A 72,089-nucleotide genomic window follows, 5' to 3' on the forward strand; every position below is an offset into this window, starting at 1 on the left:
ATCCACCACCAACATCTACATGCACTTTAACTCTCTTGATGGCTGTTGTTACAGCCTCCTTTTGTCTCCTTTTCATCACTAGATTACCGTTAGATATCGCATACGAACTGAGCTCACAAAAAGGTAACGAGCCACGAGATCAACCCACACACGTGCTCGGGCGAGGGGCTACATATTTACTATTGCGGTGGTTACATGCACCACTAACAGCTACAAATTATATGCAGCCCAATAACTAATTTGTAGTGGTGGTTACATGCACCACCAAACACTACAAGTTACATGCACCGCCATCAAGTGCCCTTGTGCCCATGCCCTTGCACATGTACACGCACGTGTGCATACACATCACATGCTTCGTGTGCTTCGCACATGCACTATCTCTCTCACCTTTGTATTAAGAGTGTATTGCATAGGAATACGTGCTCTTAAATACAACTCAATAAACTCTCTCATTTTCAATGTGAGACTCAAACCCACATCTTTCTCTCCCTACAAAACAATTTAGGAAAGAACCTATAAAACCTTGTTTTGATATACACACAAGTATTTTTTGAAACCAAAAATACTAACAGGGAAAAAAATCAGTACTTCCTGCAAGTAAGTATACAGTTTTATATATAATATAGTATCCCATTATAGACCTATAAACCTATATTTGTGTGGTAGCTAGGAGGCCCCAGTACAAATGATTAGATGGTCAAATGCCTCTCCCAAGTGTCTTACAAGCTTTGAATAATTGAAAATTCAAACAATTGAAAAATCCCACGTGGCTTACAAGATTGGATTCCATTGAAAAGACCAACGTGGAATGCAAGTTTTGGGTACCTTGAATATCGGATCAATAACTAAAGGACACCGTTTCTATGAGTCCATGTAGAAACAATTTGGACTCTTAAAAATCTATTTTTGAGATAGGTTTTCAAACCCTTTTTTTTTATATAATGTTAACCTTTAATTTAAGAAAAGAGAGTACAAAACCTTGGCATACCACAAAAAAGGTGCTCAAGGATAGGAAAACGAAAAAAGAGTAGTGGACTCGAAGCCTCTTTCGAAAAGTTTCTATTAAAGGGTAGCAACATAAGAAAAGAGGCCGATCCAGCATACAAAAAGATAACAAAATATAAATTCAAAAAGAAGAAAACTCCTAGTGACCATCCATCTTCGCTGATGATTTTGCAAGAGAATCAGCTTTCTGGTTTCCTTCCCTCCAAGTATGCGTCCACACGACGAACGTATTCTTGCAGAGGTAATGAATCTGATCAACTAAATGAGCCAAAAACCAGGAGGGAGGTTGCAAGGTTGTGTGCCCAGGATATGGTACTCTTGGAATCACCTTCAACAATGAAAGAGGGCAAGTTTAGATGTTGAATGAGTTGTAAGCCTTCAAGAAGAGCTATCACCTCAGCCTCCATCGCATCTTTTTGCCCTATGAATTTAGACACTAAAGCTACAGTAGCATCAAGGTGGTCTTTGAGGATGGTCCAACTCCTAACGGCCCTAGCTTTCCTAGGGATCAACTGTCGAAGTTGAGCTTGAGCATCCCCTGAGGTGGTGGTTTCTAGTGAGAAGATCTGGAAGACCGATGGTTATGATGGCGAAGGATGCTGCTCCAATCTTGATGAAAGGCGGAGGCCGGTATGCCTTTGAATCGAGGGTGATTTGTAGCCTAGAAAATGATGGAGGATTTGAGCTTATTGAAAATTTTAGGCCAAAGGGTGAACTCCCATCTGAAAATCCTGTGGTTATGCTCTATCCATAAGCACCATATGGCTGTAGCCACCACAGATTTCCAGAGAATGATCCCTGATTTGGCCCAGGGAAAAATCTTGATGGATGAGAGAATCGAGCTCACTTCTGCAGGTAGTACCCATTCCACTTTAAATAATTTGAGGGCCGCTCCCCAAAGGTTGAAAGCGAAGGGACAAGGCAGCAATAAGTAATTGTTAGTTTCCTCCTCAGCTAAACACAAGACGCATCAATTGGAGATGGGGATGCCACGTCTCTGCAACTTATCAATAGTTAGTACTCTCTTAGAGAGGGCTACCCACGAAAAAACCTTGATTTAGGGGAAGTAAGGAGTTCCAGGCCTAGGCCACTATAGATGTGGGTGCGAGGGGAAAGGTGGGGGGTAGCAACAAACTGCGATAAAATGAGGAGACCGTGAAAGAGCCTCTTGGAGAAGGAGTCCAAAAGATACAAACTAGGCCTGTAGGGGCTAAGAAGCAGGCTTGTAAATCAACCGATAAAGAGGCAAAACTTGAAAGTTTAGAGTCGTTAAGGGTTCTCCTGAAAACTGGGTTCTAGGAGCAAGAATTTCCAGTCAAAATCATTTATTACGCTATCATAGTCCTTTGATCTCTAGCGAGAAGATAGAGATCAGGGTATTTATCCCTAAGAGGAGAGTGGCCCAACCAGAGATCATGCCAAAAACGTATTCTGTTTCCAGATCTTGGATGGAATCTGATATGAGGTTTAAAGGATAGAAAAACAGAGCAATAGCCCTCCCTATGCCAGAGGACCTATTGTTGGCTTTGAATTAGGGAGCCAGGGAGAGTCATGTAGACGATACATGGTTTTGATGATGTCGATCCATAGATGGCTTCTTTGGGTGATCAGGCGCTAACACCATTTACCAAGTAGAGTTAGATTTTGAGTACCCAGTTTTTTGGTCCCCAGACCCCAACCCCACCCCATCCCACACCCCCCACCCCCACCCCCCCCCCCCCCCCCCCCCCCCCCCCATTTCTTAGGTTGGCAAAGTTTTTCCCAAGCAATCAAGTGAAATTTATGGTCAGAGTCAACCCCTGACCAAACAAACCTCCTCATCAATTGTTCAATCCTCTAACAAATGGCAACAAGCATGTAAGAGATGGACATCTGGTAGACTGGTATGTTGGCCAGAGTACCTTTGATAAGCATTAGCCTACCTCCTGGGGATGGAAACCTCCCCTTACATCCTACTAGTCTACGGTCCACTTTGTCTACAATGTGAGACCACAAAATTTTATTGGGTTTCCCTTTGCAGAGACGAAGACCTAAATATTTGGAAGGTAAAGCTTCCTTTCAACAATCCCACTTTTCAGCATAGGAACTAAGTGTGGTGGAGTTGATGTTTATCCCCATCATAGTAGTTTTATCATAATTTACTTTGAATTCAATGGCAAATTCAAAGCATTTGAGGAATAGGAAAAGCTTGTGGATTTCCTTGAGAGAGGCATTACAGAACACCAGGATATCATCTGTATATTGAAGGTAGGAAACAGGGGGGACCCCTAGTCCTACAGAGAAGCCATGTAGTAGGTCTGATGAATACATTTTGTCAATTGACCAACTGAAACCTCTGCGGAGATGGAAAAAAGGAAGGGAGAGAGGGTTTTCCCTTGTTAGAGTCATCTGGTAGAAGCGAAATACCCTTTAAATGTACCATTGATGAGGACAGAGAAATGAGGGTTGGAGTGACAAGCTCTGATCCAAGTTCTCCACCTAGCATCGAAACCCATCTTAGATTGAGTTTCTTCTAGGATTTCCCAATCCACACGATCATATACTTTCTCTCAGTTAAGCTTAACTATGATGTCAATGTCTTTGTTAAGATGTACGGAGTGAATGCATTTGTGAGCAACTAGAGCTCCATCCAAGATTTGACAGTCTTTGATGAAGGCCCTTTGATTGGGGGATATGACTACGTGCAAGACCTCTTTGAGGCTAGAGGCAAGCAATTTAGCGAGGACTTTGTTGGAGTTAACCAGACTTATAGGTCTGAAATCTTTGAGCTGATTAGCACCTTGGATTTTGGGCACCAGAGTTACGATGGTCGCATTCATGGCTCGATGGATTACCCCTCTAGAGTGGAATTCTGCAAAGAGGTTTACGAAGTCATCTCGAAAGGACTCCCAAAAAGTCTTGAAAGGAGCTACAGGTAATCCGTCTGGTCCAGGGGCTCTATCAGAGTCCAAATCAGATAGGGCGGCTAGAATTTCGGAATCGGAGAAAGGTCTTTCTAGCCAAAGCGTTTTCTTTGAAGGTAAAACAAGGAATTCTAAATCCCCCACTTGGGTGCGAGGAGATGGGGGAGCCGAGAAAATATTTTGAAAGTAGATCTGGGGGATGATCTAAGAGGATTCCATCCACCAACAGCTTTGAGATTTAATTATCCCTGCACCTGCAATTTGCCGTTCGGTGAAAGAAGCATGTATTTAGGTCCCTTATTTTCAGCCACTTTATTCTGGATCTCTGGTATCAAAAATTTTCCTCTTACTTGAGAAGAGATTAGTATTGAAGCTTTAGATCATCCCTCTCTTAAATTTCAGGATCCGAGAGAATCATGTTTTCTTTCAAACTGTCTAAGGCCTGGATGGCAAGCAAAGTGGAAGTTTTCTAGGGTCCAAGGAACCCCGGAAGGTTCCTACTCCAAAGTTTCAAATGGCCCTTGAGTAGCTGTAGTTTTCGCTGTAGTTTAAAGCCTGCCCAGCAAACTACCATATGAGAGAGCTTCTGCCACCAAGTCAAGAGTAGGGCTGGAAGAGAAGGTTCTTCTAGCGAAGCTAATCAAACTTGAAAGGTTTTAGGCCACTAAGAGAAGGGTTTGTATTAAGAAGGATTAGGCAATAGTCAAAAGCTGGTTTGGGTAAAGCCAAAGAGTGAGTGCCAGGAAAAGAGGTATCCCATTCGATGGAGGTCAAGAAGCAATCCAATCTCGAGACAGAAGGATTGGACGTGTGGTTGGACCATGTGAATTGGGCACCTTGTGTAGGAAGATCAATGAGGTTGTTAAAGGCTATGAAGTCTGAGAAGGCAATCATGGCCGGGGAGATCCTAGTTGAAGAGTTTCTCTCGTGGGATCACCTTGTGATGTTGAAGTTGCCTCCTAGGTACAAATCAGGGTGGGGCAGTTGGGCAGCCAAGCTGAGTTTGTTCCAGAGGGACGGTCAAAGTGAGTCTAGGTTAGGACCATAGATCGTCGAGAATTTCCACTAAAACCCTTATGGAATTCTCAAAAGGAGGATGGTTACCAAGAATCTAGCTGGGTGTTGGGAAACCAAAGAGTGGGCCGTTGGATCCTAAATCACTCAAATTCCCCAGGAAGCAACTTCGGCTGGAACCGCGACCCATTGACAAGGGCGATGCCCCCAGACCTGGCGAATTTGAATCAAGGAGGGGGAAGGTAACTTGGTCTCTGTTAAGGCCGAGATGGATGGCCTGTGTTTGAAACAGATATCTGTTACTACATTATTCTTGTGGGGCAGTTCGAGACCTCGGATGTTCCATGAGATGATCAACATGGATGGGTTATGGAGAGGGGAGTGTTCCTGAGGGAATGTCTCACCAAAAAGCTGCTAGGGGCCAACTGTTGGGGAGTGGGAGAGAAAGAGAGGTTTGACGAAGAAGGGAGATCATAATTGATTAAGGAAGCCAAGTTAGAGATTTCACATGGTCCTTTCTTGCTTACCCTTATTCTGGATTGAGCTTCCACTTTGAAGAACTCTTGGAATGGACCTTCTAGTGGGTTTGGAAAGCTGATGACTCTCATAACTTCGTGAATTTCCCCTTGGCGACATCAACTCCATTGACGAAGTCTAGTGTTCCACTGATTGGGAAGAATCAATTGAATCCATCCCTTGGATAGCAGAGGGGGAAGGTAAATCCAGAATAACCGAAAATGGTAGATCATCAGCAGGAGTGGGTCTAAATATGCCTGATGAGATGCCAAAAGGGTCGGCCACTGAGGTTGGGGTGGGAGTTTGCCAGAAAGAGGAGAGCTGTAGAAGTCGGGATCTCCAGGTTAAGGGGTGGAGACGTAATGATAGAGGGGTTTAAAGCTGCAACAGAGGCACAAAGAGGTGAAGAAGCAGATTCCTTAGGGAAGGTGGTACTGCTACCTCCAGAGGTAGAAGAGAGATGATGGACAACAGAGACAGGCAGAGGCAAAATAGGGTAAGAGACGGGGGGGTGGGAAGAATGAGAGAGGGATAGGGATACTCGGAGTTAACTGCTGGACCCAAGTGAGTAACAGAAGGAGAAAATGGAGTAGGGTGATGAGGAAGGGTGTAGAGTGGAGAGGAGAGGAATCAGGCCAGAAAAGGGGTCGACAATAGGGCTGATTGCTTCTTAAGAAGGGTGAGGGATAAGAATAGGAATGGGCGATGAAGAGACCGAGATCATTATGAGGTCTTCACTTGAGGGGTCAGCCAAGAATCGCACTAAGACGGGGGGAGTAGCTAAAGGGGAAAAGTAGGGGTCCATGGTGCTTGTTTGGAGAGGGGCCTCGACCGATGCAGAGGTTTCGATGACTAAAAAGGGGTCGTCTCTTGTAGGAGAAATGATGGCAGTAGGGCCTTCGGGCACAACCTAGGGCACTGTCAAGGAGTGACCCAAGTAGGGGAAACAGAGCTTGAGCGGTTGGGGGGTGAAGGAGTGGAAGGGGAAGAGGGGGATAAGGGGGTGAAGAGGTTCACAGGCGGAGGAATACATTGATGGGGGTGCAGATGTGTGAATGATGATGAAGGGCGAAGTGATGTGAGGGGATAGGGAGAGGAGAGAGAATAAGAGAGGTGACCCTTGAGAAGTGGAGGAGAGACAATGGAAGACGAAAAAGGAAAAGAGGAAGGAGGCGGGGTGAGGTTAGAGGGGAAATCTCGGGAGGCGGGGTGAGGCATAGAACCATCAGAGGTGGGTCCAACAGGGTCAGCGGGAGGCGACGCGTGACCGGAAGGTTCGAGATGTCGAGAGGAGCCCTGAGAGTTGGATCAGAATGGTCAACGGGAGCAAGGGGAGGCTAAGGAATGGTCAACGGCAAGGGGGGGAAAGAGGTGGAGGTGGCACTAGAATAGGCATTGACCTTCGATGAAAACTTTTCATACCTGATGGGGGATTTGACGAGGACTTTCGCGCTTCCTGTTACTGGTTATAGTGGTCCAACCTTCATGGTTAGCTAATGGCTGCTTCTGCCTATTTCCGTTGTCTGGAGACGCAAAACTGTATGAAGGGGGGAGGCCACTAACCAAGAGGTGAAAGCTTGGCAAAATAACCCTTTGATCTCAAGCCAGATGAGGGAAGGGATGGTTTGGGGGTCTAGAAGATCCACGATCAGCAGTAGGGAACCTAGCGAGAGGGCCTCCATGGATTTCCAGTGAACCGCCACAAAAGAGCCACAAGCATTTCCAATGGCTTTGAATGTGTCCAGGCACCATGAATGGAGAGGGATGTTCGAGGCTGTTTGCCAGACCTTTTGTCTTCTAAAAGCCCTTTTGGTTTCCTCCCATTTCAACAAGTGGAGACCTGCTCCTTTGAAAGGTAGTTTTCAGGAATTGTTTAGGGCACGAGTCGCACCTTTGATTGAGGAGAAGGAAAAGAGGACATCTCAGTCGAATAGTTGCCTGCATTTCAAACCAGAGATATGCAGAGATGCTAGAGGGGATGTGAATAGACAAAGGACGGTGAAGCGAAAGGGGGCTAGAGGTGCCGAGAATCGCAGAGGATTCCAGGGGGTGGGAGGAGGTGGAGGGTGTAAAGTTAGTCATGGCCTTCTACGAGAATTTCACTTAACCATTTAGACCCAATTTTTTAGGGCATGTAATATCTACAATGGACGTCATGAATATAAAAAAATTAATAAATTTTAAAAAATAAAAATAATAAATTTATAAAAAAAACATTTGAACTATTAGTTCCAATTATTTTTAGATGAACCACCTATTTACATTCATCTTTAAGATGGATGCTTTTTACCACCCCATATTTTAGATATGCTGTCCAGCTCACATGAAACAATTTTTCATAACTAACTAATCAAAGCAGCTCCACGTGGAGTAAAAGGGTTGTATTTCTTGCCAACTGTACCCAAGAAAAGTAAAGGAATAAGTAAGAATGGAACCTTTGATAGAACAGTAGCATGTCATTCTACGGATAGACTGTCAATGCTTTCTATGATACATAGTACCAAGCCATTCTAGAAGGCACGATCCCAAAAAATGTCATCGCATTAAAAAATTTAATGACATCATTAATACATACGGCCAAGTGTCTAAAGGCATGTCAAGAAGAGTCGACCGTGTCTAGGTATCGATACATGTTGATGCACGATACCCAAAAACATCTCAAGCATCGGCGTAACATTGGGTTGACCAATTTGGGATCCTGCTATGAATATTAAATGGGTGTAAGGAAAGAGTTTATGGAAGCCCTAAATATGTACTTATGAAAATAAGATTTACCTTAAAAACCAACTAGAAAAGATTGTTCAACAATAGAGAATCTTTCGATTGATCATCTCGACCGCAAGATACATGAATGTTAAAAAAAAAAAAATTTATTTTAAATCGTAAAAATAATGTATCATGTAACACATTATTTAGAGTATTCATTTTCAAGATTTTCAAACGTTTAATAGATCAGTTCAATCTATACTATTTTTTAAGCTTTAAATTTCATAATAGGAGGTGGAAGTAGCTTCCAGGTCATCGTGGGGATTTCTAGTACCAGAACTACATCTTCCAGTATATTAGGGCCTCCAACTTCTCTCTCTCAAAAAAAAAAAAAAAAAAAGGGACAAGCAACTTACTTTAATTGTCTAAGCTGCACACTATAAACCGCACCCAAGAGAAAAAAAAAAAAAAAAGATGCTGCCACTAAAAAAAATTTTGAATAGAGCCTAAATGTTCGCCTGAAAATAGTGATCTAAATTACACAACTTCAACGAGTATAGCAACATTCATTAAAACAAAAAAATAAGACAAACAAATGCAGAGCACCCACTGCCAAGATTCGAAAAGAATATGTAGAATTGGACTTGATGCGATTGAAGATGCATCACTTCCTCCACTTCAAAGCATTATTTTTTTCGAGTATTTGTGCACCAGGGTCAAGGAAGACCCGAGAGCAATATGCTTCAAAGAATTACAACAGAATCATATTTCCATGGCAAGCTTGCTTAACCATTTTACCATTATTTGACGACCAGCATGATAGCACAAAGCTTTTACATATAAATGCTAAAACAATTATGGAGATAATGCAAAACAAATATCAACAACTCTACAACCACAGAAAAGAGTGACGATGAGAGAAATAAGCCTCCAACTTTTGAATGCACCTCCAAAGTAGCCCGGCAAGGCTCATAAGGAATATGGATCATTCATTACATGGAATTCAGCCATCTCGGAAAAAAATTATGGCCTCCATTGTGCATGGAGTGGAGGAATGAATGAGATCTTGAGAGGAAATTAAAGGTTCTTCTTTAGCCATTTCAAAGCTCCATTAGCGAGTGACCTGCAAGTACCATGACCATAATACTTGATGGCTCAGATTTCATTTTTCTTATCATGTAACTGTGAAGATTATAAGAAACGGATTTAGATGCGCAAATAAATTTGACAACTAATCATTTAATAATCACAAAGTTCACCTTCTTTTCTCTTTTCGGTAATTGACAGAGTTCATTTACTGTACTACATACCACAATTTTCCAATACTGTATCGAAGAAAAGTGAAGATCTTGTGAGATTTCTATCAGATATCACTGGAATTTTCAAGTGAATTTCTGGCTACAAATGTGTAGCCCTCGAATCAAAACAAGAAACCCCAAACATGAGCACTAAAACCATATGACCCCATGAACTTCGACCATGCACTTCTCTACAATATATTGAAAACCAAAAATCCCTCTAGATCCTTAACCCATGGTTGAGGATTAATCCTTCTGATAATGATCCTGAAGTCCTAAATGCATGTTGCAAGACAGATACCATTACCTGGAGTCCGAAATACAAATTCTGAAGCCCTAAACTATGAAATATTATCTAACCGAGAGTATTAAAGGAGAGGTAACAACCACATGCTTTTCAATTAAAGCAAAAGTGAGAATGTTAGCCACCAGAATCTGTAAGGCAAGAACTCAAAACAGAGATGCATTCATGGTACAAGCAGCATCAACTGACCAAATATTCACCACAAACCCAAAGCTGAAACCTGTTTGAAACAAAAAACGCTATGTTTATCACTAGTTTTTAGCTAATAAAATTAAGAATCTCAGTTGCTTACCAAACAATTGCTATCTAAAAATGCTGAGGACCAACCATGACAATTACCCTAGTAAACCTACTAGACTCATTAAAGTGGTCAAACTATATCTGGTCAAAATATATCACTTACCCTAGTAAACCTATTGGACACATTAAAGTGGTCCAAAGAGACATTCTAAGAAAGTATACACCTAAATGTTACAATTCTAATATCATTATACAGATTTCTCACTTCATGGAAGGTTCAAATGCTACATCAACCCACACGTGACATGTTAAGGAGTTCGACGCTGAAATCTTTAAGGCTCTGAAAATGATAATGATGCAAAGAAGAGTTATACATCAGAAATTAACGATAACAGTTGATTCCAAATAATTTAATAGTATTTTCAGTATAATCATGTGAAACTTACGTGAAAAACATGTGGCTCTTATCCATGGGCCTCTAAGTGATATTTCTGAACAAGCACTTCTTTAAGAGCCGAAACCTTGGCACTTCAATTCCAAAAAAGTTCACAGAACCTCCATCTGTCTCTTCCTGAAGTTTTGTATGTATTAATTTGGAGTTGTTAGTATTTCCAAGGGTTTCCTCAATTAAAAAGATGATTGTATATAATAATTAATTTCTTATCAATAGTTGAAGGCATTGTTGGACAACATGGAAGGCACATGTCCACCAAGTTCGAAAACGGTCCATGTATACATGGATCTCGGCTTTTTTTGGCTTTCAAATTGAAAATTCGCATCATTTTCATTGCCTTGAGCAGCCTCATTAATAAACCTTTTTCTCTACGGATGATCCCTTCATCTTCAGGTGCAAGGAGTTCAATATTTTTCGCAATAAGCACTTGACTTTCATTAGTTAAGAATATTTAAAAATTATAGTTCTAATTCACAAAAGAATCCCAGCATCCAACCAATAGGATTTTTCACTCACTAACCAGAGAGTTAATAGGGATAAAGGCAGGGTAGTTCCATCCCCAGAAGGGCAGTCATCTTAATTTCCATTACCTAGGATGACTGACATGTCCTAGTTAAGGTCAGTTCATAACAGTAAACACTATGAATTTCCAAATGGACTCCCATCCCAAATGGCACTTCTGCTATTCTTGTTATCAAAAGATGATCAAGATAATCTCAAGTTGAAGCACAACAGACCAGAGAGAGAAGTTCCTACGGGGCAATACCTTCACAGCTCATCATGAAGAAAATTACCCTCAAAGAAACATCATAGATTTATTCTGTAGTTGCTCAGAATTTATGGGTGCCTCCGGGGAGCTGGGGGGTGGTTGTTTTGATGAGCCGCGAAGAGGGACATGCCAGACTTTTTTCCAAACCCACAATAGAAGTTAACTCATGAATGCAAGCCATGCTGAGTGTTAACTCCAGCAGATGGCACGACGTTAAGCTCAGAATGGATGCCTCATCTATTTGTCTTTTATTCGTGCCCTTTATTATACAGGGCATGCACTTCTAGAAATCAGTACCCATAATACAAGTACTACTCAAGGACGGTATATACATCATTTGGTTATTCATTCTAAGCTGTTACCCTGCACAAGTAAAAAACTTTCTCAATGCAATGAAGGACCATATATGTAATCCACAATGAGACCCAATCTTTTGCATATAATCAGTAAATTAATTTTTGTGATAATGACCACATGATCTAATGGTAATATTGGCACGTTAAAGTCCACGTGAAGCAGAGGTATGGCAATTATGAATATCAAACCATCAAAGTAACAAAGTTTTTTACTTATTAGCCACCAATTTCAATGAGAGAGCAGAATACCCAGCCAGATCTTTCAACTTCTGCCAAAAGTCATTTGGTTCTTCAGATCTCTTTGAAATCGTACTATATGGGTCCATCTGACGATCTTTGATTTCACCTACACAAGGAAACTTTGAATTTAAAAATTTGCAATGAATCATAGAAACTAAAAGATTAGAAAAACATGTTAATCTGACAAAGATGCAAAAGATATCCAATGCACTCCACATGAGGATAAAGGTGGCACAACAAAGTATAAGACTATACATAGAAGCAACAATTTGAATGTGTCGAACTTACTTTTAGGTTTATTACTGGTACGAAACCTTGCACGATTGCCAGTAGAATCCTTCAGAAGGGCAAGCTCTTCAAGCAGTTCCCGTTCTCTGCTACTGAAATCCAGAATAAAATGTCGGTAATTCTGCTATTGGCGATAAATTTGCATCAGAGCACACCCAATTGCACATAATGAGACGCCATGATGTTTCACGAGAGAAGTTCAGGAGACGTATCACCACACAGTGAAATGTAAGCAAGCTATTTCAAGATCCAGGTATAGCTAACAATGCAGCATTCGGTTTTACAGATGTATCAAGACAGTCTAGGATTGTGTGCCAAAAAGTATTCCATAAGCCTGTCAATACGGTCACGTCGATCCGCTGATCTGGGGGGCTAACCCGATCCGGGTCCAGCTCTGGGTCCATGCTTTGTAGCTGGAGGGTTGGGTTCAGATTGTGTGCTGATACCAAAATCAGATACATTATATATTTTACAACATAAAATCAGAAACCCTTATCTTTGAAACCCGAAAGTTTATGGTGAGCCCTTCTATGTTCTCTTTCTCCATCACCTGCACCACTCTTCGCTTCTCACGTCTTTGCTGCAATAGAGAGAGAGAGAGAGAGAGGACTACTCGTGTTGTTAAGTGGTTCAGTGGGAAATTGTGAAGCTATAGAGTTTGTTATAGATAACACAAATGATGGGAAACCTAGGGCAACTGATGTCACAGGCCCTAATGGCATCTCAGTCCAAGGATCTCAGAGACATGGCTTTGGAGGAGGGGAAAGAGGGAGAGGAAGAAGCTATGGCTTTAATGGATGTTGAGGAAGAAGGGGGGTGGTAGTTATGACAGTTCTGGTTATGGTGGCCATGAACGAGGAGAAGGTGGAACTTGCTATAACTGCGGATAAACTGGCCGTATGGCTAGGATTGTTATCAAGGAGGGAGAGGAGGTGGTAGATCTGGTAGTGGTGTTGGTGGATCTTGCTACAACTATAATGAAACTCATCACTTTCCTCCAGATATTTCTCTCTCCAAACCCTTTCCTCTCTAAATCCTTTTCTCCCTTTTGTTCCTATGCTCTCTCTTTAGCTTTTACTTTAATGAATACTTCGGATTTTCGATGTGGTGTTTTTCACTGTGTTTTGGAACTCCTCATGAAATTACAGTGGATTTAGGGTTTTGTTATGTTGTTTTGGACAATGCTCTGTCTTGAATAGAGAACAGCAGAAGTGGTTTATGAGGTTTTAAGTGGTGAGTGCTCTTTGATGCGCATACAAACTGGAATTTTTTGATGTCAAATTTTGGGTGTTTTCTAAGAACATTTAGCAATTTTTGGGTGTTTTCTTAGAACAAATAGCATGTTGTACTTCTCAAGTTTCTGCAAAATTGTGAATGATTGAAACCCAAAGCCCCCATAGAATTATGCACATAACCACCTAGTTATCCTATGTAGCATCATGTGATTGGGTGCACATTTCACAACCATGTAACATGGAATTGGAAGCGAATTATTAAATTCAAATTGCTTCAAGAATGTGTGCAGAATTACTTGAGGGTTAAAGGTAACTCTCCACCTATGCTTTCTAATTTTATTTGAGTTAGCATGGCCAATTATGGAAGCAAGTTGAATTTGATTTGAACTTGAATTTGAGATTAATGACGGGAAACTTGGAGTGAATTAGGATTCTAATGGAGGACAATAGTATTAAATCTCACCCACTCATCAAGATGGCATAATGAGTGATGGGTGATTGGATCAATCCCCTCACATGCCATGGATGATTGATTTCAAAAGCTAAGATTAACTCATCTAGAAGCATCTTTACAATAAACTTATAAATACCCTCACAATCTCTCATTTGAGAACTTTGACTGGTACTCTCATAGTGTGGCACGTTTCCTATTTGGCTTTATCTCTTTCTCTCCCTAAAAATGTAGCATGCCCTTCCTCTCTCTCTCTTCATTTCATTAAGCTTTGAGAAAGAGAAATCTTCTATAGACAACCCTGATAAAAATTTTGGATAAGGGAAATCCTGAAAACCCTGATTTTGAGTCTTAAGGACCGCAAACCCTAGCAAACCATAGTCAACCTGGACCTAGCTTAATTGTCCCAAAACCATCCAAAATATGTCCCACGTCGTAGTATACCTCGAGAGCTTTCCGACAGTCTAAGAATCACTTGAATCGGACCTACCATTGAAATGTTAGGGTTTTGGGAGTGTCCAAGGTTAAAATTACCAAAATACCCCTAGCACGACTCATTCCTTGTTGCCCACGGGCCATGCACCAAGCAAAGGGTCGGGTCACACGTCGCGCGACCTGGTGGGGCCAAAGACGGCTTAATTTTTTCACTCCTATTTGATAAGGATTAATCAGTCGATAATAACTGGAATATTCCAGAAAAATATGAAAAACACCCCATTCCTAATCAAATTGGGACTGGAAGATTAGAACAATTAATTTCAAGCCTAACTCCCACAACAATCCATAAATATCCCTTAAATTACCTAGAAAATAAAAAAAAAATAGTCCAAAAACCCTTAGGAAAATCCCTAGAAATATTAGGAAATTTTAGAAAAATCTAGAAAATTAGGAAAATACTTAGAAAGTTAGAAAAAGGCTTAGAAAATCCTAGAAATTAGGAGAATTAGGAAATTTGTCCAAAAATCCCTAGGAAAATATGAAAAATCCTAAATCCCTAGAAAATTAGGGAAAACCTCTAGAAAATTAAGGAAAGTCCCTAGAAAACAATAGGCTAAAGACCCTAAGCTCAGATCCTCTCAAAATTTCCCTAAAATCAAAATCCTAGGATAGACCTCAAAACTTTAAAGCCATGCTTCAAGAAAGCAAGAGAAGGCATCAAAAGGAGTAAATCAACCAGCGGTCCTAATACAGGCCCCAACTTCAGATTTCTCAGATGTGTGATCTTTTTTCTCTGTTATTTATTTATTCCTATTTATTTATTTATTTTTCTTTTTTATTTTTATTTTCTAGTTATTTCTTTATTTTTAGATTCATTTATAATTTAAGCTTTTTAAGGTCTAGTAAACAGATTCTGGAACTGGCACAGCCAATAAATTTCGAGGAGAAACGGATCTGTAAGATCTGCGATGCCCCTAAATCTATAATTGGAGTGACCCCCACTCTCTCTATTGATCTAAAAGTTTAACTCGTTCCGCAAGAGATTTGAGTTGATTCCACATCAGAGATTGATCCAAATTTGCACGTAAACAGTTTGGCGACAACCGTGGCCCCTCAAGCTTCATCTCTGTATATTTAGACCCTAAAAGGTTTCCAGTAAATTTCCAAGTAATAATTTTCCAGAAAAATAGAAATTACAGAGGCAAAATTCACTGGAAAGCTCACCAGAAAAGACCCTGGAACTCGATCTCGATCTGGGGCGCCCACAAACTGCACAAGCCGAATCGACTTGCACAGGACTTGTGTGAGTCAATCCGAGTCGTAGTCCTATCTTCGGCCTTGCTTTGGCCCTCTGTGACTCCTAACTCTTCTGGTTATTGTTTCCAGTGATTGGAAATTCCAGAAAAATATAAAAAAAAAAGAAAAAGATAGATAGGACCAAGTGTTAGAATAGGCTTTCTTTTGCTTATCTGTTTAGATTGGATTTGATCTTTCAATCTTATATGTTTTCCTTGATCTTATCCACTTAGATTAGGCTTCTTGGTTTTATCTATTCTTATCTCATTCGATTAGATTTTTGAAATCCTTACCTTTATGTTCTATCTTTATCTTTTGCATTAGTAGATCAGGTTGGTTGAATCTTTCCTGCTGGATCACACCACGTGCACCCACCACTAGTGTACTCATTTTCCCTACACTTCTATAATTTACAATTACCCAAAGAGTTTTTGTTTGGGCACCTAGTTTAGTGGTGGGACAGTTGGGAGTGTGCCAGCAATGAAGCGAGCAACCTCTAGGGAATTCTTGACCAGAAAACAAACCCACAACAGCAAAGCTCAGCCTCGTATTCACCAGTTCAAACCAGTCCATCAATGTCAATCAACTAGCCAGTTGAGGCAATCACTGCTGCCCAAACAACCGAGTTAGCCGACCTGAAACGTGACCTAAAACATTAAAGCATACCTTGGCAAAGATGGGGGTTCCAGATATCCTCCCACCAAAAACTAACATCAAGTACATTCACGGAGACGTCGAGCCTCTCCCAACTCAGGTCCCAACCCAGAGGTATGGTCGAGGTCCTATTGAATCCAGTGGTCAACCTAGGAGAGTCTATAAGCTACAAGTTAGTCAGCCCTTACCGGCAAGGGCACCTGCTCAATTCCAATCCCAACCGGTTCCAGCCCTAACTTACCCATGTCAAGCTCAGTCAGTCCAACCTGCCCATGCCCATTGTCCATTAGCTCAGCCAATTAAGGCTATACCATTAGTCCAGACGTACCATGTGTCGACACAACCAATCCAAGTCGCACCACCCGTGCAAACACATTACCCACCGGTCCAGTTCCTTCCAACTGTGCCACAAGTCTAGGTCCAGTCAACCCAAGCTGTACCACATACCCAGGTATGTTCTGTCAATCACCAAGTCCAGTCAGTCTTACCTAGTACAATCAGTCCCGATCGTATTCACCAGTTCAAGCCAGTCCATCAATGTCAAGCAACCAGCCGGTTGAGGCAGTCAATGCTGCCCAAAAACCAAGTTAACCAACCAGAAACGTGAACTAAAAACATTTAAGCATACCTTGGTAAAGATGGGGGTTCCAAATATCCTCCCACCAAAAACTTATGTCAAGGACATTCACGAAGACGTCGAGCCTCTCCCACCGAGGTTTGAATTCCTCCACTTTAAAAACAAGTTTAGTGGGAAGGGTGACGGGGAAAACCATATCACTGCTTACCCTCTATCAATTCCTGCACTTCAAGATAGATCTCGCCGACTCAAGGAGATGTTCTAATACACCCTCTCTGGACAGCCCTTGACCTGGTTCTGAGAGGTGGTTAATAAAAAACCTGACTAAACTCACGATGAACTGTTTCGACAATTTGTTGAGCAGTGCTGCAGGACGAGGTAGCAACCCATGACCCTTGGCGAGTTGGTCGCCACCAAGTAAAACCCTGACGACTCGTTCACAAACTTTGCCAATAGATTTAGAGATGTTGCATCAAAATTCATTAATTGCACATTCTCTGAAGCCTTTCAGATCAGCATGGTTATAAAAAAATGTGTCCTCTAATATAAGCTCTACTTCAGCAAAAACACAGCCTTTCTCTTTTGATGACTCAATGCTCGAAATGGTTTCGCACTATGAGAGAGCAAAGGAAAGGGGCCAAGATCAATCACCAGTCATACTGGGGCAAGAGCCGGATGAAGTCATGATGGAGTAAAAACTTGACCATAGTGAAGATTCATCCAACACTGATCCTGATGAGATAATAATTGAAAAGTCTGAAGCCCATTCCAAGTTGGAATCGTCCGATACAAATAGATCGTAGTCAAGACAAAGCTCCAGAAACTCATGAATTAACAATTAATCAGCCAAAATCTCATCCCAAGTCTGAATCATCTTTGAAACAGATTATGGATGTGGATAGTACTCACTTTTATACATATCAGACTCAAGGTACTACACCTGCAGAGCTCAATGCTTTCAAGGATTCGATGAGTAATGTTTTAAAATTACTGCTCGAAAACAAACTCCTCGAAATGCCTCCATCTTGGATTTCCTCATTTGCTAATTGGAAATAAGTTACAATGGTGCGACCGACATCAAAACCACACCCATGACACTGAGGAATGCCTTACTCTCAGGTGCATCACCCAAGATTTCCTTCAATATCCTAATTGTTATGGAAGAAATTAGAGAAAAGGACAAATCTTCATGTAACTCTATTAAAGGGAGAAGGGACAACCCACTCAATTCAAATCTAGATGATGCCACCACGTCATGCCAAGAGAAAAAACCTGTAGTGAAGATCAATGAGTCAGGATCCCTGCCTAAGGAGGAAGATCACCCGATATGGCCTTGGGGCACGGAAGAAACTGACCAAAAACTTCTGTAAATGAAGAACAAAATGATAATTTTCCCCAATCCCATATTGTTAGGAAATTCCAAAAACTAAGTGATGAGAATTGCCTTAGCTCTGGGACTATGACTCACTAGGAAACCAAAGAGAGAACCATTTCATGGGGAGCTCTTATAAAATTAGAAGATTCCAACCAACAAAAAGAGCATACTACTTTGATAACAAAAACTAGGGTGGCGGTCCTCCAGAGTTTGCATCCAAATAAATCCACCGAGGGACCAAATTATCCACCCCATAGAAAAGTTATAGATGAGCATGAGGTCACACAAGACCTTAAGGCTGGGCATTCTCAAAACCACGATGAGGATGGCCTTAAGTTAGGATCCAAAACAGAAGAAGGAAGAGGGCCTAGTTGATCCAATACTCCAAATAAATGCAATGGATAACCCACAGGAGGCTCTAGTCATCCATAAGCTCAACCAAGTTCCTAAAGTTAGGGATTCTATTGGGATTCCAAATAACATAAGTATCCTAAATGTGACATCCAACCTTTTATAAGCCTAACTTGAGATCCAAGTAAACATTTAGACTCTAAAAGATCCCCAAATAGGACCGCAATTCCAAATATACCCCTTTGAACAGTAACATGAACGATACCCCTTAACAATATCTATAAATAGTAACCAATGAACAGCAAATAAAAATATAAAAAAAAAAAGTTAATTACGTAGAACCTCTATATAACTAGGGAAAATACAGTATGCTCCCTTTATATGCAAATGTTACATCTAAGGTCGGTCAACGTTACTTTTTTTTTTTTTATGAAAGTACCCCTCGGTCCGAGGATGCCATCTTCGGTCCGAGGATGCCATCCTCGGACAGCATTTTTAATTTTATTTTTTTTTATTTTTTTTTATTTATTTAGTAGTGGTGGTTCGAGTTAGAATCCTCGGACCCATTGTTCTCTTCTTTTAGAAAAAACAGAGGTCCGAGGTACCCATCCTCGGACCGTCGTTATTTTTTTGAAAAAAATAGAGGTCCAAGGTTAGAATTCTTGGTCCGATCGTTCTAGGGTAAAAGTGAAGGTCAGAAAGGGAGCGACTCTCTACCCCAAAAGAGAAACCGTGATCTTGTTTTTCTCTCTCTAAAATGTAGAACCCATCGCTCAAACACACCATATCCCCTCCATGCATACTCTCTCTTCATACGTACGCTCATTTCCCAGTCTCGTCGCAAATCTCAGACCTCAATCTCTGTCTCGTTCCCATCACAGCCTCAATGAAACCCCTACTTAGAACCATAACCAGAGGCCTCTCCTCTATGCCTTGGATTTTTTCTCTCCAAAACCATCACCCTCTAACTTTGTAACCACTCCTCCTAAACCCCCCTAAACCACCCACGCTCCTTAACCATGAGACCAAAATCTAGCCTCCCTTGGCTTTCCCAATTCATCAGGTGAACTCTGAAGAACTAAACCAATAGTCCTTTGCATCAGCCAAGAACTCAGCATCTTCTATCTTAAACCGAACTCTTTTGGGCCTTTCCATCAACACCCAACACTCAAACTCCCCTAGTTCATGTTCATAAAAATGCAATTCCACCTCTTAACCCTTCTATTCTTATTATTGCCCCTCATCGATGGCTACCCTTTAGAAGAGAGAGAAGCACTCTTAAACTTCAAAACCAGCCTCTCAAACCAAGGTAAGAACATAGTTGTTGGAAACGCCTGGGAACCCAAATCGTTTTAGGAACCGAAATCACGGAATCGCCGCCAGGGAGAAGATTCTTGTCTTAAGAATCGTTGTCCGTACAATAGGAATCGCGGGGAACGAGATTCCTAGTTTTTGAGAATCATATTTCGACCGAAATAGATCCAAGTTTCATCGACATATGAAATTGAGATTCTGTCCTCTTTGGAATCGAGATTCTCATCCCCTTGGAATCGACACTCCAAGAGTCGAGATTCATTAATATGCAGAATCAAGTTTCTGACATCTATGGAATCGAGTTTTTGACATATGTGGAACAAAGATATGTTATTGTTTTGAATCGTGATTCTAACATATTTGGAATCAAGTTTCTGAAGTATAAGGATCAAAGATCCATGCCAGTTTGAGATCGAGATTTACAATATTATGGACTATGAAATGCATTTGACGACCCATACCATGAATCGAGATGGCATTTTTATGGAGAAGGAAGTCCCAAGAACATCTTGAGCCTTATCAACTTTAGAACCTATATTGGATGTCTCTTATTAGAAGGTTTCCCAAATTTTAAAGTGATTGTGTTGATTATTGAACTTACAGTCATTATGTACAAAAGATAAGCATTTCTAAATTGTGATTTTGACTTCATTATTATAAAGATAAAATAGGATTATGTTTATGTCATGGTTTTACTTCTTTTTTTTTTGATAATATGGTTTTACTTTTAATTATATGTGTAGTATTTACCAGTTATATTTTAAATTTAAAGTAAAATCCGTCTAACACAAGTAAAATAATGAAAACCAACAACCACTACAAGCATTCGAAGGAAGATTTCTACTCCAATTTCCTTTAGGAAGTGCACAACTATTATAGACATTGGACATTATCAACTTTGAATTGTTTTTTTTTTTTTGATACTTTGAATTTATTTATTTTTGAATCAAGATTTAATCAACGTTGGAATCCAGATTCGATATATATGAGAACGTCTACCCACAATTAATGGTTTCAAGTCACTAAAGATGTGTTGGATCGAGAATCCAAAATTAAGGAATCGAGTTTCCTTGGTTCCAATAAATGGTTTATAAAGATCTGTTGAATCGAGATTCTGAAATTAAGGAATTAGTTTCCTTGGTAGCGAAAAATGGTTTCAAAAGATGTGCTGAATCGAGATTCCGAAATTAAGGAATTGAGTTTCCTTGTTTCCAAAAAACGGTTTTCGTGGAGATTTCTTAACGAAAACGTGGAATCGAGTTTCGGAATTGGAATCGCGATGTCGGTGGAGAGATTCCGGTAACTATGGGTTAGAATACACAACTTGGTAAGTTAATGGGGTAAAGAAGGGCGGTCTGAGGATTCTAACCTCGGACCGCTATTTTTTCACAAAATAACGAGCGTTCCAAGGTCTTCGGACTGCTATTTTTTTCAAAAAATAACGAGAGATCTGAGGATGGAGACCTCGGACTATTATTTTTTCTAAAAAAAGAGAATGATCAATCTAAGGATTCTAACCTCGGACCACTATTATTTTCAAAAAATAACAACTGGTCCGAGGATGGGAACCTCGAACCGCTGTATTTCTAAAAAAAAAAGAACAATCGATTCGAGGATTCTAACCTTGGACTGCTATTTTTTTCAAAAAAATAACAAGCGGTCCGAGGATGGGAAACCTCGGATGGCTGTTTTTTCTAAAAAAAAGAGAACAATCTGTCTGAGGATTCTAATCTCAGACCGCCCCTGCTAAATAAAAAACAAAAAAAATAAAATTAATGCAGTCTGAAGATGGCATCCTCGGACCGAGGGATAATTTCGTCAAAAAAAAAAGGTCACGTTAACCGACCTTAGATGTAATATTCACATATCAGGGGAGTATATTGTATTTTCCCTGCTTCTATAGGGGCGTACATAATTAACTCTAAAAAAACTTTAGAATCCCAAAAAAAAAAAAAAAAAAAAAAAACTTAAAAAGCCTAAAAGTAAAACCTACAACTAAGAACAAAATATACATCCTTTGAAATTGAATAAAGATTAAAAATAAAAATATTATTGGCCAACATCATTCTCCCCGGGTTAGATAGAACTCGTCTTTGAGTTTTGAAGTGTGCTAATATGAATCTAGCAAAAAAACCACCATCATCAACCTTCTTCTTAGTTGGCTCAAATATTATTCATGGCAAGAAGAAATCTATAAGAAAATGATCTCCATATGTATATTGAGGTATCAATGTAAATTTATCACGTACAACCCTTGAACTCATTGAAAATCATGCAAGATACGCCAAACTCAATTTTCTAGACCTTAGAGGCTTTTTTGATAGTTATTTCATTATTCTCTGAATCCAAGAACACAATTTGCAGATTTTGAGTTTTCCATACTTCCAATACACTACTATGATTCCAATGCCTTAAATATCCTAAATGTTCCTCCTCTTTGATATCTTTAAGATCTTCATCTTTTTCTTCGTCAAAGAGCAGTTCACCCACAAAACATTTTCTCTATCATAGATCGGATTTCCTACAAAATCTTGTTCTTCATTTGAGCACGCGTCGAAGATTGGAGGTGAATTCTAATCTACAACTTGTTAATTTTGAATACAATTTGCATCAAAATCAATATTATCCTCCTTCAAATAGAAAACCGTAAGAGAGATATTCCCCACATAGAGGTCTTCCAACACTTTCCTCTTCACTCGACTCTTCAAGAAGAGTATAGTGTTGAAAAGGGTTGTACTCGAGTTCTTCTTCAAATTTTTCTCCCACCGATTCCATCGCGCATTGAACCCATCTATGTAGTTCGACATATCATCATTCCATTCCCACTCTGACTTGGACCTTGACTCGCCCCAGTCTCCAAAAAACTTCACAATTTAGATCTATCCCTTTAGATTCCTCCTTTGTTTAGGGTATGTTGTTGTTGTTCCAGTTCGTGCAACAGCGATGTAACTCTCACCATTAAGTTGTTGACTTCCTTTCGCAATCAGATCAGATCAGCATCCCTATGGTTAAGACCTCCATGATCATCCATCGCAATCTCCAGCTATCTTAAAACCATGCTCCAATACCACTTGATGACGAAAGGTGGAAAATTAAATCCACCTTTTTCCTGAACTTTAAACAAGTAAAATCAGCAATAATAGAAAGAAAAAACATGGCAGTAAATCAAGCCAAGAGAAGAACTTTCTTCTTTCATAAAATAAAATTCATTACAAATAACACAAGTATCCCAAAATGTGACATCCAATCTTTTATAAGCCTAGAAACGCTAAAATTAACTTGAGATCCAAATAAACATTTAATGCTCTAAAATACCCCAAAAGATTACTAAAATTTCAAAAATACCCATGTGGACAGGTGAACAATTCCTGTGAACAGTAATGGGAATAGTACCCATGAACACTTAACTCTAGCATGATAGAAAGTAAATTTGAACTAGTATTGAAACCACACAAATTAAGTTCAATGCTTTGGCATACTTACGCAAAAATGCCAAGGATAACATAAAAAATGGCCCCCTGGTCCATATATACAGCTTTACATTGCATTAGTGACGTTGATTTACCCTTTATGAGAACTTATATCCATCCCAGGACTATATCCATATGCTCTGGCGAATACACCAATAAATAGTAACCAATGAATCGTAATTAGAAATAAAAATAGAAAATCTAGAATCCCTAAAAAAACTAAGATAAAATTAACATCCGTTAAATTGAATAAAAATTAAAAATAAAAATAATATTAGCATGCATCACTCTCTTAATGAACATATATACAGATATTCCTCTTTTAAGGCTGCTTTCCGATAATGTGGCTGTCATATATACATGCGAATGTTTGTTGAGGATTTATCCCTCTCTCTCACAGGACTACATCCACACATAAAGACCACACATCTATCCTGACCTACAAATTATCTATGGGTAGCTCTCCGACCTCAACAAGGGATGACCCACTATAAACACTTTTCTGTAGTGCAACATTTCCAGAGGTAAGGTTTTGGACATGACTAGAGTCATAGACTGCCTAACCTTTAGTTAGTCAACACACACACTCCCACTAAAGCGTATGGTCCAATATAAATCTCTTTTACATACTCTCACGGCCTTTAAAGGCCACAAACCCAACATGGAGCTAGCTAATCAATCCAAGAGCCTCTCTGGTTGCAAGTTAGAGAACTTTGCACATCCACTTGGATGTCTCTATCCACTCCCTCCAAGGCTCACACTAAGCATCCCACTAGAGGCAAGTCATTACCCTCCCCTGGTTGCGAAGTGGAGCTTCAATCCCCCCCATCACTGTTTCAAAAAGCAGACCACCCAGCGCCTGAGCGCCCGCCTAGACGGATATTCCTGGGCGCCCGCCTGAACTCACCTAAGCGGCCGCCCAGGGCCTGCACCCCACCCAGGGTTGGAAATGAAGCTCTGTGAGGGTATTTTAAGGTCATATTTTAATATTAAAAGCGCAAAATTGTGGGTTTTAGGTTCATTTGAAACCTAAAACCCATCAGAGGCTATTTTAGAGAGAGAAAATCCAAAAAAAATATTTTTTTACTTGGCCGCCCAGGTTCTGGGCGCCCACCTAGGCGTTGGGCGGCCTGGAACCCCCCGACAGCCTAGGTGCCGCCTAGCGCTTTTTGAAACACTGCCTCCCATGGTTATGGAAAGGGCTCTTGTTGTTCACTCCGAGCTCCAAGCCGTCACTCTCATGGAACCAAACCCGGTTTGGCGCACCTCATGTGCAAGTTCCTCAAATGGCCTCAGCAGATCATCAAAATCCTCCCCGTGAAGGTCCAAGACCACCACTATTTCTGCTGCCTCCACGAACTCCTCTAACGGGGCATCGCGCACGGTTGCAACATCTAAGGCACTTTAGAAGTCGACCTGCTATGATCCCAATTGATGGAGGAGAATGGTCTCAAGACCTACAATTAATGCTCCATTCTCATTGATTCTAAAAAGAACTAATATTTGACCATATAAGTGTCGACATGCCAAAGCCAAAGACCCATTTTGTGTATAGCATCCCTGACCGCACTGGAATCCAATTCAATATGGAGCGTGCTGATGTTCAGCACTTTGGCCAGCAGATATCATCCCAAAGCAAATGCCTTAATGACAAGGCTGCCTCAATCATCATAGACTCCTAATCTAAGTCTTGATATATCAACATTAATTCAAATTATCCAATGGCTTGAAACAGTTTCATCAATGCATAGTCATTATGGTATAATTTGGAGTTTATTTAATTATTTGTTATGTTGAAAAGAATAAAAGAACCTGGAAACTTGAATGAGAAACATTGGGAAACAATTCAAGAAACACTATAAATCCCTCTTGTGCAGGAGTTGGCATATTCAAACATTGCCTTTAGCAATTCAAACATATTTTAGAAATACAAACAAAAAGATTGAAACTAGATAGCATTATTTGTGAAACCCGAGGTGTAGTGGAGAAGTTTCTTGCTAGGATGATCCCCCCCTCCCCTTGCTACAGCAGCATGGGTGCAATACAAAGGTCACAGACCCTAGTATTCATCAAGAATAAGCATTATTTAACTTTCAGAGATCAGATGGGATATGGCTGAGCCATAGTGCTGTTCAACCATGATGTATGCATGCATGTAGTGGTTGACCATAAGATGCCATAAGACTAAGATAAAATTCACAAGGGTGACTCTTTGTATATATATATATATATATATATATATATATATGAAAAACCTAAAAAATGCCTATAGGCGAAATGCTATAATGTTTCGCCTCCACCACGGACTTGCCATGTCCGTGGCGGTTTATTGAACGGACCCGCAACAGACGGCGCCATCCGTTGCGGTTCCAATAGGCGTTGCGTAGATGCTTCCATATATATATATATAATTTTAGGCATTATCCTATATTTATCAATTCATCATTCACAAAGAGTATTTTAAAGACAACAGTGGTTACTATGAATGCATTGTGATTTCATCACGGCAGTTTCATTAATTAACCTAATTATGATGTATATATAAAATAAAATAAAAACACAAAGGGTGACTCTTTAGTTAGGTTGTAAAGGAACATATACAAAAATAAATGCATGTAAAGCATATGTACACATCATTATTAGGTTACTTAATTCATGAAACTGCTGTGATGAAATCACAATGCATTCATAGTAGCAACTGTTGTCTTTAAAATGCTCTTGTGAATGATGAATCTGATATATAGGATAATGCCTAATGCCTATAATGAAAACCTACTGAAACATTTTCCTTTCGCCAATTAGAAGGAATTTTAGCAAGTGATACTATTTGCCATGTGCCAGATATTCATGCCTTTTCCATCATCCACATCATGGAAATGTTATTAAATATCACATATTAAAAGTAAATTCCATTATTAAAACACAATATTCAAGAACTCTTTACCTGATACGATTTGGTATGATGACGTCAATGGTAAACAAATGATCACCACGTATTGATGGCTTGTTAAGCTTAGGTGCACCTCGCTTTGCTAATACAACTACATCACCAGGTTGGGTACCAGGTGGAATCTGAACTTCAGCAATACCATTGACTGTCTTTACCTGATAAAGAAAGAGCCATTTTATGTTTATGGATCAAGCAAGCAAGTGTGAAAGACATGTAAAAGAGAAACTAGAATATGGCATATGCGATGTAGGAAATAGAGAAAATAGACAAAACAATACAATAAACCATCAAAACATACCAGATTTGAGTGCATATGGCTTTCCTTACGTAAAAACGTGACCCAACACCCTAAATAGGGCTTGATGTTACTATTCACAGCTTTTTTTTTACTGTTCACACCCCAAAAGTGTTAGAAACCTAATACTCTAGGCCCTTTTATCAAATTATAATAGACCCTTTTTTTTGAGATTTCTTTTTTTTTTTTGAGAGTAATAGACTCTCACTTCATTAAAACATTATACAAAAACCCCATAAGTCCCTTCACTTAAATTAAAACATGAAAGATCCCTATATTGCCCCTAACTTTAATTAAATCACAAGAAATCACTTAGAGACTGTAAAAACAGCAACAAACTAAAAATAAACTCCTTCAAAAAATTGGCCTTCCCCCTCTGGATCTTCTTGCAACCTTGGGATGTGGGTCATCATAAAGAGGTTTGTCAAAGGATGGACTAATCGGGTCAAAAGGCCCAGAAGAATTGTCTTGACTAGGTAAAAGAATGTCTGGTGAATCATTCTCCCCCGGTTGCATAGAACTCAACTTTGACTTCCGCTGTTCTTCTATTGCCACTCTGGGTCCATGGTACTTGAAAAACTCGACAATTTTGAACACATTTGAGGTCTCAATCTCAGCCAGAAGGTCAATCTTATAGGCACTCTCCATCTTCTTCAACACTCGAAACGGTCTTTCTTGTTATTCAGCTTGTTATATTACTCATAGGATGCCTATCTTTGCATTAAAAAAACCATCACCACATCGCCCACTTAAAACTCTTTCAATCGCCTATGTTTAGCTGCAGCATCCTTGTACTTGGTAGAGGCAATCTCAAAATTAGCTCCAACCAGGTTATAGACATCCTTCATGTGCTAATCATAATGTCAGCATCTAAGTGTCCTTCCCCATTAGCTCATAGAGGAGTCAAATCCAGCATATGGGCAAGAATCTGCCCATAAATGACTTCAAATGGGCTCTTATCAGCTGACCTATCACGGGAACTGTTGAAAGTGAACTCGCTTGTGGCAAAGCAAAATCTTGTTGTCTCTTCTTCTCAGCCACTATGCTTCAAAGTAGGTTACCAAGGTTTCGGTTAACCACCTCAGTATGACCATCAGTTTGTGGGCGACAAGCTCTGCTAAATTGTAGCTTGGTACCCATCTTGCGATATGAAGTTCCCCAAAAGTGGCTGAGAAACTTGGTATCCCTATCTGATGTAATCATTTTGGTAATTCCATGAAGTCTCACCAACTCATGGAAATATAAGTTGGCCACATGAGTTGCATCTAGATTCTTCTTGCAAGCAATGAAATGCGCCATCTTTGAAAATCTGTCAACCACAATAAATATGAAGTCCATGCTAGCATCTTCCCACGCTGCCTTGAGAATGAGAAGTAGAGAATATAAACCTGTGTTCTGACACTACCACTTTGCAACTTGACACACTTTGCACCTCTCCACATGCCAGCCACTAAGGCCAATAGAACTTGGACTCCACCAATGCAATGACTTGTATCCCCCAAGGCTCCCACAATGTATCTCTGAAATAAGGACCTCTAAGAGATCCAGCAGGAATGTGGATTCCCTTTGAAGAGAAACCCATCTTGTATCACACCGACTCCTACAACTCCACCTTGGCATTGTGGCCAAATCTCTCCAAAATTGTCATCATCAACCTAAAAGTCACACAGGCACTCAAACCCTGTCACCACAACTGCCATATGGTCAAAAGTGACGCTCTCTGATTCAAGGCATCCACAACTTTATTCTGACAACCAGCCTTGTGACGAATCATGAAGGTAATCTCCTGCAAATATGCCACCCACCTAGCATGCCGGCTATTCAGCTTATGTTGCCCATTAATATACTTCAGCGCCTCAAGATCTGAAAATAAAAGAAACTCCCACTAAATAAAATAATGATGCTAGTGTCTTAAAGCCTGAATGATTGCATAAAATTCCACGTCATAAGTGGAGTAACGTCGGAACATATCAATCAGCTTCTCGGTGAAATATGCGATTGATCTGCCCTCCTGGCTCAACACTAACATCCTATCAAAGTCTAGCAATGCTAACATGGGTGCCTCAGTCAGGGGCCTACTAAATCCTCCTAAAGCTCTTTTCAGCTTTTGTGGTCCATTTGAAAGAACCCTTCTTGAATCAATCAGTGAGTTGTACTATGATGGTGCTAAATCCTCTAATGAACAGTCAATAAAAATTGGCCAGCCCATGAAAACTACGCACGGTTCATAATGTTAGGGGTTGGCAATTCTCTTATTGCTGCCACCGTTCTCTCATCCACCTTGATTCCCTCAATGGAAACCACGAAACCCAAGAAAATCAAATTGCTGGTCATGAATTCACACTTCTTCAAATTTGCATACAGTTGCTCCCCTCGTGACAATTCCAATACGAATCAAATTGCTGGTCATGAATTCACACTTCTTCAAATTTGCATACAGTTGCTCCCCTCGTGACAATTCCAATACGCACCTTAGATGGTCTGAATGCTGCCCTTCAGTAGTGTTGTATGTGCGGATATCATCAAAGCATACCAGATATCATCAAAGCATACCACCACAAACTTTCTTGTATATGGCTTACAGACTTGATTCATGAGTCTCTTAAAGGTGCTAGGTGCGCTTTGATAACTCGTATGGCATAACCAACCATTCATACAATCCATCCCACATCTTAAATGTTGTCTTCCATTCATCACCCGACCTGATTCTGATTTGATGATAACCACTCCTCAAGTCTAGTTTAGTGAAAATCATAGCCCCTACCAACATGCCCAACATGTCATCCAGGAGCGGTATCGGAAAGCTGTATTTTATGGTAATTTACATAAATCAGGAACCCTCTTTCTTGGGCATCAACAATGCCGGAACTGCATATGGACACATACTCTCCCTGATAAACCCCTTCTACAGTAGTTCTGAGAATTCCCTCTGTATCTCCTCACGCTCCTTAGGGCTCATTCTATATGCTACTTTATTTGGAAGTCTAGAACCAGGGATGAGGTCAATGTGCTGTTAGATTTCTCGTATAGGAGGTAATCCCTAGGGAAGGTCATAAGGCATGACACCATTAAACTCCCTCATCAATGTCTCTAGCTTAGGAGGAATTGAACCAATGGGCTTTTCTTCAACTGGTGCCACAGCATACAACACACCTGACTCACCCAAATTCTTCATGAACTCCTTCAAAGATAGACATTTGTGCCCTCTTCTGATTTTGAAGCAATTTCCATCTTAGAGGGTCCCAAAATCACTTTAACTCAATCTTTCACAAAAGAGTAATTGTTTCTAAAATCATCATGAATGATATGCCTGTCATACTACCATGGTCTCCCCAACAACAAATGACAAGCGTCCATAGGCACTACATCTCGCCATATTTTATTTTTGTATGTTTTTCCAATAGAAAAAGAAACAAGACATCATTTAAAAAAAATTACCTCAGCGGCCTTCTTGAACCACACAATTTTATAAGGCTTGTCAACATCTCCTGAGAACCTATATTTTGGCAACTCCCTCTATCGATGATTAGATTATACACTTTCCCATATGCAATACAGTGTGTATGAAATATGTTTGTGCACATCCAGTCATTTTCTTCCACAACCCAAGACGTAATCATGTTGCGCCAGATCACCAATGCCTCCCCATGTGCTATAGGTCACTTCTGGGTCCTCTTCATCAACTGGAGCATTGTGGATGGGATCACCTTCAAAAGAGTGCTCGTTGTCCTCGTCACAAAACTCCTCAGAAAGGTTAACAAACTTGCAATTTGGGCATTGTGATGAGACATGCCCAATGCCTGAGCGCTTGTAGAACTTAAATGTTGTTACCAACACTACTTTCGAGGTGCCGGACTCCCGAAACAACCCATTTTTGGCTCAAGGCACCTTCCTGGTTGGTCGCTCTACTAGTGTGAGATGTCGAACCAGCACCTATCACGCTGCTTTTTCTTCCAAAATCACCACCACAGGCTGCTCCCCTACTTTCCCGATTTTCACCCGCACCCCACCTATTCGAGGGCCACTTCTGCTGAATTTCAACCCTCTTTACAAGGTTATAGACCTCATCAGGGGTCCAATAATGCTGCAAAACTACCACATCTTGAACTGATTGGCATAGTCCATTCACATAACTGGTAAAGGTCTGCACCTCCTGCGCGATCACATCACTACAAGCAGTCAAAGGTGAAACTTATTTATGTATTCATCAACCAATCTATACCTCTGGTGCAACACATGCATCTTTTGATCTAAAGACTATAAGTTATTTTCAAGGAGATATTTTTCCTTTATCTTTTTCTTCATCTTCTCCCACAACTTAATTTTAGGTTTTGCTATTCTTTCTCGTCTTGCTCTCAGCTGTTTCTTTTTTTTTGGGTGAGCCAGTGAGGAGAGGACCCCTACCCTTGGTAGGAATTGAGCCTAGGACGTAGCATTGCAAATCGTCAAGCGTTAACCAGTGGTTTACAAAACGGATCGGTGCCCCGGTTCGGGCACCCCAAAAACCCATCCAGAACGGTGAATCAGCGATCCGGATTGGGAATCAACCGAATCAGTCCGATTAAGCTTTAAAAAAATCCAAAAAAAATATTAAAATTCATTATAAATGTTGTTTTTTAATAATCCAATAAGAAATGGGGCTACTACATTATCAACTTTCATTTTTTTCATTAATTACGAATATTGAGATGTTCTTTCCCTGTATGAACTTATGTTAATCATTAAATTTGCATCACATAAAAGAAAAATCATAGAATTATCATGGATATAGTATATAATCATACATGAACTACAATAAAAATGGATTAAATCGATGAAAAAATCGCCACTAAAATCTCGAATTGGCGAAAAACCCTAATCCGCTAAAAAAAACCCAAATTATTACAACCTAACTAACTATAATCCAAAATTATTACAACCTACTTTACTATAATATTATATACTAAAATTGAAATTGTTGGTTCACATTTTATAATTATTTTATTATATAACTAATAACAAATCCAAAATATCTTATAATATCATCTCATTTAAAATGTATTATTGACACTTGTAATAAAAATAGTACATTACATGATTTATAATGCAAATAAATTAATAAATAAAATAAAAGATTTGGTTATCAATGTAGAAATTATTAGAATGCATACCAATTTTCGAAATAACACTTTAATTTTTCAAAAATTTAAGTTTTTAGGTTTCTAGAATAAATTTAGTGGAAGAGATTGTTAGTAGCGAGAGAGAGATTTCAAATGGCCTCATTGTATGAACCCTATCTTTGAATTAATATTCTTAAATTTATGTTAAAGATCACCATGTTTAAAAATAAAAAATAATAATTAGACCATTTATTCCTAGGTTGTATTTGTATTAAGAAATACCTTTTATTTTTTGACAAGAAATACTTGTTCCATTACCTTATTATTATTTTTTTAGAAGAATACTATGATACTTGTATTACCTTTTTTTTTTTTTTGACAAGAAAAATTAGAAGATGTTGTATTACCCTTTTTGTTGTTTGTTGCATTACTTTTTTTTTTTTATAAGAAAAATAAGAAAATGATGCTGCCAAGATACCTTTTATGTTTTTATACCTTTTATTTTATTTTTTTGACAAGAAATACTTGTTATATTACCTTTTATTTTATTTTTTTGACAAGAAAAATAAGAAGATGTTGTATTACCTTTTTTGTTTTTTTTTTTTACCTTTTATTTTTTTTTACCTTTTATTTTTTTTTTAAGACAAAATAAAATGTTCTTTTTCCTTTTAATTTTTTTTATAACATTGTTTTCTTCCTTTTATTTTTTTTGAAGACAAAAATAAAACGCTTTTTTTCCCGTTAATTTTTTTTATGACATTATTTTCTTCATTTTATTTTTTTTGATGACATTATTTTCTTCCTTTCATTTTTTTTTTAAGACAAAAATAAAACGCTGGATAACGGCCCAGAGGTTCGAACTTAGGACGTCCAAGATGAAATCATAAGTGATAACCAACTGCACAACGTCACCGAGTGTTGATTTATTTTCTATAATAATGGTATATATTGAATTAACATCTCAGCGTTAAATCACCGTGTTCAAATCCCACATCGAAGAAGTAAAAACCTCCTCAACACCTCAATCGTTAGCATGTTCAAAAAAGGGGGGTAGCCTAACCAAACTTGAGGTACACGTGTAGTCCCTATTTTTAAACTAAGCTACAAAAATGCCCTCATCCAGTGACTCGTCGATCTGTGACTTCATACTTCGTTCTATGATGTCATTCATGCGATTTACTGTACAAAATCGCAATTTATGACATCATGCAAACAATTTACTGTCCAATACCGACGATTCTCTAGAACCGGGCGAGTCTACGCTTTTTAGAGGAATCGACATGGGGTCACCGATTCCCATGTGGAACCGGGGGAGTCCGTTTCGCCGAGTTTTATATCACTGGAGCTAACCAATTAAGCCCGGGCTCTTAAGCACTTTTCTTCAATTTAATGGCAATAATTTTAATCCTTTTATTCTCTAGCACATCCTTGTAATCAAAGACCTTCTCTATTGTGTTTAACTAGTCTATAAAGTCGTCGGGCTATGACTTTCCTTCGAAATCAGGAATGTGTACTTTTAGATCTAAGGATTTTGAGTGCCACCTATACCACCGATCATATTCCTCTTCACTCAACTTATCCCAAAAAACACGATGGTGAAAATGGTTGTACTCAACATTGTCTTTGATAGACAAAACTTCATCTTGCCAACGATCGGTCTGCAAGCCGCCTTGTAAGTTCTTGATTGTTGTCTCAGATACTCTATCTCCTGAGCTCGCTCATCACGAGGTGGAACCATATGAATTCTCCTGCCTTGACCTCTTATTGTTGCCATAGGTTTACTCTAATCACAAACTCTCAGCAGAGAACCAACAAAACCTAGCTGAAACCAATAAGTTCTAGGCTGATTTGGCAAATCTTAGCCTTAAATCAACAAAACCTAGACTTGGCTTGTTCTCGAAGAAAACCTAGGCTTTAATGCAGAAAAATCGAGAAAATAGACAAAACAGTTCAATAGACCACCAAAACAGGCCAAATTGGAGTGGATCTAGCTTCCCTTGCAAAAAAAAGTGACCCCAAAACCCTAGTTAGGGCTTGATGTTATTAGTCACAGCTTGTTTTTACTGTTCACGCCTCGAGTATTAAAAACCTTAACGCTTCCAGCCCTTTCATTACATTATGATAGAAAATGACCAACACTACTCCCAGTTAAATTAAAACATTATTAAAATCTCCGATAAGTCACTTAAATTAAAATATAAAAGATCCCTAAATTGCCCCTAACGTTAATTAAAACACTATAATTCACTAAGAAACTATAAAATCAGCAACAAACTAAAAATAAATTCCTTCAAAAAGTCGAACTTCTCCTCCTAGACCTCCTTGCGAGCTTGGGATGTGGATCACCATAAAGAGGGTCTTCAAAGGATGGATTAATTGGATCAAAAGGCCCACAAGAATTGTCTTGACTACTAGAAGGATGGCCTGGTGCATCAATATGAAGTTCAATGGCCAATATCATGAAAGACAATAAACATATGCAATTGTTGCACCACGTGATCCAGACTGCTTCCAGATGGCATTACTTTCCAACCACTTCCAGAGAGCATAACTTTTCACCTGAATGGATTTGTGCACCCTGGAATCTGCATCATTATATAATACCTTGAAGCCAAATATCCAAAGCTAACTTACCCAACCCAAGAGACTCTCACTATATTCCAACTTCTTCATGAACAATAGGAATGTTTCCTGGATCACTCAATTAACAGATGGTGGCTGCTTTCATTATGAATTATCAAATTCACGATGCATTTCCCCAAATTTCTATACCAATCATGAGTGTATCAAGAAAAGAGAAACAACAAATGAAAAGAATTGTCCACCACCTTTATAAAATGAACGGATGATGATGACGTTCTTCCCAAGGAAAAAGGAGAAAGGAAGCACAAAGAAAATGATACAATTATCCAACAGCAAAGGTTTATAATGGCACTTTAGTATGACTACATAAATGAATTGTGTTTTCTCAAACATAAACAACAAATTGTTTGGACTGAGATTATTAATATTCTTTCAAAACCAAAGCAATGACAAAAGCAAAATCCCTATGAGCATGAGGGTGTGGGTCATCAACTAGAAAAATGAGGTTTGAATGGATTAGTAATGGCCCCATACTCCAAGTCTCTTCCTCATAGACAAAATCTCAATATCTGCCAATGTATGCCTAATCTATGCAAGTTCAACTTAAACTCAATACATGCACCTACATTGGTTATCTCTGCGAAAAATCAATACCACAGTTACCAAGGGCCGGAGTGAAAAATCTCTGGGATCGGAAGAAGAAACGTGGAGCGAGGAAGCCGCTAAGTTATGTGGTCAAGAGAATGAGTTCTGTAGATGGGAAAATGTAGAGATGAAAATCCTAAGTTTTAGGGATTGAGTTCCACATCTGCTGAGGAGCGGATCACTTAACAGATGAGATCACATTCCTATGTGTTAGGATCAAGGCTCTTAATGTTGAATTGTCCACTATATTTGTAATCTCGGAGTGAGTTCCATTTAACAGTATTTTTAACTTTTTCCAAATTCATAAAGTAGATTGGAATTTGGTATTCTATCCTAGAATTTTTGCCACAAAAAAAAAAAAGGTTCATGACATTGAATTCGATTTGGTCTTAAAAACTTGTAATTTAAGAATGTTGTGATAAATAGTTGCCGAAAAATAAATAGCCACGTTATTTTTTTGTAAAACAAGAAAAAAGGTAAGGCATTGCTAAATAAAATTCCCTATAGCTCTCCTCCATCAAAGATTGCTCCGGGCTCAATGACCTATATACGAGAGAGTCCTAACATTTCCAAGCATATATGTTATTCTATCACGCACAAGGCAACCCCATGTGTGAAGCGCATTAGTTAACCAACAATCCAGCGTTAGAAGCTCTTAGGGAGATGTACAAGACCCAATGAACTAGAAGTATAGCTTATTTTACGTGGCATAATTCCTCAAAATAATCGCAACGCAACTATCCCTTGTATCTCATCCAATTTCTTCCTTCTCCCTTTGCCCTCTCTTATTGCCTTTCTTTGAAACTAGGCCCAAGTTACAATTCACAAGGTGCATAAAGTTGTGAACTATAAACTATAATCATGGCATTTAGAAAGTTTGTACGTAATAAAAAAAATGGACATCCACACTTCATTGTATATGAACAAAAAATTTGTGTCATTCAAACTCGCACCCAAAACTCGTACCCAAAACATAGGAAACTCGATCCCAAGTTGGTGGAATCACGGTTCTGCTTGCTCATGAAACGATGATTTTTAGTATAGGAATCTGGGCCCTATTAACATACGAACGAGATCTCTGATTTTCCAGATCGAGATCCTTAATATCAAGGAATCGCCTGGAATTAAGATCCCGTGTTCGGAACGCCAGGACGAAATCAAGGAGTGGATTTGACCCCTCCTTAGAAGATCAAAATAAATATGATTAATACTATCAATTTCTAACTTTTTTCTATGTTTATTAGAAATTTCCTCCATTTCAGCAAAAATAATTAGAGATAAACCAAAGGTTCTAAAATTTATTTTGCATGTGTCCAAGGGAAAAAGGATATTTCAGTTAGGATGTCTGAGCCGAATGAAGGCTCTACATAAACAGTCAAGGAGATTTTGTGGGCCCCTTGGCTGAAGTAGAAATGTTTGAAACTTGTCACAAGCTCAGGGCAATTTTTAACACTTTCCTTTTTCCCAGTCAATTTGGTCAGGAAAAATGCCCCACGGTGGTTTTCGATGCCCAATTCATTGAGTGGTTTTTCTTCTTCTTTTTTTTCTTGTTTTTTTTGTGTGTGTGGGCAGGGGGGAGGGGGGAGGGGGTTCGTCTGTTTTAAATTCATCTCATGTTGTGACTTTCATCATGAAAACCTAAAATAGAATACCTTTAAACCAAGTTTGGATGGACCACTAATCATGAGTAAATGTACTCTTTCTAATAAAACTAGCCGTTGAACACTTCAATGAGATGTTTGTTCCGCACCATAACCCTTCTCATGAGTAAAACCTGTTTCTGAACCCCATTTATTTGAAAGACACTGCAAATACCACAATTTGCTACAGAAGTTACTAAAGAGAAAAAAATGCCCTTTATTTGCTGCAGCTGTCCATAATTAAAGCACCACTGTAAGCACTATTTTACTTAAGCCTTATTACTAATATGGTTCTTTTTATTACTGATATGGTTCTTTTAATTATGAGACTGTCAGGCAAGCATATATGATTTCCATTTAGCTATAGTAATATTTGAATTCTTGAATCAATTATTACAAGTTCAAATCAGCTGATATAAGCACAGAAGTTTTGACAATTATGTCTTGGGTCTTCATGTATGCAACCTGATCTAATCATACCCACATATATAAAAAGCATTTCTTCATTGTATGAATCTATGCAAATTCTAGTTCATTCAAAGTTTAAAGATCCAATTAAAAGTACAGGTACATTACATTTATTGAATGTACTCAATTGCACAACAATCCTCTCACTTAACCTCATACTCACAAACATAGGCCTATCACATTTCATATAAACACAATAAATATTTACTCTACATTCTCAACAAGTACTACAGATATTCAAAATGCAATAATATATCATAGGAATAAGTATTTACAGCAAGAAGTCCAAATTGAGGCATTCCAATCCCATCATGCCAAATGAAAAAATAACATAGAAAGCAAAGATTTTACCTTCACGACTGTTCCTAAGATAACATCAATATAGTTTAAAGGAATAGTAGAACGGAGATTTATGCCATCTCTCTGAATCCCATCAACCTCCTTGACATCAAGGTATACATAAAGATCCCCAGGAGGGCCCCTGGTTATAAGAAAACAACGAGTGCATGGAAGTGTGCATGGTCGCCATCCCATCCAAAAAAATACTTAATAAATGGTCTGATTTGTTATAGTAAAGCATGAAGAAATATTAACTGAAATAAAACTAGGAAAAGCAATTCCCTGCAATTGTAACAGGAAAGATAAATGCATAGCATCAAGGATGTTCAAAATGAAATAATTAAAAACAAGCCAATGGGAGTAGCATCATCAAACACTGAATAATAATAAGAACATTATAGATACCATATGAGCTAACAATGGCAGGCATTTGGTGTACAAACAGTTGAATCACTAAATCTATCATTGGTGTGATCAGCAATTGCAGTTGTTCTATTACTATAGACGACTGGTTTGGGCAATTTTAACAATCAAAAAATAATTTGGGTCATTTTGATATGTATCATGTTCAAGTCCAATACGTGTTACTATATATTTTTAGTCTATTAGGAAGGTAATACGTATTGGTGGAGAAACCAAGCCTTATCTCTAAAAGATTATTTATCATTCTTGCTCATGCTGATCCTACCAAGTTTGGATGTATGATATGCTCCTATGCGTATAAGCACAAGACATTGTATATAAGTTTCACCTTTACACGGTTCATGATTTTAGATAAACTTTTCACGAATGACTGATGATTCTTGCTCATGTTAACCCTGCCAAGTTTGGATGTACGATATGCTCCTATGTGTATAATATAACAAAGCATTGTATATAGGTTTCACCTTTACATGGTTCATGATTTTAGATAAACTTTTCAAGAATGACTGATCCAAGTTGAATACTCTAAACGAATTACTATGTACACAAATGTAAACAACTCATAAATACTACATGTATTTTCATAGTAAATGAATTTCTTTTGTAGAGGTAAGAAGCTTATAAATCCTACATGTCTTTTCAAGTTATTAAACTACTTGGTGGAGGGACGATATTCATAAATGCTACAAGTCTTTCCACGTACATGAATAACTGTAGAGGAGGGACATTTCACAGCTTCGTAACAGGAAGAATATCACATGTCGTCATTTATTAAGGAAGACAAAACTCCTACAAAAAGTCTTTCCCTCTGTACACAAGGAATTTCCAGCCTTTCTGCTCATTCTTTTTTGTATAAGCTTACAGAATTCTGCTCTCTGTGCAGATCCATATAGACCGTCGTATCTTTTAATCAAGAAAAATCTCAATTATCAAGAAAAAGCAAATAAGTTTTGTGAAACTGGAAGTTCATATGTACCAGAGACAATTCGTCCTCATTTCTTGAAGCCATGGAAGAAACAACATCACAAATCCTCTAGAAAATCAATTGCTTCAAGATGAATTCTAACACTAAAAATTTAATATTGCTCTAGGGAAATATTTTACCTCTTCAGAAATATTTAGATAGATATTGCCTTTATCTTTTTTCTTTATTTTTCTTGAATTTCAACATGGAACCTCTGTAGGAATGGAACTCTAGAATCATGTCGATTAATAAAATTTAAATTACGGAAAAGAAGCACACGAACATTAAAATTAAAAAATGTCAATACCCTTTTGGTCCAGCATCACCCTCGCCTCTCACACGAAGCGTACTTCCTTTATTCACTCCAGGAGGGACTTTAACTTTAATATATTTCTTATTTCTGATACGCCCCTCACCAGCACATTTCCGACAATACTCGGATATGATTTCACCCTCTCCTCCACAATTAGGACAAACAGAAACCTAAAAGTAAACATTGTTCAGTAATAAAATTAGCACACTGAAGTGTAGAATGACACTCGCAGGTGCAAGTGAAACGTGCATAAATCCAAAGCTGCAATCTTGCCAATCAAATAGAGAAGGAAAAACAACCGCAATATAAAGGTACAAAGAAAGAACAAAAAAGGATCACTAGTATTCTAACTTTTCCTAGTATATATCAAAATCACAGTATATAAATTCCTTTTACCAAAGCAGAATCCCTTTTTTCTCATGAATAACTGTATAGTATTGTATAAATGAAGATGATTATTACAAAAATAAATAGTCAATGTTGCTTTAATGGTGATGCAATGGGATCATAGTACTTGTAAAATCATTTGATAGTAAAATATGGATGAATAAGTGCTCTTCAAGGATTTCAACCAGCACGAATCAAGGCTTCCCAGATTTCACTGATGACATTTTTTACCTCATTATTTCTGTGACAGTGCTTATGTTGGTAAATCCCCCTCGTAACACCAAATCTGTCTGTGATTTTGTCATTTTTTTCACGTCAGGCTAGTTTACATGTACCATTTAGATGGTAGAAATTTCATGTACTAAATCGCATTCAGTGCTTAAAATCACAGATTCTGTCTCGGACTTGCCAGGTTCCCGAGCCTGAGTCACCCAGTCCGATTCAAGCAAGTCCCAATTTGGGCCAGTGAAATTTTAGCAACAAATGGGGTTTAGGGTGAGACTTGAGTCAACTACCGAGGTTTGGCCTCTACACTCGCCAGGGTTATTATCCAAACTGACTCGGGTGAGTACTGAGTCAGCTTGGCAATCTTTTTAACACTGATCCCATTCAAAGATTCATATTTTTGACAGTTAATAATGTTATTTGTACTTTTTTATATTACCTATGCAGTGTTATGTTCCAATGGGAAAAGAACTAATTGTCTCCATGTTTCTTCTTGCAAGGTTTTCTAAAACTAAGTTTGTTTAAATGCTTTTATATTTAGCATACCTTCACACTGCTGATAACATTGAAAGGTATCCACAATACATCAATTTATGCAGGTACAATGTTCATGTGTCAATGGAACAGTCATTGTAATATGTGAGGAAGAGTGACCACAATAATACGTAAAATTGTGTAATATGTTGATGCAATAAAATAATGTGTTGTATTCAAAGGTACACATGGGAATATGTTAATATCATGTGATATATTCACATCATAAAGTGTTTGACGGTGTATCCATAGGTAATGTACATTATCCCAATTTCAATTAATTATAATATGATATTCAGTAGAAAATATTACAATATTAACAAAAATAGTACTTTTTTGAATGTCACTAAACAAACCAAATGCATCAAGTTGCTCCTAAGTTGGCAAATGTAGACATTCTTGGTCAAAGATAGAGAAGAGAAAAAAGTTCAGAAGAGAGGGGGGGGGGGGGAGAAGGGTGGAAATCAAAAGGATTCAGGGGGAAGGGCATCTGCCCCATATACAATGCCTCTCGCAATACCAGCCCGTGCTAGTGAATCAGTATAATCAGTCACACTCTTGGGATGTGTTCGAAAGTCACCCATCTGTCATGGCAAATATTGTGAATTTCCTCCAATTTATTCAACCAATCCTCCACGAGTGAGGACCTTCAATATGGACCCGTCAAATAACATTCAACAAAAATAGAATTTGGGATGTAGAACAAGCTTTGTGGCTCCTACGAAGAGCTACATGATGGGCTTGAATAGCTCTAGGTTGATGGATTTGAATAGCTCTAGGTTTGTAAGTTAAGTTCAAGTTAGTGTGAACGGGATTGATATATAGAGAAAAAGAGGAGGAAGTAATAGGATTCTAAGTGCAGAGAGGAGAAGCTAGAGAGATATTGGGTAGTTGATGCTGGAGTTTGGATGGGAATTGGGGCACAAGGAAAACTTTATGGAAAGAAAAGCGCACTGCATTTTTTAAGTCCAGAGGGAAGAAGATGACTAGGAAGATTTAGGAAGAGACTTTTTGATGAATAATGAAAAAGGCTCAGTGGTTATGATATTAAGCATTTGGGTGGGATCTCTATGAACTTAAAGAGATAATGAAACAAATAGTCTCAAATTTTTGGACGAGGAACTAGATTCTAGATGGTTGGGGAAGGACAATGTTTCAAAGGAAACTGATAATGTGCAAATAAGGTAGATTAGGTTCTGGTTTCATGGGTGGTAGAGTTGTAGACGCAGGACACATGGAAGATGATGGACTAGCTGGGTTGGGTTTGTAAGAGACTGGTGTGAAGGTTAAAGAGAAATTAGTCAGTTGGACTGGCAGAAATTACAATCCAGCAGAAGAGACAGATTGAATATGAGAATGCTGGTTTACAGTTTGGTTTTGAGGGCAGGTAACTTACAAGAAGAAATAAAAAGTGGCATGGGATCAAGAAAGAGAAAATGCTAGAATATGGAGAAGAGGTTGATGTACCAGGAATTAGGGGATTTTGATCTTGAAAAGAATCAACAACAAGATAAGAAGTCAAGGCTTCAACATCCCAAAAGAGAGGAACCAACAAGTCATAATCAATAAAATATTCAATTTTATTTAATCAATAAAATATTCAATTTTATTTCATTCTTTGTAATAAATATAGCATAGGGCCGCTACATTAATTTATATAACATTTTTCCCTTTTTGAGGAAAGTTTGACTGTTATGTATTATTATTTATAAGAAAACCAAAATTAGACTACCCATATATCAGGAGCTATCTGTAGAAGATGGTTACGCACATGTCAGGAGCTCGTTCCCAAATTGGGAAAAACAAGGTGCTAATTATAAGTTATACACATTAAGGTCGGCAAAAGCTTTAGAGAGAGAAGGAAGAAGTCAAGAAGGAGAGAGAAAGGAGCAGAGAATAGACACACACTAGTAGGAGAAGCAAACAAGTAAAAGAAAGGGAAGAAGTCTAATCGTTAATCTGCTGCGTGATAGTCCCCGCCAGAGCCCCCTTCTTAGCTAAGCGGCTGGCAGCCTGGCTGGCTTCCGTACGAACACATGGCAGAAAGTGATCCTCATCTCCCGGCATGGATAGTATATATGGTAAGCTAGGTGCCATGGAAACTGTGCTATCTTGGAGGCCCATGCAATGACATTGCTGTTGTCGCGTTCCACCAAGATCTGCATTGAGTGGAAGGCAGTAGAGGAGATGCATTTGAGACCATTGAGAAGAGATCTAGACTCTGCCAAGGTAGGGCCTAATGGGTATTCTATGGGGACCATCGAGAAGGGCATTCATACCCTCCATTATTTTCATGGGCCTTTGAGACGATTGAGAAGGGATTTAGACTCTGCCAAGACAGGGCCCAATGAGTATTCTATGGCGACCATCAAGACGGGCATTCATACCCTCCATTATTTTCATGGGGCTCATTCCGCTGATTTTGGGTGTCATGCTCCATAAACTCTTCTGGTACGAGTGGCCATTGGCAAAGTTCTACAATCCTATGTTCATAATGTGAAAGTAGATCTTCAACCTAACACATTGGCATCAGCAAAATTTTTATCTTCACAACCCACAGGACTGACATAACTTAAAGAGTACTTGGCCACAATGAATGTGTGACTTCCCTTGCCCCTGATGGTCCTAGATTGCCAGAACTGCCATCAAAATTTAACTTCAGCTTCAGATGTGGCGAGGCCTCCCACATCACATGAATTTAGCTTTCTAGAGTCTTACAAATAGCCACTTCGACTTCCTCACAATGTCTAGGGCTCCCATCTGAAGAGATATATTCTGCTCTATGCCGAACGCTTTGTCGTCTCCCTTGTTCTTTCCCCCATTGTTGTTGTCCTGGAATATTTTCCTCATATATTCTTGTGTCTTTCATTCCATAAACCCCATAACATAGTAGGACAGGTCAAAGACCATAACATGTGAAAGTGCCAGTCCTCCATCTGCACTTCAAAACAGTACAAGGGAACACTCAAATCTTTGTCCTTTTTCTTTTTTTTTTATCTTTTTTTTTGGGGTATGGGGTGGTGCGAGAAGAAGGAAGGGGGTGGTAAGGTTTGGTTTCAAATGGAGTGTGGGCAAACTTTGCAATGAATAAAAGATGGTTTCATTATTTGGCCTGTCTATTCATCATACATATATTTGGGGAGCTGCAAGCCATGGTGCTGAAAGTGGTGCCCTGTAAATGACTTCATAATCACCACCAGCCACCCAAAATGCAACACCCTTTTGGGGCAGGAATGTCCCAGATCAGTCCTGAGGGAAAGAAGGTCGCACCAACAGAGTTGAGGGATTTAGCAAAAGACTTTACAGAGAGAATACCTTTCGGGTCAAGCGTCTAAAACAATCTGTCCATCCTTTTTCTTGTGATAAATATTGCATTCAAGCAGGCTAGAAGTGAGCATAGATCATTCAAGCAGGCTAGTAGTAAGCATAGATCATGCATCTCACAGTCATTCAGGTTCCTTCGAAAAGCCGGACACCAAACTACACCCTCACTTGACCTTTCAAAATAGTCCCATACTGTTGCTTTGGGATTAAGGGCTAGGAATGCAAGTCATGGGAATCTGCTTCGGGATTAAGGGCTAGGAATGCAAGTCATGGGAATCTGTCCCATAATCGACTGTCTCCACAGCAGACATCATTCGAGAACAACTTACAGTGGCCATTCTACAACCCGAATCGTGTTGGCGACCTCCACACAGATGACACCCTTGACAATCAACAAAGCGGTTTCAGTTTCCACCCAAACCCCTCCTTCCCATATTTCTCCCTAACCACTCTTCCACGATAAATCTCCCTCTGAGGCAAACCTCCAATGTCATTTTGCCAATAGGGCCCCATGGGTCAAGCCCATCCTCATTGCAGGGCCTCCACTTTATTTCGTTTTACAGACTTCCTGCCATATACTAGATGAAATTTACAAGAATCACTACTTCCTTGACAAAAGAGTTTTATATATATAGCATTAATAAAAACATAAATTTTTTACATTGAAAATATGATATAAAAATTGAGTTTTATTTGTATAACATTAATAAAAGGAAAAATTTTATACAAGTGCGAGGCTCTATACAATTGATGCACCTCAAAAATTTCACTAGAAGAGGTTGTTTCAATGCCCAAAAATCCTCAAATTGATCATCTTGAACTCAAGATCCATGGACATGAGAAAAAATGAATTTCAAGTTTTGGAAATAGTGCATCTGGTAATGCATATTAGAGATGAAAATAAATTTTCAGGCCATCACAAAGATTTCCAGTATTGAAACTACATCTTTCGACACTATTTGAAGGTGTCATGTACACTATTTGAAGGTGTCATGTACTTTGAATGTTTAGAGCCTCGGTCACATACAAACCACACCCTTAATAAAAACATCAATTTTTTACATTGAAAATATAATATAAAAAATCTATAATGCGTCATCAATATAATTAAATGCTGAAATATAACTAAATATTGAATTTCAAAATTATTAAGATTCGAAAGATGATATTTTCATTTTTCGCCATTTACTTTGACTTCTAGGTTATGTCAATATGACTTCATTCCCTGAAAGGAAGGATTTTTCAAATAATAATACTAATTTTATATGTAAGTTTTGGATTGACAATAGTCTACAACTTCACCACATTTCTAAATAAAAAACATGACATACGTACCTGGGAAAACAGACCGAAAGGTGTTTCTTCGGTACGCATCACTTGACCCCTCCCACCACAAGTTGAGCATATTCTCATCTTGGAACCAATCTTTGATCCAGTGCCAGAGCATATATCACATGTTTCCAAATGGAAGAGCTCAAACTCTTTTTCGGCACCAAAAATAGCCTCAGAAAATTCCAAGATCATGTCATAGCTGTAATAGAGAAATTTTTCTAGGTCAAAATAAACTCTACTTTCCAATAACTTAAAGCATGTTGCACTTTAAAATAAATTAAAATGTAGTAGTGCATAATCCCCGGAGTCAAACATAAAACAAAATCTGAAGTTTTAAAACAGTTGCAAGGCAAGTGACATGTAATCTAATCATAGGTAGCATACCCCACCTGCAACAGACAAGGATCAAAAGCAGTCCAGAATGAATTTACTATGACATGTTCATCCCACTACCAAAATGGAAGAGATCATAAAGTGGCTACAAAGTTTGAGGCATAGTTGTTGGTAGTAGATGCAGTAACAATGGTCACAGGATATTGAGAAATTTTGGTTTATGAACAAATAAAACATGTTATGAACATAACAGACAAGGTCACAAGGAGAGCCACACACATGAAGACAATCGCAAATGAAAAAGGAAAAAGAGAACCACTGAGATCAACAGTCCTTCACTCCTAACTTTCTCATCCTTCTACAACCTTAAGAACTTTAGTATGCCATTCATTTTTAATCCTTTATTCCCCAATTCAGCCATGTAAGTACGTACTATCATGGCAATAAGGCCATCAATCTCGATCTTTTAAAGTTTTACAAACCTTTTCAATCTCCACTACACAAAACACAGGCAGATAGAGCTCCAGACACCCTTTCGAAGAAAGGTTGAAAATGACTCCTAGTTCTCTTATGACACTTAATTTCCAGTTACCACAAATGTAATTTGTTTTCCCTCACCATTGCTGGAGGTAGCTCCAGCAATCCATTCTTAAAAAAGAAATACGAGAGAGTCCGGAATTGCTTCCAACTCCACCATAAGACTACGCCAGCCAGTCTCTGAAATATAATTTTCAACCTCCTATCAGTTCATTTTCAGTTTCTTCATGCAACCACTTTTAGGGCCCATAACATCAGTAGCAAATCCAGAATCTTTCCCTCGAAAAAGAATGAGAAGCCCAAGATGCATCATCATCATCAAAGAGTGAGAAGCTAAAGATTATGATAAACAATCTTGTCCTGTAGAATGTGGGGAGATATTATCTTCCAGTATGGTTACAAAACAGCCCATACTGAAGAAGTCCAGAAACCGAGTAATAAAATCTACAAGATAATAAAATATGAACTGATTACTCTCCTTGAATTGATAGTGAGGCCTGAATGAAATATCAGAATAGAATTCAGCCAGGGCAAACAATCTTTTGCCAGTGGTTTAGTAGAATACCAGCCCTACCCACTAGATGATCTTTGGCTTGTACAAAGTGAGTTCGGACGGTATCTGGCAAAACTTTCTCATAAAGAAACTAGCATTCAACTCCGATATCTTCTGTTCTACCATTAAATCCCTAGTTACAAGTAAATAGCAATAAAGTTATGAAAGAATAATGTGATGATCACATTCCTACACATGATTAAAAGCGTATTAATTAGAAGAAAGTACAAAACAAAGAGATATCCAGCCTTAAGGACACACTGGACAAACAAAACTTATAACAAAGGTAGGAAATCCCGAAAACTGATTAGTGCAATGTACTTATTTCTGTCATACACAGTTGTGAAGGATAAGTACCACTGAATCAAAATCGTACTTGGGCACGACTGTCCAGATCCTGAGCCAGAGTAAGAGGTGCGACTTGGCCAAGTCAGTAGGCCAAGGTGGTCTAGCTTCTGTTAGAAAATACACAGAAGGGCCATGACCCAGTGAGACTCGCCTGAGTCTCACAGTTTTTTATCTGTACCCAGCTCCCTGTTGGGCCAGAGTGGCTCAGGGTGACTCGAAGCCCAAGTCAATAAGTTATTTAATCACTGATAAGGACCACAGCATTAACATTGTCCTGGGGAAGAGGGCATAAGAACAAATCACTAATATCTAAAGTCTGAACCCCAGCCCATCCAAGAAATAGAGAAAAACAACAAACAAATGGGAACCATTGTGAGACCCATGTGATACACAAGCATATAGAAAATACAGTTGACAAAGGTTTAGCCAACCTTTCTTGATTTGTGAATAAATGAAACAAAGGCCATAAAGGTTTCTTGTTTAGATATTAAGCCATAAGTTCTTTTCTACATTTCTTTTTTTGTTTTTTGAATGTTTCTTTTCTACTTTCTTGTTTAGATAATCATGGCATCATTAACAAAGAAAAAGTTGAAAAAAAAAAAGAGGTCCTTTCGACTCTCTCAATACAATAAACAATGAAAGTCAATGAAACGGAGTAGCTTTTGAAGTTCAAACAACTACAGAGAATTTTAATTGCAGGTCCGTCCATACAATCGGGTTGTCAGAAGATGCATTTTGCAGAGTTTCCTATTTTGTACAAAGAATATTGCCATAGGTTGCCTCCCATTCTTTTTGTTACCAAGTACGTTGACAATTAAAAACAAAGTCCTTATAAGAGTAAAATAACTTGTCAACCCATCAACAAATACAAATAGCTCATCAATCAAAAGGAAAAAAGTAAACAACAGTCAATCAAAAAAGAGATTTAATAACTTTAAATCTAGAACTCACCGTAAATCATCACCCCGAACAACACCGCTGCGTCGCCGTGTTCTGAATGCACTTTGATCCATACCAGAAAATCCACCCATGCTTGCACCAAAGAAAGTCTCAAATAGGTCAAAAGGATTAGTCTGCAAACAAAAATTACAAGGAATTCACCAAGATGTAGTATGATACACATTCTATGCTGCAAGAGCTATCTACAATCTGCATGAAAACTACCACCAAGTCTACAGTAAATTTTAGGAATCAATAGACAACTAGAATATTCAATGGGAATTCAGTCCATAACAATGCAAGAACTTCAATCTCTCAGCCCACAAATCTTTATTCCCAAAATTCATGCTGCAACCTTATAGTCCGTAGGGCAAAAGACATCGTTAACCTTATCGACATCCAACATAGATAAACACATGTTATAGGCATACTACGATGTTCTGATAATACCGTATAAGCTCCAGCTCCTCCCCCTACTGCACTCTTAACTCCAGCTTCACCATACTGATCATACATTGCCCTCTTCTTGTCATCAGATAACACCTGCCAATGGAAACTATTAGAACTTTTGAACACATTATTAGTAGATATCATTCAGGAATATGATCAGAAGAAGATCCAAATTAAAATTTGTCGGCTCCTTTACTTTCAAAGAAAAAATTCATTGCGCTTTCTTTTTTCCTAAATTCAAGTTTATTTTGATATTATCCTACAATTTAGAAATTTATAGTGTCCTAACTTGCTACCAACCAATATAACAAAACACAATCAGATCCTAATGCTTGCTAATGCAAACAATATGAATTAACAGAGCTACATAATATCACTGTAAAAGCTGATTTCCAACAAGAAGTCAGGCAGCAAAATGCATACATTGAGACACAGTTGCATTCTCAACGACTCCTTGAACTACTATTTTTATCATGAAAAATAACAAACGAACACCACAAATAAAGCATTAACTTCAAGAAACATCCACTCTTGAGTTTTATTATATGCAAGTCACATGAACGGCTCAGGTCCATCTTACCCTGTTCAACATAGTGTTGCAAAACAGCATGGAAAGCAGAAGAATACACCTGGTTTACAAAGGATCCCCGATATAAACAGGTTTAGCATTTTTAATGTTTTAGATTGAGATACGTCTTCTGAAATATCTCATCCACTAGACATCAAAAATGATGGCTTCTATACAAGTTTCAGTAAAAGCTCCAGAGAGAAAATGATAGCACAATTGCATTTCCTGGTGATCAATGCTCCAGAACCAACTTCTATCTTTTCCTTGGATGATCACTGATGCCCTACACCATGACAAGCAGATTCCTCTACTCCAAATGCTCCTAAGACAATAGTCAGGATCGAGATAGCATGATTCATTGTGCCACAAAATGGACTTATTCGAGGAAGTTGGAAGCATAATGAACCTGATTTTTCAAATCAGAGGAGAGTAATACACTTTTATACACCCTTTCCAATTTCCACCACTAAGCAAAAAAGAAACTCATTAAAAAGGTCGTGATTGAGGCATACAGTTTCACTAGATGATATACAACCCATGACCAGTAACTTGTGGAATTGTTCACAGTTCCGTGACTTGGACCTCTCTAACCTTCAAGTAACTTAAAGATGGTCAGAAAAAGGAGCGGACAATGAAAACTTTACAGGCCAAGTTCCCATCATATGCAAAAGGACCTAGCAAACCCTGTTGCTACTGGCAATTGCAATGCCTCAAGGTGAACGCAAATCCTAGAAACCATACTCGTACAAAAGCAATGACGATCCTTGAAACCCACACCCCAAAAATATTTAAAATCGTTAGTTTCTAAAAATTACATTCCAAAAATAAAATATACTTTTGATCCTCAATTGCACAATAAGGGAAGGATGAACTTGTTATTCTCAACAGTATGTATGTATTAATACTCTTCTACATTGCGAAACAGTACATGAACATAGACTACAGAAGACTTAGTAGTCAAAACATCCAACATAACATGGCACAAAATCAATTTACACTTCTAAGGCACATATATATCCCATAGGATTATAAACATATTTTACGTATTGAGCAAATGATAATGAATTTGCATTGGTCCAAGAGAAACAACAAAAGTGACATCCATTCTGTAGGGTTTTATAGCCATTTAAAGGCCATTAAGCAGTTATTATTTTAGAATTCATGTTCTTACGACATTCATGGTTTTAGTGGGAGTATTGGGCTCTATGTGTTTTAGAGACGTTTATGACATTTCATAATAAGCAGGCTCTTGCTCAGACAGCAATTCTATAAGATTTCAAGCGGGCTAGCAAAGTGTGTTAGTGCGCTTTGGGAATCTAGCCTTGGTTTTACAGTCTAGGTTCAGGCTCATAGAGTCAGATCCGCATATAGGACAGGCATGAGTTCTAATCCCAAGATGCAACTGTTGGAGTGGGTTCGCAATACCCCCTCGAGGTCAATTGTGGCCAGTGGTGGTTAAAGTTTATCAGCTAGTGGATGTACAAGCCACTATGTGAAGAATGGGGCTTCCAAGGGCAAAGACCTTAACTCGAAACTCTCATTCTTCAAGGAATACATGCATGACTTCTGCATTGACCTGGTATTGGTCAGAATCCTGGATTGGGCAAAGACCTTAACTCGAAACTCTCGTTTTTCTAAAAAGAGAGACCCTACACTACCTCTATTGGTACATGAGATAGGCAGGAAAAAGTCATCACAACATTACTTGGCTTGATAGACTTGTTTTTAAGGGCAATGCAATCCTTGGTGAACTTATAATCTTATCTACTTCCTGGCTAGCTTTGAAGGGTCAATCATGAGCCTGTTGCACTAGAGTAATTGTGGGTCATGGGTTCATTGGGTAATTGTGGGTCATGGGTTCATTGGGTTAGTTTGAGGGTAGGTAGTAATTGTGAGTGTTATCTAGGAGTGCCTAATGGAGAAGGAATTCTTTCTTCCAAAGGCATGCTCAATCTTCATATGAGGTCTTTCCTAGATTTTTCTTTCACGGCTTTTAGAGAAAGAAAAGTAGTTTTAATCACTTCAATCATGTATTATAGGTTGTCTAATCAGAAGAGGATTTTTCTGTAAAATCTAAATTTGTTCTAAAGAAAGGACATCTTTGGAAACAACATTTCTGTTTTTGAACCACACATGGAAATTACAAAGGAAAGGATGGCAAAATTGTAATCATCACATGTGTGCCACGTGGGTCACATTGAGCCTATTCCAATGGGTACCACGTGGAGCCCACATATGGAGCTCATGGGTGGCAGGCCCGACTCTTTTTGGGTCTCCTAACCTTTTGGCTTAAGTGATTTTAAGAGATTGAGTTGGAGCCTAGATCTACTCGGATGCAAAAGGTTCTAGGAGATTATGAAACATTTTCTAAAAAGGGTTTGATTAGTTAGGACAAGATCTACTTGGATTTGGATTCTAAGGTTACATGGATTTCTAGGAAGGTGCAATCCAAATTAAATTGGAAGGTTGTTAGGAAAGTTCCTACAAGGATGAAGGTGTAATTCCAACCCTTGGACCATGATTGTTTATCTAGGTTTGATGGTTAAGATTTTATCTCTCTCACCCCTCAGCTTTCTCACTTGCAGTAAGAGGAAAAGAACTTTATCCTACATAGCCTTAAACCATGTATGTAGGAAGGCATCCCCTCTTCCCTTGTTACATATCTTATCTTTCCAGCCCAAAAACTGAGAGGGAGGTGCATGGAGAGAGAGAATCCCAAGGTTAATTTCGGTGAAAATAAAAGAGTAGAAAGAAAGAGAAAGGATATGGTGCAGTTTTTGAGAGAGATGTAACACAAACCTCGTTTTCCTTTGCAATTAAATCTCCAAAACCTTGAGAAAGAGATCTTTGCCTTCAAACCAGGTGTGCCATCAGTCAAGGGAAAAAATAAGGGGAGTAAGAAGCCCTAGGGGTGACCTTAGGCAACAATCCTGTTTGTTGTTTTATTTTGACCACAGAAATCAGTTGTATTCAAGCCGCTTGTTCTTTACATGACAGTTTTCCCTAGTGCAAGGTATCCTACTTCCTTTGTTTTTAAATAGACTTCCTCCCTGTGAGATCTCAGAAAAATCCCATGGTTAGTTTGGGAGATATGGATGTTTTATTGGAAGATGCCCCGTCTGTTTTCTGTTTTCTGCTGGTTTCAACTGTGTACAACCATTGATCATGTGTCTACTTTCATGGCTTGTTCTTGAACATGGCAGTAAAGCTATCCCAGAGTATTGTTTTCTTTTTGCCTTCTTTGTCTTGATTATTTACAAGATAAGAAAAGGGTTGCACATGTAAGGTTTTGTGCATGATAAGGAAAATCCATAAAAGATACTAAAAAAATTTTAAATAGAAACTCTAGCACGCATCAACCACACAATTAACAAATGCAAACATAGTAATCAACAACTATTAATGTCTTCTAATAGATTATACATGGTCATGTTCTTAAAGTATAAAGGAAGAAGCTTCAAGGTCTACAAAAATGTGAGAAATGAAAAGAGTCATCTACATACCTCATATGCGGTGCTTATCTCCTTGAATTTTTCAGTGGCTCCAGGCTGCTTGTTAACATCGGGATGATACTAAATAAATAAATAAAACAGAAAAAGTTATTCATCTACATGTCATTACAAATAATTTAGCATATAATTGTAGGTACTGGAAGAAGTTTCATATGTTGAATTGATAAAAAGGAACTCAAAAGTACAGCTACTCTGACAAGGACTCCAATTGCTGCAGGGATAATCAAAGAAGGCAAATCAGAAAAAAGCTTGCATGCAAACTGTTCTTTCGAAAAGATGTCAGGTGTGACACATAGATATCAACATATATCAGATAAGTTTCTAAGTTGATGGACTGTCCATTACTCATTCCGATAAGCTCAAAATGGCTAATTGTGATGCAGATTCTCTCACTTAAGTTGGGGTTGGAGTGGCAAGGAATGGAGTGGAGGTAAGCTCTCTCATGACAAAGAGCTGTGTTCTCCCCCCTTAAGTACTTGCACCATTTTTGTTTGTAATTTCTGTTCATTTCTTATCTAACCTCTCTATTATTTGGATTATATCCATCTGTTGCATGTTTTAAGAAAGCAACTTGACGTAACCTTCTTAACCATGTATAGTGCAAACAGTGCTTATAAACTGGGAAAAGTCGGGCAAGGTCCAAGCTCAAGTCAGCGGTCCGAGTAGGACAAGCCTAAAGAAGACTTGACCAAGCCTCTCAGAGAATACCATAGAAAACTCGAGAACAGGTGGGACTCGCCAGTTCACCAGGTTTTTTATGGGACCCAGCTACCTGCCAAGTCCAAACAACTCAGGTGAGTTCAAGTCAGACTTGACAAGTTTTTAAACATTGCTAGCAAATAGTGACAAAGTTAAGAGCCCATGCATGGTAACAGAAACTTGGCTAAGTAAGACTATCTCGTGTAAATACTCGCAAAAAAATATTCAATCGAATTTATTTCTGAAGGCAACACTATTGAAAGGATGGATTCTCCACATTCCTAGATCTGGTGATGTCAAGTTGATCATGACAATGGTAGAATCCACCTGCAAAAACTCTCACATTTCCCATACAGTACCCTGCCAACAGCACTTTGGACTAGATATAGAATTGGTTTAAAGAATGGAAGTGGGCAAGTGGGAAAGATAAACTGTCATAATCTTAAGATAAACTGTCATAATCTGACACTACTTCAATCGTATGTTTATGGCCAGGCTAGGGATATCCATGAGACATGTTTTTATGCATCTGAATGTGCATGACCTTGACTGGAAAGCTTTACAGTATATTTGCAGCAAAAGAGACTTGACCACTTTGGGGGGACGATCAAAGGAGATTAAATACATTTAAGTGAAATTTCAGGTGTGCCAAAACTTTCATGATTAAGTTACATCACTAAAGATAACCAAGGGCTAGATCTAAGTGTTTTATATCTTTCTAAGCCTTCAGGGTATTTAGGACTCCCAATTCAACATTTATCAAAGGTGATACGGGTAATGATAAAAAAATTAAAAACCTTGAACCAGCAGAAGGAGAGTGCTTGAAACAAACTTTTGATATTTTTCATCTTATTGTGAAAAAACATTAAATATTTTTGCCGCCTCGTGTCATTTTTGTTTTTTGAGCGTTAAGTGTTAGTAGTGTGTTAGCAATTTTTAAAAATTATTAGTAGTTTCGGAAAGGGTTAGCATTGGTAGGAATGGAAACTGAGACCGGTAGCTGAGTCACAGGTGGTGCTACCACCTTGAGCTCAACCCAATAGAACACAATGAACATATATATATATGAACAAAGATAAGTTGGGTTTAGACCTGGAAGAGTGATAGAGGGCAAAATTATATTTATTTTTAATTTCTATTCAATTTTAAAGGATATATATTTTGATTTTATTTTTAGGATTTTAGTTTTTAAGAATTCTAGGGTTTTTATAGTTTCTTTCATTTATTTAATTGTTGGACTAGTTAGGGACTTTTTAGATATTATAATTGAAGTTAGAGAGTTTAATTTCAAGTTATATTTAAGTTAGGACCTTTTGGTCAAAAGCCAATTGTATGGACAAATATTGTCTAAAAGAATAATTTTTCAATATAAATAAGAGCATGAGCATGAATGGGCCAGAGAGTCATTCACGCATTCCTCTTTAAGAAAAGAAAGATGTTGTCTTGTACAAGAAGCCTAAGACATGAGTCCTAGGTGGGAGAAAGACTTAGGGTTTATCCAAAATTGCTTGTGTTTGGGTTGTTTCTTGCTAATTTTATTGTTCCCTCAAATTCTCCTGCATCAAATAGCATCAAAGCATGGTTCGAGGATGGCTAGAGATTGCAATTGCTGGTCATAGAGGTATTAGCCATACGGATGCTAATCTGATCCAATTGCCCAAGGAAATCAACAACTTGACAGAGAGGGTAACAGAGCTATTGCTGCACAAGCGAGGCTACTAACAGCGTGCCCTAAACGAAGATAAATCTATAGGGACAGATCCAAATCATGAGGGTCTTATGGAGAATGCGCGAATATGAGTCCGACTTAGAATTAGAGAGAAATGATGAAGTTGCCTTCAACCACCCATTCTATGCACGCGCTATGCATTGGGAGCCTCATGTTCGGTAGAATAAATCATGGCATTTAGTTGATCTATATGATTCGAAGGAGAGCGAGGTTGATCTTGGTGTAGGTCATATCGAAAATCAGAAGGTTGTAGATTGGAATCTGCCACTAATTTTTTATAGATACGTAGATGATGAACAAGATCTTGTAACAGATCCAATCTATGATAATGATCAAGATTATGTGGGTGGACCACTATTTGACGAAGAAAAAGATAAAGATCTTAAGGATATCAAAGTGGTGAAACGTTTAGGAAATTTAGGGCATTGGAATCAGAGTAGCACAGTGGAAGTGCGGGTCGACTTAGAATCTGCAAATTATGGCCCTGCATAATTTCAAAAAGCGCTTGGCGGGTCCTAAGCGGCCTGGGCGGTCCAGGCCGACCAGCGCCTTGGCACGGCGCCCATAACTTAGGCGGCCTAGTTGAATCCAAAAAGGATTCTACATATATATTGTATAAAATATAAGAATTAGCTAGTTAGGGCACATCAGAATTCAAAATATAGTACAAATTAGCACACACTCCATAAGCATAACCATAAGTCGGTCTATATCCAATTAAAACTTAAAATTTACCAATTCGAATGTGGGTTATAGCCATATTTCGAACCGGGATCACCAGTCCCATTAGATCCCGAAGAAGGCATCTCAAAATAATACAACTTATACAAGCAATAAAACAAATCACTTACTTGATTGCTCAATCTCCAAACTTCCACCTTATAGAAGCTTCTAAGAAATCAAAATCTTCTAAAAAAAACCCCAATAGATTTATAAAATATCAAAAATTAAATCTAATATCAATGGGTGATGTTTTGATCAATTTTTCATAACTTTGATAAACCCTTCGATTCTAAAGAAATCATCAAAAACTAGTTTTTTGGGGCCTTTCTCTCTCTAAAATGGGCTCTAATGAGTTTTAAGTTTCAAATGAACCTAAAGCCCCCATTTTTTGCCCATTAGTATAAAAAAAATAGACAAAAATAGCCCCCACCGAAAGCTTTCCGCCTCAGGGCAGGGAGCTGTACCTGGGCGACCGCCCAAGTCTGGGCGCTGGGCGGGCCACCCAGGTCTGGGTGCTAGGCGGGCGCCCAGGAACCACTGGGTGCCTAGGCCTGGGAGCCAAGGCCCCTAGATCCGCCTAGGCAGCCGCCCAAGCGCTGGGCAGTCCGCTTTTGAAACACTGTGGCCCTGATTTCAGAAAGTGACCAAATTGATGTTGAGAAAACCTCTAAAGGCCAGAAATTTGAGTTTGGAGTATCTTGCATGATTTCCAATAGGATTTCACGAATAATTAAATTTGAAAAATTTGCACAGATTCCTCTATATGCATATCAGAACCCATTTTTTGAGGAATTTCTTTTACCTCGAATAATATTTGAGCCGACAAAGAAAAAGAAGACTAAAGAAGGTTGTTTTGATGCTGAATTCATCTTAGCACACTTCAAAACTCGATGACGAGTTTTCTCTAACTAGGGGAGATTGATGGACGGCAAAATTATATTTATTTTTAATTTCTATTCAATTTTAGAGGATATATATTTTGATTTTAGTTTTAAGATTCATTTTTAGGATTTTTAGTTTTTAAGAATTCTAGGGTTTTATAGTTTTTTTTATTTATTTCATTGTTGGATCAGTTAGGGACTGTTTAGATATTTTAATTTAAATTAGGGAGTTTCATTTCAAGTTATACGTAAGTTAAGACCTTTTGGTCAAAAGCTAATTGTATGGACAAATATTGTCAATAATAATTTTTCAATATAAATAAAGGCATTGATGGGCCGGAGAGTCATTCATGTATTCCTCTTTAAGAAAATAAAGACTTTGTATTGTAAAAGAAGCCTAAGGCTTAAGTCCTAGGTGGGAGAAAGCCTTATGGTTTCTCCAAAATTGCTCATATTTGGCTTGTTTCTTGCTAATTTTATTGTTCCCTCAAATTCTCCTTCATCAAAGAGACATGCAGAAATGAAACCTACTTTGCGATAGAGCGTAGGCTGTAGAGAAAGTCATCAAATGTTTGAGATGGCCTTTATGGAGAGAGAGAGAGAGAGAGAGAGAGAGCCTTTTCAATTGTCGAGAGAAATGATTTGGCAAGTTAAGAAGACATGCAGAAATGAGGCCTATTTGGAGAGAGCATAGAAAGCCGTCAAGTGTTTGATGTTGCCTTTGTGGTGAGAGAAAGCCTATTCAACTGTTGAGAGAAATGATTTGACATGTTAAGAATCACATCATGGTTCATGAGCAGACCTTGTGATTTGTTTAATGGGGACAACATAAACTAGAGACCATGCAAACTATTTGGAGACCCAACTAAAAAAGTGTAATCATGATAATTCAAGTTAATGTTCATGTTATTCAGCTCAAGAATGTAGATGACCAAAGCTCTTCATGGGATTGCAATGGTTCGAATCGCATCATGGTTCATAAGCAAACCTTGTGATTTGTTTAATGGGGACAACATAAACTAGAGACCATGCAAACTATTTGGAGACCCAACTAAAAATTTGAAATCATGATAATTCAAGTGACCGTTCATGTTATTCAGCTCAAGAATGTAGATGGCCAAATCTCTTCTTGGGATTGCAAGGGTTTCTCTTTCCGAAGCAAAATCCAGATACAATACCATTTGCACATGACAGAATCAAGGAATGCTGCAGAATTATTACATGTTTAAGTTGTGAATGTCACGAAATGGGTAATTTTACTTGAATGTGAAAGCTAAAGTTCAATCCTTAGAGAAGTGCCTCATTTCTACCGCCAAATGGTGAAATTGAAAAGGGACAAGCAACAAAGAGTGGAAAAGGAACATCAAGAGAAAAGCTTGGCAAGCAAGGCTAATTAATAAAAGTTTCAGGATACCTAACATCATTAAAGCAGAGTTTGCATGGGAATTGTTCAAGTAACAAACCCAAATAGCAAGAAGTACAATACAAATGAGAATTCTTCAAGTAACAACAATTATGGCATCTAGTTACAGAACAGTTTCAGATGATGAACAAGGCATACAAACCTAAATAGCACAAAAGTGCAAAAGCGAGAAATGGGGGTCGAATAGGAGGTACCTGGCGTGCTAACCTACGATAAGCGCTCTTAATCTCTTTGCTAGTTGCAGACCTGGCGACTCCAAGAGTCGAATAGTAATCAGCAGTTATGGGGCAATATATCAGAGGGTTCTTGCTTTTGCAAGAGAGAGAAAGAGTTGGGTTTTTGTTCCAAAGGCTCTCACCACCATTGAGAAAGGGAGATGGGATCAATGCTGGTTGTAAGAAGGCATAGTTGAGTTTGACAGGAAAGGCGCAGTTGGGTTTCTCACTGGACGAAGAAGAGGGGGGGAAGAGAGAGAGTGGAGAGAGAGAAACCGCCATTGTTAGGAAGAGATATGGGCCGCAAAGGATTGACAGAGAAGCTCAAAAGGAAAAGAAGAAAGAGCGATCATGTCTCTTCAGAGAGAGAGGTGAGAGAAGGGAGGTGAAATGTGTATGTACAAGAGGAAGTTGAAATTTGCGATGAGATGAATTGTGAATCATGGCCGAGCAGTACAGGCACTCTCTGCATCTCTCTCATCGCTCTCTATCTTCTGTGTCTCTCACTTCTCATGTTCCAGGGAATTGTGGATGTCAATTTAGCACGTGCACAGAACAAAGCCGCTCATCGTTTTAGAGTTCTATAGCAACGACCTTTGTAAAAATCAGGGTTTAAAAGAGAGCATCGGTGGCTCGTCACTTCAAAAATCGTGTCGAATGTAGATCGGCAACTCAGATCACATAATCAACCGTATTGGTAGTTTTAACCTAAAAAATTTTAAAAACTTATTACTATTTGTTAAAAATTTAATTTCTTAAGTTTTAAAAAAAAGTTACGGTTTGCATTGTAGATTTTCACACGCTCTAAATGCTGCCAGCCCGCATATTGTAGAATTGCGGGCTTGGCAATAAATATATTTTTTAAAATATAATTTAATCCTACTTTTTAAATTATATATGATCTTTAACGTGGAGATCATGAATATGAAAAAAAAAAAAATATATGAGAATTAGAAATAATGACTATATTAAGAAAACATTCAAACCATTAGTTACAATTGTTTTAGATGAACCACCTATTTGCATCCATCTTTAAGATATACGCTTTATAACTCTAAACAGCATATTGTGGAAATATGGTTTGGCCTGTTTCCATATATAACTAGTGAGAAGATGTTTTATGCTTGAGTATTTGTTAACCACTACATCCATTTTATAGTCAAAATGTAGTTTAGAATGCAACTCATTACAATAAAAATGGATCATTGTAATTCAAATTTTTTTATTTTGTATTTTTATAATCTCTATTACAAATTACGATTGCAAAAATATAAGATCTTGCCTCCTCATTTATTATTGTAAATAAAAACAGGATAAAAATTACAGGTGATACAAGCATTCAACATTTTCACAAGTAAAGAATAAATCACTTGATTAGGAATATATATATATATATATATATATATATATATATATATATATATATATATATAAATATATATATATGATGCATCCCTTTCTGTGAATAAAATACTAAATATATTCAATAGCTATCTTATCTACTAGTGTTTGATATATAGTATGAGTAATGATCTTATAGCTCCCGCTCACACCCATGTGTAAGACTTCAAAGGATTACCATTAAAGTTGGCACAAATTTCTAAAAAAATTATCATATGGGTAAGGGACTTGACTTTTCTATAGATCCGTGCTAAATTTAATGGTGATCCTTTTGAATCTTACACACATGGGTGGGGGTCCCATATAATCATTTCTCATATAATATATATTAGTCTCCCTTGCCAAAAAAGAAGATGCGTCGAGCAAAGGAGAAATAAACGTCCCACATGTTCGAGTATGGCCACAAAGGTCTCATAAAGACCATTTGGTTGTGGTCCCTTCTTTTTTCTACTATTTTAAAATATTTTTAATAATATTATTATTTTATATAATAGTTTTATTTTCTTTAAATTCTTTGACCACTCTTTTTTTAGTAAATGTCATTTTTTCCTTTTTCAAGCCACCCATTAATAATGCATTAACGGTTGTTTTTTAATCAAGACCTTTCCTTTAGAGGAAAATAGAGAGAGAATAGTGAAATAAAGCTTAGTTGTTAATATGGGCAAAGAGAGATCTAGACCATTGAATACAAAATCTGTTATATGTGGTAAGGAGAGAACTCCAATGCTAATAAAATTGGCTCACTAACCCATGGAAAACACAAAAAAATCTCAAAATCATTGGCCTATCGCTTCAGTTATCCATAAGCTTCATAGCAGTATTCATTTTCTCCATATCAATTTTTCTCTTTCTGCCATTTTCAGTCTAAGTTAAATTTTCAACTATTTTTCTTCACCACATGAGGGAGTTATAAAGGCGATGAGGTTTAAATTAGTGCTTTCTCACACTAAAGCGAAACAGTTGCCGCGACGTCTTACGCATGCAAAGAGTGGGGCCAACTAGGATAAAAATAAGATACGTGGAGGTTAAGTGGGGTGCACCATCTACCGCTGCCTGCAAATTTCGATAATTTAAAAACTACATAGAGGAACCGGTTTAAATTTTTTAAATTTAAAAGCTATATGTGGAACTGGTTCTGGGTGAATCATACTTTTCTATGACAAAACAGTACAAGGCGAATTGTAAGTTTTTCTGACAGAAATAGTATTAACCGACCTGAACTAGCCGATTCTGTGGGACACAGCCAGTTCTTCATATATTAAGGGAACCAGATATCCTAAATGATTTTTTATCTGAATTGAACATTTCCAATCCAGATCGCCAAAATTTTAAACCTAGGTAAAAATAATGGCATGACAATGCCTTCACAAAAAAAATGTTGCACTTTGTCAAGGGCTTATTTTAGGCTTGATATACAGCTGGCTAATAGCACATGCGTACCAAATTAGATTACAAATAAATTTTAAAATAAATAATTTGAGTAAAAGTCAGGAATAGTATTTCTTTATTTAATTTTTAAAGTTATGGAATATCAAGAAATTCAACCAAATTCCACTTAAAAGTTCAATTATTTAACATCCCACCTATTGTCTTAGATTAGAATTTGACTAAATGGCCGTTTCAATCCTAGGGGTATCCAAAATCATATTTTATATAGTCGGGGTATTTTGCACAAACATGGCATCTTTTTTGACCCATAATTAAGGTTTTTTTAAAGCAAGAAAGATGGCCAAAACATGTGTACAGAAATTTTTAAAAAGAAACGTTGGCCTATCCAAACGTGATTAAGCATGAGAGAGATAATATAATATCATACAACTGAAGATAATAGAATAATATTAGGGAAATTTACGTATGGACCAGATTTAAGATCCGTTATAATGAAATGCCCCAAAATTGGCCCATATTACCCAGAACGATGGAATCCCAATTTTTTTTCTTTTTTTTGATAAGTTTGCTCCTGATCTTAGGTTGTAAGCATTGGACCGCCTCTTAACCCGTTCCCAAACATGTACAACCGAAACTACCCATCAAAAAATGTCCAGACTCATTTATATTCGACTAACAACTACTTACCCAAAAAATTCAAGGCCATGGCCATCGGGAGTTAGTAGCTTTTCGCTATCTCTCTCTCTCTCTCTCTCTCTCTCTCTCTCTCTCTCTCTCTCTCTCTCTCTCTTGCTACAGAGTACATTGCCGTAATAGAGAGGGGAAGACAAGATATTTTTAATTTTGCTCACCATTTACTAGGAAAAAAAAGAGTGAGTGAAAAATGTTGGGTGAGTGTGGCCATTAAAGGCCTTATGAGTGCTTGTAAAATGAAATGATATAATGGAACATAAATTCAGTAGAAGTATGATCCCTCGTGGACCATACTAAGCAAATGATGTTGGCTGATACCGGACTATGCTTGACGGTCTAGGCTAATCGATTGGGAAAAACCCATGTTACCTAGGCATATAGTAGATATCGATAAGCGTTCTAATGGGTCATCCCTTGATGAGGTCGGAGTATGCCCGAATAAGTGAGCCGAGGGACTGTGTGACCCTTGTGTGTGATGGTAGCCTTCAAAGACGAGGGCCAAAGTCTCATCCATGTACCATCATACAGTATGCATATTGATAGACCGTTTCGAGAAAGCAAACTACCTTTCAGGGTGAAGCATATGCATGTGCAAGAGATACCCCTATGCGTCATAGGTGCTGTGGTCGCATCAGATCTAGGTGACATTAGCCCGTTTCTAGGGGAGAATCGGAAATCCACTGACTGAGATTGCGACCCATTGACTCATCGGCCAGACTTTGGTGATCCACTAATGAGCCCCTATATGGACTGTGGGTCATGAGAAACACTGGATCGGTTTGATAAAGCAAGTGTGGTAGTCCACAATTGAAGGTCGAGTGCCCTAGATTATTTATTCCTGAACCATATGGATCTTTATCTCATCTAATGAATTTAATTGTATTTATTTTATGACGATATGATTTTAGAATTATTATTTGAATTTTTCTAGATCTTTGGATATTTTATTTATAAAATTTGGATTTATAAAAACAGAGATATTGAGTTTTAATGTTTTAAATATTCAAGTTAATTGTAAAATAATTTATTGATTTTTAAATATTTAAAAATAGCATTGGGAGCCCATTGTGGGCATCGGCCCCCCATGCCCTAAATTGATGGGGGCAACAAAAGCCACCACATTGGTGGCATGCCCCAATTTTTGGGGCTTCCTATTCCCATGGGGTGGCACGCCCCACTTTTAAAGGTTTCTATCTTTTATGAGATAAGTGGTTAAAGAAGATTTGAGTGAATATTTTAAAAGGCTTGATAAGGCTTGTGCATATTTTTGGATAAAACATGATTAGTATTATTTTATTTGATTTATATTGATGGGATAATGGTCAAAGAAAATAAGGAGATAAAGGTTCTAACACCTTCCATAATGTTGATGGCTCATTTAGATGGCTCAAATGTCACCCAAGATCAATTGTTCATATTCAATATCACAAAAAGAGACAAGCCAAGAAAAACCCTAAAAAACCTTAATATTGTTGAAAGCCTATAAAAACTAATTGTTTCTACCCAAAATCTCTACACCTTATCTTTCTATCTCTCTCCTAAGAAAGTTTTTCTCTTTTATGAAAGCCGAAAAGGGCAGGCCCCACTCTCTCATCTTTGATCTCTCTATCTCCTACATTATAAAAAAGGTAAAGGTTTAGGCTATGGGATTTTTCTCTTTCCCATATCTTAACTATGGATTTATGATTAAGTTTTAGGATATAGCAAAAAGAGAATCCATCTCTCTCAAATTAGGATACTAAGGGAATTCACCTAGGGTTTGAGTTTGTGATCAAAGGGGTTTATGTTGTATCGGTGTAGCTTGGCCTAAACTTGCTTTTTCGGATGAGATTGAAGGTTGATCATTGATCACATACCATCAATTGGTGATGACTCGGTGTGGGGTGTAATAAGTCTGGTTGAGGTAATCTTCGACACTTTCTTTTGTTTCTTGTCATATTTGATTATATTGTCTGTATATTCCCAAGCATAATAATTGTTGATATTTTCTTTGTTTAAAAGAAAATTGGTTTAATGGTATCAAGGTTTTTAAGATATTGGATTTGTTACTTTTATTTTCTTTGAGGCAAGAGTTATTGTAATAATACTACTCATAGGTGATCTTTGCCAAAAGAAAAGAAAAAGAAAAAACAAGGGGTGAAAAGAAAAAAAATAAAAAAATTATATACCTCGGCAAGATTACATTAGTCTTTCTTTCAAAAAAACATGTCATGTTGAATCTTTCATCTACTTGTTTTTCTTGATGCTCTTATTTCAGTATTTGGAAGAGTTGCTTCATATGACTGGTGCCACATGAAAGGTGTAGGAAACGGGGACCAAGCACAAACCTTGCCTAGTGAGAGAGAGAGAGAGATGGATTCACCACCTTATATTGTATTTTCGTTCAAAAAAAAGAGAGATGGATTTAGTAAAGTTTCATTTGTTTCAGTATTTTTGGGGTTAAGAGGCGGTCTGATGTTTACAACTTGGACAGGGGGAAACTTATCAAAAAAAGGAAAAAATTGGAATTCTGCCCTTTAAGGTAATAACGGGCAAATTTTTGGATCGATTTTGTTAAATTCGATCCGTACGTAAATTTCCCATAACATTGTTAATATTAAAATAATATAATAATAACAAATATTAGTATTATTATAGTATAATGCAAGGTTTTAAATAACACCAATCCTATATAGATTCGCTTGATCTGAATCGGGTATCAATGGAGTTGTCCTTGATTTGCTTACAAAAAGAGATCCAGTTGATTTGATACAAAGAACTAGCATGATGACATCACCAATGGGTGTCATGACATCACAGAGTGGACACATCACTGCACCAATTCTATTTGGATTCGCTTGATCTAAATCGGGTATCAGTGGTGATGTCAGATCTGGTCGTTTCGATACAAAGAACTGGCATGATGACATCACAAATTGGTGTCATGACATCACTAAGTGAACGCGTCACCGGTCAAAATTGTTACTGGTCCATATTGTGAAATTGTTTTTAGTCCATGCAGTGAAATTGTTTAAAAAACATTTGAATGTCAGCATGGTGCAACAATACACATTGTCAGGATGCTTGGCTGCTCTCTACTCCATTTGGACCAGTGTGGGAAAAATCAAGCGATTCAAATTCTAAACACCCAGTTATACCTGCATAGATCGAAACCGGCCACCAGTAGGTTCTGGTTTTGGTCGATTTAGGTGAACCAACTAGGCATTTTAAAAAAATAAAAAAAATTATAGAAACTCTCAAAAATAAGGTATTTGTTTGTAATGCATTTTTTAATGTTTTTTCATCATTTTGGCAAAAATTGGATATTATTTTGGCTATTGATACTTATTTTTTATATTTTTTTCTATCTTTTAAAAAAAATTCAAAAATACCCCTGAGCATAATTGTGTTCTTTAAAATCCATATTTTTCATTAATTTCCAACTTCATTTGGATGTGTTTTGTTTAATCATGCTTTAAACATACTTTTCGTATTTTATTAGATTTTTTTGTATTTTTTTAACACTTTTTTGACTGCTCGAGACTTGTCCGATTTAAGCCTGTTGATCCGGCCAGTTTATTGATTAATACCGAGTAACTAATTCGAGCCCATGTCCGGTTAACTGCTCCGATTCGATTTTTCCTACACTCATAAACATATAACTTTCTGTATCATCATATCGCAGCTTCTTCAAGGTGTTAATAGTCCTTGCTCTGACTAATGTAAACATTTTCTTTATCTGAACCTCAACTCTATATGAATTTCACTTTTAGGCCATAATGCATGGAGATCTATTTATTTATTTATTGGAGATTTTAATCCTCCTTTTCTACATGGACATCGCAAATAAACCCGAATAATAAACCATGGTTTGAAGTCCCTCGTCAAAACTAATTCCCAATAACAATTCCATTTCAAATTCAACATTCCAAAAAAGACCCTGGGTCCTTATTTAGGATCTAATAAAATCAAGGGAAAATTACCTCTAATCCCAAAATTTCATTCCCATTAACCTCCTGGAGTAACTAAAATCCCTTACACCCTTTCAAGTTCTAAACTTTAGGACCATCAATACCCTAATTATATATATATATATATATATATATATATATATATATATATATATATATATATATATATATATATATATAAATTTGATCTGTTTGTTTTACAAAATGTCAAACCCATACATTAGTGATCCATATTTTTTGTGTGACTTGATATATAAATTTTATTGACAATAATAATTTATAATTATTATAATTAATTAATAATTATAATAATAACAACAATAATATATTAATTGTTAAATATTTCATCTCTAATAAGTTTTTGATAAAGTTTTTTAATAAATAAATAATAATAATCATTAACAATAGTAACAAATATGTTGATTAATCATTTTTCAAGTTCAAACAATATTGATATAATTGTAAAATAGATCATAATGTTAAAGAAGATTTCATTTTTTTTTTTGATGTCTAAATTTATATAGTGGGATCTACAGAGGTAAGATTGGTTTTAGGCAATGGAAGAAAAAAAAAAAGGCAAATTTTGTAAAATAAAAAGATCAAATTTATAAAAAAAACAAAAAAATATATAATAAAAAAAAACTAACAGTCCCAAAATTTTAAACTTAAAGACATAAAAGAGATAGACTAATAAGAGTGGAAGTTTCGAAAAGGGGGGTTTCCGATTGGATCCGTGAACCCTACCATCTAGATCCACTTGATATAAGAGACGAGTGGTCTTTACTCACAAACCACGAAGTTGTGGTTTCTCTCTCATGAATTCAAAATCTTTCTTTAAAGTGGACCAAAGATCGGTGCGCCGTACTTGGAGTTCCCCACTTACAATCATCACCTCTTTTTCCACTAAATTCTTTAAAAAAACTGACCTTGGAAAAAACGGGTAGAGCCTGTATTTCCCATTGAATTACTTAAAAAAGCTCATCTTTAAATACTATTAAAACATTACTGATGAATCCCTAAAATATCTCCCCGCCCTCCATCTCTCTCTTGAAAAATTCAGCAACTCATGCCCATTCCTTTTTTTAAGAGAGTTTTAAGGAGACTTTCAAATCTCCTTGTAGTTCAAGAGAGGGTGAGAGCATGAGAAGAGAGAGAGAATGTGTTTATGTTTAGATAGAGGAAGTTTTTTCTTTTCTTTTGTTTAATTTATGTTAACAATATGTGTCTATCATTAGAGAGAGAGAATAGTTTTTTTTAGAGAGAGCAATTCTTTAAAGAGAGATTTGGGCCACCTTGTAGTGTAAGAGGGAGCCAGTGATGGAGGCCTATGAGTTATGAGAGAGAGGAGAGAGAAATATCTTGTAGAGAGAGATGGTGGGAACTCCATTTGTACCGACTTTCAAATAGAAGATCTGCTCAAAAAATTGAAAAGGCAAGCAAAACCATCATCCTGATAATTACTACTCAAATCTGTTTGATACAATTTCATTACTCAATTTAAATCTCTTTCATGCTAACTAGAACAACCTACTGACTGACTATGGTATATCAGTGTTTTAAAACTCGACGTTTTCTGATTTAGATAATCGATTTGGATGGGAATCAAGAAGGACTGAACTAGCCCATCCAGGTAAGACTGGACTATGGTAGATGAGTCCTGTCACGTCCGTCCCTCCTTCCCTAAAACCCCTCTTATATATACACTAGCGCAACACATGTGTTCCACACATGTTTATGGACGAATGAGGCATATAAAGAAGTAAGGGAAAAGTTTATACGGAGGCGAGGCTCTAAACAATCAAACTGGAGCCTATCTCAAAAATTTCACTAGAAGAGGTTGTTTTGATGCCAAAATATCTTCAAATTGATCATCTCGACATCAAGATGCATGGAAATGAGAAAAATATGGATTGCAAGTTTTGGAAATAGTGTATTTTCTAACGCATTTTTGGATCGTCATTTTTCAAGTTTTCATAGATATGCCAATCTATGCTATTTTTTAAGCCGTAAACTTTATAAATAGATATGAAAAAATATTTTAAGGCTAGCACAAAGATTTTCAATATTGAAACCACATTTCTCAACACTATTTGAAAGTAGGCTCTAATTTTATTGATTAGAGCCTAGGCTCTATACAAGCCCCAATAAAAAAAATTCTAAAAACATATAAGAAATAAAAATTCTATTTTTCAAAAAAATATTCTTAATTCAGAATCACATGCTTTTAATATGACAAGCTTTGGAATAACATACATTTGTTGTGATAAGTTTTTCTTTCTCCTTTTATTTTTTTTTGTTTTTTTTTGGTATTCATAAGCCTTTGAAGCATTTCACTATATAACCTCCACCTAACTTGTGATGCTAACCTTGAAAAACTAAAAGTTGATATGTTAGGGCATTGCAAGATATTTTCATTTGTGATGCTAACCTTCAAAAACAACTAAAAGTTGAAGATAAGTTTGTTTAGCAAACCAATTACAACGGAAGATAGATTTTGTTAGGACATTAGAAGAGGCTAAAGAGATATGTTGATTTTAAGTATATTAATTAATATTATAATATTTTAAATTTGAATGATATAATAGTTCATAATTTTGAAAAAACAAATCTCATATAATATATGATTGTAATTATATCATTGAACAATCAAAATGTTTAAAATTGGTAAGTGTAGATATAAAAATCTTTAAAATTGGTGGGGTAGATATGATAAAAAAAAAACCAAAGTGAAACCCTCAAATTGAAAGAAAATATGAATTATGAGAAAAAAAAAAACATGATTTATAATCGTTTCTATGTGGTCATCCTTCCTTTCTTAATATTTGGTTTTTTAGTATCCCTAACTTTTTAAAATTTCAAAATTTATTTGAAAATTAAATTTCAAGATTTAAAAAATCCAAAAAATTGAGCCCCCAACAATTTTATTTACCCAAAAAAATGTCTCAATAATTTCAAAATTTGAAAATTTGAAAATTAATTAAAAATTATATTTTTAGATTTTAGAAATCCAAAAAAATGCAAAATAAAAAAAAGTCCCAACAATTATATTTAACTAAACATAAGGCGTCCCAACAATTTTCAATCTTGAAAATCTAAAATTTATTGAAAATTTAAATTTCTGATTATAAAAATTTAAAAATTCTATTTAGTGTCCCAACAATTTCGAAATCAATTTTGAATTTTCAAAATCCAAAAATTGTATTTTGGCATCCTGAACAATTTCAAATTTTTAAAAGGCCTTTTTGAAGTAATAATTCTTATACTTAAAATTTTGGAAATTACTTTCATCCAAAATTGGAGAACTTTAACATTAATTTTTAATTATTTTGAAATATGTTTGCTTAATATAATTAACACCAAATTAATGCAATTAACTTAGTTAATTATAGTACTCAGATCATTAAGTATGTCAAAACTATATTACTACTTAATTTCAAATTTTGAATAAAGAAACATATCACGATTAATAATTCTTAATTTCTGAATTTCCATATCCAAAAATTAAAAACAGCTTTTTCTTGGATATTAAAATTGCAAAATTAATATTCACATACTTCTACAAAACATTAGAGAGAGGATCTTTAGCCGCAGTTAGAGAGAGAGAGAGTATGCTTCGCAACACTTAGTCCACTCTCTAGTACAATCCCAACACTTCCTTTCCATCTACATTTGCAGCCCATATTTAACAAACAAAAGAAAAAACAAAAATCAACAGCATGATCTAAATAGAGTAATCATATCTCTAAAACTTGCACTTATTGTTAGGTGTATATTTATTCAAAACAAATAGAATGCAAGAACATACAACCAAAACGAATTTGGACTTAAATTTTTTAAACAAAAAGCATACAACATAACCAACGACAAACAATGAATGGTTGATTCAATAACCCCAAATGCGAGACAAATCAATGAAACTTAATATATTCTCTAAAATTAATCACTGGTACACGAATTTTTGGACCGATCAGAGTTTGAATCATTGGGGAGAAAGAGGATAGGATCTTTATCTTTTATAATCTTTATTTATTTATGATAGGACCCGGTTTTTATGCGGCGAAGCCCGCACATATAGAAATGCGGGGCTCTTAATAAATCTATTTTTGAGATGGATTTTAAGACTTAATTTTTAAGGTCATGTAATCTCTAACATGGAGATCATGAATATGAAAAAATAAATAAATTTAAAAAGCTAGAAATAATAATTCTCGTAAGAAAACATTTAGACCGTTAGTTTCCATTGTTTTTAGATGAAACACCTACTTGTATTCATTTTTAAGATGGACACTTTACACTTTCTGGACCGAATATGTAGAAATGCGGTCCAGCCCACATGAAACAATTTTCCTTGTATGATATTCGTAGTGGACCACCCCGGCGGAAGAACTATGTGCTCCCGCAGGACCATATCCAAGATTCATTCTGTCCGTGTACAACTAGTAGTGGAGTGTACTTTGTGGACCTAAACTTTTGGCATATAACCTCAAGAAAAACAACCTGAAAATTGAGGGGTTTCACATGCCCCGTGCCAATGGCCAGTGGGTGGATTTTGTGTCTATCACACCTTGAACTATAATTTATTTCTAGTAAACAATATTTTTAGAAAAAACTTATAGGAGGTGTTAATTTTATATTATTCTGTAATTATGAATCTAAAAAGGCTGTCCGGATGCTAAAAAACCCTACAATTGATCATCTTCACCTTGAGATGCATGCATATATGAAAAAAAAACGTGAAGTTTACATAAGGCATCCACCTTGTACTGTGTATCCCTGTATAAAAAGGATAGGCTTTAAGAGGGCATGAGCCAAATCCTTAACCATGATCCTTCACATAACATATGCATGAACACTAGCAAATAAGAAGCCACTTTGATCTATTGGAAAGAGGCATGCACGCGTGCTAGAGAGCAACCCACATCAATAAGAGTGCATGTACTTGGGGGTCCACTACAATCCATTATAATTCCAAGATCCAACCATCTAATGGATTAGCTCTGATAAGCCACACATGAAACCTCGCAAAAGACAGTGGGCCATGATGTTGTGGATTGCCCAAACAATACAATTCACTTTCTCAATGATCCTAATTTCCATTTCAAATAATTTTGAAGGAAAATATACTCTTATCCTCTATTTTTAACTTCTATATGTCATCAGACCCAAGAATCTAAAATATTACTTTAAGCTAAAAGGCTCTATCTTTTCTATCTTACAACCCCTTAGACTCATTTGACCATGCAAATTTGACCCAAATAAACACGAAAATAACACTATAACCAAACTTCTCGTCTTCGTTAACTCATTACCCTCTGCGTTAACTCATTACTTCGAACAACCATCTCTCTCACATCACCGCTTATCTCTCTCTAGCGAAACTAGACGCAGTTCTCTCTCTTGCGAAAACCAAAGGAAGCTCGCTCTTAGAACCTCAGAGGCACTCTTGCACTCTGGAACTCAGAAGAACTACACCAGATATGCTCTCTCTCTCTCTCTCTATCAATTTTTTAGATTTTTCCATTTTCCCTCTCTCTCTATCTCGAATTTCTTCAGAGTTTTTTCTCAGTTTCTTCCTCTTTCTCTATCTCGAGATTTTTAGAGTTTTTCATCTACTTATTTATGTCCCTATCTTTTTTTTGTTTGTTTTTGGGATCTTTATCAGTTTCTCTTTATCTCTTCTTATTTCTATTTTTTGGGCATTCTCTCAGTTTCTTTCCATCTCTCTCTATTTTGAGATTTTAGGGCTTTTTATTAGTTTATTTTTATCCCTATCTCATTTTTTTGTTTTGTTTTTTGGATCTTTCTGAGTTCTCTCTATCTCTTCCTATTTCGATTTTTTTTAGGCATTTTCTCAGTTTCTCATCATCTATATCATGAGATTTTTAGGGTTTTTCATTAGATACTTGGTTTCTCCCTCTCTCTTTCTCTCTGTATTTCTTAATATTCCTATCAATGTCTCTATTTTTTCTTCCTCACACGGTTTCCCTCTCTCAACTTCTAATCTTTTGGGTTCCGCCCCTCTCAGAGGTTTTTCTTTTTTAATGTTAACAATAATTTTTGATGCAATGAATAGGTTTTACTACTATATTTTGTGAGAGGTTTTTTTTACAAAGGTTTTTTTACAGAGGTTTTATTGCTATATTTTGTGAGAGGTTTTTTTACAAAGGTTTTTTTCATAGAGGTTTTACTGCTATATTTGTGTAGCTGTAAAAATGAATAGAGTGAGTGAATGCATAGATGTAATTATTAGAAGCAATTACATTTCAAATTTTTTTTATTGAAAGCAATTATCAGGACATCTATTTTGTGGTTGATCAATCCCTATATTCATAAAAAATTCTGGTTCTGTTGGCATCGTCTAAGACACTTCTGCCAATTTCAACAATTATTTCTTTATTTAATTATGATTGTATGTGTTTCTGGTTATTTAGCCTATGCCAAATTCAACAAATGTTTCTTTATTTAATAATGATTGCACATATTTGGCCTTGATTCTATTTACTCCTATTTAGAAGTACTACAACTTTTACTTATTAAGTATCTAAAATTGGTAGAATTACCTTCTTTTGCTGATTAAGTGTCTGAAATTAGTAATTACCCGACATGTCAGCTTTGTCCTTCGGATTCAATGTGGCACGCATGGTCTTTGATTTTTTCTGAAAACAAAATACAAGTAAAGGGTTCTCAAGTTACATATAGTTGTTTAAAAAAATGATATTATAGATATAGTTGTAAAGTTATGGGTGATCAAGCAACATAAAAGCATATGAGCTTGAAATCTGATGATTATATAAAACTAGTTGCTCACTCAATTGAAAATTGACTGCCCTGGTCATTTGATAGATATGTTACTTTGATTGACAGATTATTGTTTATATGAGTAGTATTCAGTAGATTGAAGTAATAGTGTTGAACCTCATTATCTTTTATGCAGTAGTGAACATGGATGAAAAATTGTTTTTGTGTAT

The 72,089-nt window shown here is 37.3% G+C and overlaps 1 protein-coding gene across 9 annotated transcripts; it reads right to left on the minus strand.

Annotated features, from left to right (window-relative positions):
• Positions 1 to 8,765: 8,765 nt before the first annotated feature.
• Positions 8,766 to 58,273, minus strand: LOC18448995 (Molecular chaperone Hsp40/DnaJ family protein). Of its 9 annotated transcripts, XM_088855688.1 has the most exons (13): positions 57,668 to 58,273; positions 52,010 to 52,078; positions 47,939 to 48,031; positions 47,501 to 47,622; positions 44,782 to 44,977; positions 38,971 to 39,146; positions 37,289 to 37,418; positions 26,202 to 26,362; positions 12,097 to 12,188; positions 11,818 to 11,914; positions 11,210 to 11,575; positions 10,436 to 10,560; positions 8,766 to 9,270 (listed from the first exon to the last, which is right to left on the minus strand). In XM_088855688.1, the coding sequence occupies exons 1-11, from the start codon at positions 57,968 to 57,970 to the stop codon at positions 11,563 to 11,565; spliced, it is 1,452 nt and encodes a 483-aa protein (XP_088711814.1). In that variant the 5' UTR covers positions 57,971 to 58,273; the 3' UTR covers positions 8,766 to 9,270; positions 10,436 to 10,560; positions 11,210 to 11,562. The 9 variants fall into 9 exon arrangements, with proteins under 9 accessions (XP_088711814.1, XP_088711811.1, XP_088711812.1 ...); XM_088855685.1 differs by lacking the exons at positions 10,436 to 10,560; positions 11,210 to 11,575 and adding an exon at positions 9,407 to 9,472; XM_088855686.1 differs by lacking the exon at positions 10,436 to 10,560.
• Between the last annotated feature and the right edge of the window lie 13,816 nt (positions 58,274 to 72,089).

The sequence above is a fragment of the Amborella trichopoda genome, chromosome 13 (assembly GCF_054954075.1).
Source record: "Amborella trichopoda isolate Santa Cruz 75 chromosome 13, AtrichopodaSantaCruz75HAP2 v2.0, whole genome shotgun sequence".
NCBI classification, from domain to species: domain Eukaryota; kingdom Viridiplantae; phylum Streptophyta; class Magnoliopsida; order Amborellales; family Amborellaceae; genus Amborella; species Amborella trichopoda.

Coding starts and splice junctions, on each gene's coding strand:
- LOC18448995 (XM_011630553.3), bottom strand. CDS start 57,970: ATGGCGGTTTCTCTCTCTCCACTCTCTCTCTTCCCCCCCTCTTCTTCG. Junction 37,419..38,970: donor GGTGATGCTGGACCAAAAGG/GTATTGACATTT, acceptor TCTTATAACCAG/GGGCCCTCCTGGGGATCTTT. Junction 12,189..26,201: donor ATCATACCAAATCGTATCAG/GTAAAGAGTTCT, acceptor TCTGGATTTCAG/TAGCAGAGAACGGGAACTGC.